The sequence below is a fragment of the Mustela erminea genome, chromosome 3 (genome assembly GCF_009829155.1).
Source record: "Mustela erminea isolate mMusErm1 chromosome 3, mMusErm1.Pri, whole genome shotgun sequence".
Taxonomy (NCBI): domain Eukaryota; kingdom Metazoa; phylum Chordata; class Mammalia; order Carnivora; family Mustelidae; genus Mustela; species Mustela erminea.
The window spans coordinates 12,378,262-12,439,209 of record NC_045616.1 but is presented as its reverse complement, the minus strand read 5'-3'; the positions used below and the strand labels follow the sequence as shown (position 1 = coordinate 12,439,209).

Below are 60,948 nucleotides of genomic sequence, written 5' to 3'. Positions count from 1 at the left end.
TGATTTTGTGGGTGTCCCAAATGGTTTGAGAGATAACCTGCTAAATTCAGGGGACCCGCTGAAACGGGATCCCCTACTCCTCTGTCATCTGGCCTCTCTCTGCCAATGAATTCTTGAACCATTGGAGGTACACTGGGCAATCTGACATGGCGTACTATTCATTTGAAGGTAGGTTATTGGTAGTTTTTGCTGACATGTACTGACTCATGAACATGTACTGACATGTACAACTCACCAGGAAGGTTACATAAGAAAATGATCATTCACATAGAAAAGTTGGGCATCCAGGTGTCCTCCATCTATTGTTATCCAGCAATCAGGTAATTTCAGTTTTCCCTGTGGTTGTCTCCTTCCTACAAATCCCAAAGCTAGGGCTGTCCTGCTTCTACAGCTAACATGACACTAATGGGCATTGGGGAGACGAGTTGAGGACATCCCTTCCCTACAACTACTTATAGTCTCATTTCACACAAGCAAACTCACTCTAAAGTCTCACTTGGGTAAGTGACCATTTCTCAGTTTTAATAACAGAGAATGCTCAAGAGTTAGATGGGAATTTTTGTTGAAGTGTTAGAATTCCTTTCTCATATTTTCAGTCTTCTATCTTACTGAATTATAACTACCATTGGTCCTTTCCATATTAAAGGTAAGTTTATTTAATGTTTTCAGGATACAGATTTGTAGATTTATGGAATATTTGTGATGTTCTATTTGAATTTGAATGCTTTTTACTTTTCCTCACATTCCCTGCCTGTGCTTTCCCCCAGAATTATTGAGAATATAGTGCCTTTAAAGAATGGTATCTTTGTCAATAAGCATTGTGTTTTAAGGCAGTCAGAGAAAGACGAGTTGCTGCTTTTCAGTTCATTCAGTGGTATCTAATAGTTAACATACTTATTCTTTAGGCATCTGTACATTTTACAAAATATTTTTGTGCAACTGATCTATGTAAAAAGTTATTTTTTCCTTCTTGAAATTGCCAGCTCTGTTTCTCATGGCATCCCTATTGCCACTGAGCCAACCAACTTACCTGCACTTTGTCACTTGTAATTCTCATAATGACTTTGTGCTTTCAATGACTAATCATAGGTTTTACAGTGTTTTTATAGAATATGGTAAAATTAATGAAGAATATAATATTACGAGTGACACAATAATAAAACAGAAACGAAGATGTGATTTTGCCATATAGATTATGCTTTTTATTTATTTTAATAATATAAATATAATATATATGTGTGTGGCAGTCTGCAAACAACCGTATATATTATATAACTTACTAAAATACAACTCTAAATGAAAGATTTTTTTCTAAAGACGAGGAAATACATTTTATCAAACTATATTTTCTCCAATAAAATATACAATAAAGTATAGTTTAATGAGAAATATTACTTGAGTTCTTGTGAATGACCTTCCTTTTATTATACCTCATTATTTTGGACATTTCAGGCCAGTCCAAAGAATTTATGATGAGTGTTTCATCCCAGGTTTATTTATTGGTGATATTTATCCACCTTTATCTATGATTGTATATATAATTTGGGTTTAAAATATTGAGAATAACTTCAGGTGAGGCTATAATGAGAAGAAACTTCAACAGCATTATTTGTCTTCTGGGACTGCTCATGGGCTTTACCCTCGACCCCAGGAAAAACTAACTGTCTTGTCTCAGAGCGAGTGCTGAGAATATTTTCCAAATCCTATTATTTCTCCATGGTAAGGTTGCCAGATTTACTGAATAGAAACACATGATCCAGAGCAGTTTGAAATTCAGAAAGACAACAATGACTTTTTTGTACCATTATGCAATATTTGCTTACTTCCATGTAATATGTGTATGCAATATTTAGGACATACATATACTAAAATAATTTGTCATTATTTGCCTGATAATCAAATTTAACCAAGTGTATTACATTTTATTGCTCAGCTTGATTCTATGAGAAACATGGTGCTTTCCTGTACAGGCTCAATACCCTCAAGACTGTCACTGGAAATTTTTTTATATATATCCAGCAGGAATACACTTTTTCAGTAAGTGATGGCGATTTACAGAAAGCAGGCATGAATTTGAGGTGGCCAGCAATATATCTCATGAACTGATAAAATAATAAAATTTTTAAAAATTTTTAACTATTAAATTTTTTTATCTATGTCATTTTATTTAATATATTTTATTATCTCTTTTTGGGATATGGCTTGTGATACATGCTCTATGTCTTTAAAATGATTCACTTGTACAGTTATTAAATAATTATGCTTTTGTTAGTGGTCAACACCCAAATGCTGTTTTTTTTTTTTTTAAAGATTTTATTTATTTATTTGACAGAGAGAGATCACAAGTAGATGGAGAGGCAGGCAGAGAGAGAGAGAGAGAAGCAGACTCCCTGCTGAGCAGAGAGCCCGATGCGGGACTCAGTCCCAAGACCCTGAGATCATGACCTGAGCCAAAGGCAGCGGCTTAACCCACTGAGCCACCCAGGCATCCCCCAAATGCTGTTTTACTGGTACTGGACTGTGATCCCTAAAATTTGAATATCATTTGTGTCTTTAAGCAAATATCATCCTAATCTCTAGGACTCAACTCAGCAGAACCCAGGTGTTCTGTGAGTACAGATATATGCTTGTAGGAACTACTAGTTTTTTGGCTCTGGCATTGAAGGTAAATTTGTCACATCACAGATTAACATTTGGAAAAATGGTTATAGCAATTTAATCAAATATATACTCATTGCTTTGTAAAATATATCAGGTGATAATAGAGTGATGTTTACCTCAGCAATGACGTTCTGAGTTTCAGCCAAGAATATTAACTCTCAAAATTTCTCCCCTGAAAACAAAAATGAATGCTCTTTCCTTTCAATAGAAGGATAAATAAAAAAAAAGTAATATAGCTATTTTTAAAAAAATTCTTATATCACATTAATTAGGTAAAATAATTATGTTTTCCTAGAAGGCAAACAACGTGATAAAATAATTGCAAAATTATTCAGTGACATTTTACAAAGTGTTCTGATATTGGAAGTATTCTGACAAGACATGAGGATTCTTAAAGGCACAGGAGGATATCCTTTTATTAAATTAAGTCACATGAGAAAAATCTTCATATAAACATTTTGATACAACTTTGTGGATGACATAATGTAGAATTGTGTGTTTGTTCTTCTGAAAATTGAGAGTTGGTCTTCAGCAGTTCCCTTCTGATGTAAAAAGAGATTATAGAAGGAAACTCTGTGATTGAAAATAAAGGGGAGTGATCTAGGATCATGTTGAATAAATTCTGTTAATAAGATTTGTAATAAAAATAAATAGTCCACTTCCAAATCTTCATGTCCTTAGTGTTAATGCATTAGGTTATATGACAATGACAACTAAAGCTATAGATACAAGAAAGATTAATAATTATCTGATTTTAAGGTGGGGAGATTATGCTGAAGTATCAGGATAAAACAAATGTAATCATGCGGGTCCCTAAATGCAGAAGGAGGAAGAAGAGAAACTGTCACAGTGTGATGTAACAATGACCTGGATGTTATTTTTTCCTAATTGCTTGGTGATTCTTTTTACATTACTAAAAGTTACAACATTTCAATTATACAAGCATCTATGAGTCCTTATATGGCTTTTTAGTATTCTTGGTATTGAGTATGAGACAGGGTAATGCACAATGGGAAAGCAAAACTTTCCATGAAAGAAATGCATAAGAGTATGGAGAATGGGTACATTATCCTGGCATGATTATGGATATGTTGTTTGAGATCTGTCTCCCTCTCTCTCCCCACCTCTCTATTAACCTCTTTTTCCTTTTCTCTCTCTCTTTGTAGATAGATGAAAGATAGACAAATAGGTAGATAGATGGCATATATATATATACATGTGTGTATATGTGTGTGTGTATATATATATATATATATATATATATATATATATATTCACACACCCAAATTGGTGAACAAATAATGTTGAGACTGCATTTCTCAGACTTCATACAACATAGTTTTACTGATTAATTGGGCAAAATAAAAATTAGGTGAAATAAAAATTGTGATGGTGGTGATTTCGACAACAAAGATAATGACATTGATGATGTGAGGTCTATTTTTTTCAGATATACAAAATATGTTTTTTTGCCACTATGGTGATCACATCTGCCATTTATGTTACTGTTAAAATATGCCAGTTTTTACAAGCTGGTCTTGGAGTCTCAGCCAACATCCTCCTCCTTGTCTTCAACATCTTCGTGTTCCTTCTGGATCACAGGCCTAAGCCCACTGACTTGATCATCTGTCACTTGTCCTTTGTTCACCTAATGAAACTCTTTACTGAGCTGTCTTTATTGTCTGCAGAAGTGTTGGAATCGCTGAGCTCTATGAATGATGTTGAATGTAAGGCTTTATTCTGCCTGAACAGGGTGACGAGGGGTCTCTTCATCTGCACCACCTGCTTCCTGAGTGTGCTCCAGGTCATCACCATCAGCCCCAGCACCTCCTGGTTGGCCAGGTTTAAATCTAAATGCACAAAGTACATCTTTCATTCTTTTGTCATCTTATGGTTTCTCAGTTTGTGTCTCAGCAGTAACTGCGTATTGTTTTCTGTCGCATCTTTTAACGTGACCCAGACCAATCTATTGAATGTCGGTAAACACTGCTCACTTTCCCCCATGGACTCCGTCATCAGTGGGCTGATCTTAGCATTGACGATATCCAGGGAAATAAAAATTGTGATGGTGGTGCTGCTCTCGAGTGCATACATGGTGATTCTCCTGTCCAGGCATCAGAGGCATTGCCAGCACCTTCACATCACCAGCTTCTCCTCAAGAGCCTCTCCAGAGAAAAGGGCCACCCAGCCTGTCCTCTTGTTGGTGAGTTTCTTTGTGGTCGTGTACTGGGTGGACGTCATCATCTCATTCTCCTCAACAATGCTATGGACTTATGACCCAGTCGTCTTGGATTTCCAGAGGTTTCTGTCCAATGTCTATGCCACTGTTAGTGCTTTGGTACTCATTAATTCTGATAAAAGGATGAAAATGTGTTTCAGGAGTGTGGAAAAATTATAAACAATTTCTAACTCCTTATTCATAAGATAGGTACCCCCCAAAATGATTATTTGGCCTTTCTTCAAATGACATGGTATTTACTTAAATAACATTTAAAATTTAATTTAAATGTAATTTAAAATTTAATTTAAATGTAATTTTAAATGATATTTGAATTTATCTAAATATTTCTGAAACCTGTAATATCATCAATTCTCCAGTTTCTTTAGTTTACTATCAAGGAGATTCAATATTCCTATATGATTACAAGTTCCTTTCTAAAACTCTCTTAAGGAGGGGTTAACTGTACTTTAAAGTACTAATCAAAGAACTATAATTAGTAATTAAATTAAAGTGGTTAATAATCGATTAATTGATTTCATAATTATTAATTGCTTTAAATAAATAAAATTATTTTATAATAAAATTATAAATAATAATTATAATGAATAAAAAATAAACTTTAACTAAAAGTAATTAAATAATTTAATAGTGATTAAAGTGATTAATTAAAGTACTAATTGTACTTTCATTCAATATCGGTATTACCTATTGGCAATGTAATATTTTCTTGAAAATTAAACTTATTCTTTTTACTTCAAGAGATTTAACTACATACCCAATTTTAGTTGAACAGTAGTCTCTCTCTGCCCTCTTTATTTCTCTGTGTTCTGGCTTCCGTTAAGGCTGGAGAGATTTTGCTCTCACTTTTGTAGCTTTCTCTCCATTTTATCTTTCATTGCCTTTCAACATTTTCCCCTTTTTTCAGTGCTTTTATTTTTTTCCTTTCATTTTGTGTTACACGGTTTATTAATATTTCTGGCATTTTTATTTATCCATTTTTGTTACAATGCATTTCTCACTTATAATATCCTTTTTAAAAAAAATATCTTTTGAAAGTAGAAAATTTTCATTTCTTTTTTTAAGACTTTAAGTTTTTTTAAAGATTTTTTAAGATTTTATTTATTTATTTGAGAGAAAGAGAGTGCAGGATCATGAGCAACCAGGAGTGGCAGAGGCAGAGATAGAAGAAGACACCCCTCTGAGCACAGAGCCTGACACAAGGCTCAATCCTAGGACCCCAAGATCATTACCTGAGCTGAAGACAGATGCTTAACTGACTGAAACACCCAGGCACCCCTCATCATCATTTCTTTAATTTTGTTTTATTACACTGGTATACTCTAGTGAAACGATTAAATGATTTTTATTTCTTTTCATTCAAATCCTCATTTATGTATAGTGACTACAGAATTTTCCATAAATGTCTTCTCTTTAATGTCCTTGGTTGCAATATTTATGCTCCATATTCAAGTTGATTTTTTCTCTCATCAATTCAGACTAATTTAATATTTCACAAAAAGTTGTGTACAAACTGAGTTATTTTATTTTTCAATGGCTTACCTATATTTGGCTCCTTTCCAAATATTCTTGACAAATGTGTATTTTATTGCTCTTGCCACATTTTTATTTTGTATTTTCTCATTGTCTATTAAAGAAATTAAATTTTAAACAAACATATTGCTGATATCTTTAGCATGTGACATGTAATTTCTTCTGCCCCTTCATTCATTAGCTTACTTATTTGTGTCTTTCACCCGTTCTTTTTTCTTTTAATTTAATTTTATTTTTTTCAGTGTTCCAGAATTCATTGTTTATGCACCACACCCAGAGCTCCATGAAATACATGCCCTCTGTAATACCCACCACCAGACTCACCAAACCCCTCAAAACCCTCAGTTTGTTTCTCAGAGTCCACAGTCTCTCATGGTAAAATTTGGGACACCGCATTTTCGAGTTTTCTAGGCACTTCTTTTCTTCCTTTGTTCCAATCACCCTGGAGGCAAGTTTGGTAATCTACACAGGTTTGAGCTCCTAGTGGTCAGCTAGTGTCTGGATGGAGAAATGGCTTCTTAGTTTGACTACTTCCCTAGATTCTTTATTTACTTCAGGTCCTGGTTCTTTTATTTTCTTGTTAGTTTTGTTGGGCATTTTAAGGATTCTTTTAACTTTTGAATAACTTTAGGTATCTGTAGTAAAGGGAGTTTGGAGTTTATATATTTTATACTAAAACCACATATATCCACGTGCACACCTGAGAAAATACTTTGCATAGATATTTCTGTGGCAGACAAGAGCATTAAAAAATATTTATTTGAGAGAGAGAGAGAATGAGTTGTGGGGAGGGGCAGAGAGAGGAAGAGTGGGAGAGAGAGTCTTAAGCACCCTCCATGCTGAGCATGGAGCCTGACATGGGGCTCGATATCCTGACCCTGAGGTCACTATCTGAGCTTGAAACCAAGAGTCGGACACTTTAACAACTGCACCAATCAGGTACCCCAGCAGACAACAGCATTTTATAAAGATTCCTATTTTATGTATTTGGACAAATTCTTCCATCTTCTAAGTTACCATATCACAATACTATTTGTAGAATGTGATTATTTTGATAGTGTTTGAAAATACTTTGTTTTGCACAAATTTCTAATGGGATAATCTTCCACTATTAATGGAGTATGTCCATACATCACAATTGCTTTATTTATTTATTTTGTGACATTAAGTTACTCTTGGTAGAACTAGTTTTGTAAACTCCAGTCCTTGTGTTCCACTTGCCATGTTTCTTTAGTACATCCAAGTCTTTGAAGAAGTATCTCTGTTTGGATTTTCTATCTAGTAGTTGGTTACGCAAAAGATCTTACTTGAAATACTCATTTAGTGAGACACCATTTAAATGGACAGTTTGCATTATAATTTCACAGAGCCCAGAGAATATGACATGTAGGGTTTCTGCTTTCATGCATTTTATGGTTTTTTTTAGGCCTTGAGTAGTGCCATTTAGAATAATTTTCTCTGGCAAATATAAAATGTTCATCATCTCTTTTCTCAACAACACTCCCAATTTGTCTGTCTCCTGGACTTCTCAAACTACCTAATACAGTTATTTAATAAAGTTACTTAGTACTTATAAAGAGTTTGTTTTTCTATATATACAAACTCTTTATTAGTATGATAGTTTTATTGCCACCTAATACAAATATAAGTGGCTTAGTGTCTGTCTTGCAACGAATACTTGTTTCATACATAAATTCTTCGGTATTATATCTGTATGTGGATATGGTTTGGACATTGCAAGTTGTTAGCCACTCCATTTAATTAAATTCACATATCAATGCCATTCTTTATGTCATTTTATATGTTTTAGCTCAAATTTATTTTTGCTCTGTATTTATTGATGCAGAAGTGAAGGAAGTGTTAGTCTGTGGTCTTGACAAGATCCAAAATCAAAAGGCAGTTTCCTATTTGTTTTGATTTTGTATTTTATTTGTCCCACATAAAATATATGAGTAGTAAGTATAGCAGTGGTAGTAATACTCTCCTTCTTAAAACAGAAGAAACTGTGAGTGTGGTATTTATAGTTGCCTTCAAAATCTCATTCTTCTACATTATTAATCCTTATTTTTCCATTTCAGCTGGTGGAAGTATAAAAACATGAAATGCTACTAATTAGATTAAATTCCAAATAAGTATATATTATCTAAGTAAACTCAAGAAGGAATATATGAATAGACCTATAACAAGTAAAGAGAGTAAAGAATTGTTTTCACAGACATGAAGAGTGTCCAGACTTACGTAGATTTCCTCTTAAATTAATGAAACATTAGTTGTTTCTTCCTTTGCTTACTTATTTATTTATTTGAGAAAGAGAGAGTGTTGGGGGAGAAGCAGAGGGAGACGGACAAGCAGACCCCATGCTGAGCACAGAGCCTGACATGAGGCTGGATCTCAGGACCCTGAGATCATGGCTTAAGGCAAAATCAAGAGTCAGATGCTTAATCGACTCTTTCACAGGTGCCTCTATGAAATATTAAAAAAAAAATTTGAAAATAACAATCCTTTACAAATACTTTCAAAAGAAGAGAAATAGAAAATTGACCAATTCATTTACCAATACATTTTATGAAGCAATTTATTACCCAGAAAACAGAGCCAGACAAAACCATCATGAGTAAACTATAGACTATTATCTCTAATGAATATAGACACATAATTTAAAAATGTGCAAACTGAATCTACCAACATATAAAATAATTATACACTATGAATCAGAAAGGTTATATCTCAAACATAAATTTTGTTTAATTTTTTCTTTATTCCCAAATCAAGCAATGTAATGCAACATACTGACAGATTATAGAATTAAAAATAATTATTACAATAAATATGCAAAACACTTGAAAAAGCAAAGACCCAACTGAATAACTCTCAGCAAACTAAGAGTAGAAGAAAAATTTTTAGACTTACCAAAGAGCATCTATGAAAGATGTACAGCCAGTGTCACAGTTAATGGTGAATAACCAAGTATTTTATAGCCCATTGTTTGGGATTACAAAAAGAAAGTCCTGGCTGAGCCCAGCTGTGCACCGTCAGCCACCAACACATGCCAGGCCCAGCTGCATGCCCCAGCTGTCTTTACTCACCAAATTCAGCTGCATGGACCCCTGGCCGCCTTCTTGCACCACACCTATCCACGAAGTGCACAGCTGCAGCCACCCACCTCATCTAGCCACTTCATCATGCCCAGCCACATGACCCTTGGCCACTTAGTGCCCCACTTCAGCCTCACCACCTTGGTTGTCCAAGTGCACAGCCCCCAGTCACTACAGTATTTCAGGAAACCCAGCACAGGACTAGGGCAAATTTTAATAACACTGCTGCCCCTCTCCCAAGTTACCCAATGGGAATGCCACCATAAAGCTGGCCTGTGTGGGTCCTGGTAATAACACAGAAAGCAAGCACAGTCCTCAACAGGCAGAGTCAGGGCAGATAGCTACACTGAAAAGAAAAGTGAATCAGGCATAATATTAGGGTGTAAGCAACAAACATAATATACTCTCTTGAAATGTCAGATTCTGGTAAACAGGGAACAAAACAGTACAGGACCCCTTCATCATAAAGTCACTACTTTCAAGAGCAGAAGACACAGTTGACTTTTTTTTTTTTAAGCACAGAGAAACCGACACAGAGAGGCAGATGAAATGAGGAGACAGAAATTTACCCCAAATGAAAAAACAAAAAAACAGGACAAGGCCACAGCCAGAGATCTAAATGAAACAGATATAAGTAACATGCCTGATAAAGAATTTAAAGCAAGAATCATAAGGATACTCGCAGGACTTGAGAAAAGAATGGAAAACATGAGTGGGACCCTTAACACAGAGGTAAGGAATAGCATAATAGAGATAAAGGGCACAATATATGAAATGAGAAACATGCTTGATGGAATGAAAGGAAGGATGGAAGAAGCAGAGGAACAAATGAGTGACCTAGAAGACAGGTTAATAGAAAGTAATCAAGCTGAACAACAAGAAAGAAAGAAAAAAAGGAAGGAAGGTAGAAAGGAAGAAAGAAAGGGAGAGAGAGAGAAAGAAAGAAAGAATTATGCAAAGTGACAATAAACTTAGGGAACTCAGTGACTCCAGCAAATATAATAACAAGTGTATTATAGGAATGCCAGAAGGAGGAGAGAAAGATGGGGGGCAGAAAATTTATCTGAAGAAATAATAGTAGAAAATTTCCTTATCTAGGAAAGGAAGTAGATATTCAGATCCAGGACACAAGAGGGCCCCAAACAGAAACAACAAAAGCAAACAAACAACAAGATATGTTGTAATTAAATTTACAAGATATAGTAATAAAAACATCTCAAAAGCAGCAATACAAAAGAAGTAATTGACTTACCAGGAAAGGCCCACAGGCTAGCTGGAGATGTCTCAACAGAAACTTGGCAAGACAGAGGGAGTGTCATAATATATCCGAAGTGCTGAATGGGAGAAATCTGCAGCCAAGAATACTTTATCCAGCAAGGCTATCATTCAGAATAGAAGGAGAGATAAAGAGTTTCCCAGGAAAACAAAAACTAAAGAAGTTCATGACCCCTCAATCAGGCCTGCGAGAAATGTTAAGAGGACACCTTGAGTGATCAAAAGAGACCAAGAGTGACAAACAAGAAATGATCAGAGAAAATCTACAGAAACATTGACAAAATAGGTAATAAATTGGCAATAAATATATATCTATCAAAATTACTTTGAATATAAATGGACTTATATCTCCAATAAAAAATATAGGGTGTCAGAGTGGATAACAAAAAAAGACCCATCTATATGCTGCCTACCACAGACTCATTTTAGACTTGCATATTGAAAGTGAGGAGATGCAAAAATAATTATCAAGCAAAGGAACATCACAAGAAAGTCAGACTAGTGATATTTATATCTGACAAACAACTTCATTATTATTTTTTATTTTTATTTATTTTTTATTTAAATTCAATTAATTAACTTATAGTGTACTATTAGTTTCAGAGATAGTTTAAGGATTCATCAGTTGCGTATAACACCCAGTGCTTATTACATCAAGTGCCCTCCTGTATGCCCATCACCTAGTTACCCCATCCTCCACCATATCTCCCCTTCAGCAACCCTCAGTGAGAAACTGAAACAGTGTTTTAAAACAAACATTGTAACAAGATGAAAAGGGCCAATATAAAACAACAAAAGGGAAAAACCAGGAAGAAGATATAACCATTGTAAATGTGCACACAAAAGAGGAACAACAAAATATATAAAACAATAACAAAAATAAAGGAACTAGCTGATTACAAAATAATAATAGTAGGGGGATTTAACACCCCAATTACATCAATGAACACATCACTAAACAGAAAATATATAAGGAAACGATAGCTTTGAGTGACACACTGGCCCTAATGGATGTAACAAATTCAGAAAATTCATCTGAAAACAGCAGAATACACATCCTTTCAGTACACAAGGGACAATTTCCATAATAGATCACAGATTAAGTCACAAAATAGACTTCAACAAAGAAAAAAAGGTTTAAATTCATACCATGCATATATATTTTTTTAATTAAATGAAATTAAATTTTATGTTGTATTTTATTTAAATTCAGTTAGGCAATATATAGTATAACCTTAGTTTTTGGTATAGTGTTCAATGATTCATTACTTGCCTCCCAGTGCTTATCACATCACATGACCTTCTTAACATCCATCACCCAGTTACCCCATCTCCCCACCGACCTCCCTTTCCACAACCTTGTTTTTCCTGGAGTAAACAGTCTCTCATGGTTTTTCTCTCCCTATGATTTATTCCAGTTCAGCTTTTCCTCTCATCCCCAGTGATCCTCAGTGCTATTCCTTATAATCCAATCCATAGATGAGTGAGACTGTATGACAATTGTCTTTCTCTCCTTGGCTTATTTCACTTAGCATAATCCCCTCCAGTTCCATTCATGTTGATGTAAATGGTAGGTATTCATCCTTTCAGTAGGTTGAGTAATATTCAATTGCATATATGAACCACATCTTCTTTATCATTCATCTGTTGAAGGACATCTCAGCTCCTTCTACAGTTTGGCTATTGTCCACATTGCTGTTATAAACATTAGGGTGTAGGTGCCCCTTTGGATCACTAAATTGTGTATCTTTGGAGGTAAATACCTAGTAGTGCAATTGTTGGGTCATAAGGCAGCTTTATTTTTAATGTCTTGAGGAACCTCTATATTGTTTTCCAGAATGGCTGTACCAGCTTGCATTCCCACCAACAGTGTAAGAGGTTCCACTTCCTCCACATCCTCGCCAACATTTGTTGTTTCCTGTCTTGTTAATTTTAGCCATTCTCACTGGTGTGCAGAGGTATCTCATTGTGTTTTTTATTTGTATTTCCTGGATGCCAAAGTCCTTTGGAGCATTTTCTCATGTGCCTGTGCCATTTGTATGTCTTCTTTGGAGAAGTGTCTGTTCATATATTCTGTCCATTTATTGACTGAATTATTTCTGTTTTGGGTGTTGCGTTTGAGAAGTTCTTTAAAGATCTTGGATACCAGCCCTTTTATGTAATGTCATTTGCAAATATATTCTCCCATTTCAGGGGCTGCCTCTTAGTTTTGTTGACTGTTTGCTTTCCTGTGCAGAAGTTTTTATCTTGATTAAGAAAAATCATAATCTATCACATTGATTGATTTGCAAATTTTGAACCACCCTTGCATCCCAAGAATAAATCCCACCTGGTTGTGGTGAGTAATCATCTAATGTACTGTTGGATTCTATTGACTAGGATCATGTTGAGTATTTTACCATCCATGTTCATCAGGGATATTGGTCTATAATTTTCCTTTTTCTTTGTCTCGTTTTGGGTTCAGGATAATGCTGACCTCATAGAATGAGTTTTGAAGTTTTCCTTCTGCTTCTATTTTCTGGAACAGTGTAAGTAGAATAGGTATGATTTCTTCTTTAAATGTTTGTTAGAATTCCCTCAGGAAGCCATCTGGCTCTGGAGTCTTGTTTTGGGGGAGGTTTTTGACTACCACTTCAATTTCCTTGGTGGTTATTGGTCTGTTCATATTGTCTATTTCTTCCTCTTTCAGTCTTGGTAGTTTATAAATTTCCAGGGATGCACCCATTTCTTCCAGATTGCCTGGTTTCTTGGCATATAGTTACTGGTATTAAGTTCTAATAATCGTTTCTATTTCCTTGGTGTTGGTCATGATTTCTCCCCTTTCATTCATGATTTTATTAATTTAGTTCCTTTCCCTTGTCTTGATAAGTCTGGCCAGAGGTTTATCGATCTTATTTATTCTTTTTTTTTTTTCAGAGAAAAGATTTTGGTTCTGTTGGTCTTGTCTATTGTTCTTCTGGTTTCTATTTCATTGATTTCTGCTCTAAACTTTATTATTTCTCTTCTTCTGCTTGATTTGGGTTTTATTTGCTGTTCTTTCTCCAGCTCCTTTAGGTGTAAGGTTAGCTTGTGTAGTTGGGATTTTTCTAAAATTTTGAGAGAGGTTTGAATGGTTATGTACTTCCCTCTTAGGACCACCTTTGCAGCATCCTGTAGATTTTGAAATAATGTGTTTCATTCTCGTTAGTTTCAGTGAATCATTAAAGTTTTTCTTTAATTTCCTGATTGGCCCATTCACCCTTTAGCAGGATGCCCTTTAACTTCCAAGTGTTTGAGTTCCTTCCAAATTTTTCCTTGTGGTTGAGTTCCAGTTTCAATGCACTGTAGTCTGAAAAGATGTAGGAAAAAATCTCAATCTTCTAGTATCAGTTGAGACCTGATTTGCGACCCAGCATGTGGTCTATTCTGGAGAAAGTTCCATGTCCACTTGAGAAGAGTGAATATTCTGTCATTGTAGGATGAATGTTCTGTATATATCTGCAAAGTCCATCTGGTCCAATGTGTCATTCAAAGCTCTCATGTCTTTTTTTGATACCTGCATATATGATGTATGCATTGTTGTGAGTGGACTGTTGAAGGCTCCTGTAATTAATTTACTATTTTTAATGCTGTTTTACTTTGGTTATTACTTGGTTTACATAATTTACTGCTTCCAAGTTGGAGGCATAGATATTTAGAGTTGTTAGATTTTCTTGTTTGATAGATCCTTTAAGTATGCTATAGTGTTCCTTTACATCTCTTACTATAGTCTTTGGTTTAAAATCCAATTTTTCTGATAAGAATTTCTACCCCCCCCTTTCTTCTGAGGTCCATTATCATAGTAAATGAGTCTCCATTCCCTCACTTTCAGTCTGGAGGTGTCTTTATGTTCAAAATGAGACTCTTGTAGACAGCAATGGATTGGTCCTGCTTTTTTTTTATCCAGTCTAATAGCCTGTGTCTTTTGACTGGAGCATTCAGTCCCTTTATATTCAAGGAACTATTGAAAGATATGAATTTAGTGCCATTGAATTGCCTGCATCGTGGTTTCAATTTGTATTTCCTAAAATGTTTTTAAAGGTTTTTTATTTATATGATGCAGAGATAGAGAGTACAAGTAGGCAGAGCAACAGGCAGAGGGAGAGGGAGAAGCAGACTCCCTGCTAGCAGATAGCCCTCTATGGGGCTCGATCCCAGGACTTTGGGATCATGACCTGAGCTGAAGGTAGACGCTTAACCAACTGAGCCACCCAGAGCCCCTCAATTTGTATTTCCTTGATGCTAAGTGATGTGGAGCATTTTCTCAAGTATCTGTTGGCTATTTGCATATCTTCTTTGGAGAGATGTTTGTTCATGTCTTCTGCCCATTTCTTGACTGGATTATTTGGGTTTTGGGTGTTGAGTTTTATAAGCTCTTTGTAGATCTTGGATACTAGCCCTTTATCTAATATATCATTTGCAAATGTTGTCTCCCATTCCACAGGTTGCCATTTAGCTTTGTTGACTAATTCCTTTGCTTGCATTCATTACTTTCAATGATTTTATAAGTATCATGGCATCTGCAAATAGTGACAGTCTGACCACTTTCTAATATGAGTGTCTTTTATTTCTTTTACTTGTGTTATTGCTGTGGATAGAACTTTCTGTACCATGTTTAAGAAAAATGGTGAGAATGGACCTCATGGTCTTACTGTTGACCTTTGAGAGAAAGGCCTCAGTCTTTCCCCATTGAAGATCATATTTGCTGTGGGTTTTTTTTTTCAATATGTCCTTTATTATTTTGAGGAATGTTCCATCCAAACCTACTTTGTTGAGAGTTTTTTTTTTATATCATAAATATATGTGGACTGTCATCAAATACTTTTCCTGTATTTGTTGAAACGACCATACAACTTTTATGCTTTGTTTTGTTAATATGCTCTATTACACTGACTTGAGAATGTTATGTCATCCTTGGATCTATGGAATAAATCCCACTTGATCATGGTGAGGCATCATTTTTCAAAAGATTTTATTTATTTATTTGACAGACAGAGATCACAAGTAGGCAGAGAAGCAAGTGCGGGGGGAGGCAGAAGCAGAAGTCTCCCTGCAGAGCAGGGAGCCCAATGTGGGGCTCGATCCCAGGACCTTGGGATCATGACCTGAGCCGAAGGCAGAGGCTTTAACCCACTGAGCTACCCAGGCCCCCCAGTGAGGGATCTTTTTAATGGAAACAGCCCAACTATCCATCAATAGAAGAGTGAATAAAGAAGATGTAATATGTGTTTTCATATCACATCAAATACAAATCACTCAATAATAAAAAAAGGATAAAATTTTTCCATTTGTGACAACATGATGGATTAAGATGGTACTATGTTAAGTGTAATAAGTCAGACAAAGACAAATACCATATAATTTCACTTATATGTGGAATCTATAAAGCAACAAACAACCATCAAAAAGTAGAATCACACCTGTAAATACACAGAGAAAATTGATAGTTGCCAGTAAGGACATGGCTGAGGGATGAGCAAAATGGTTGAAGGGGAGTGGGAGAAATAAACTCCTAGTTATAAAATTCATGTCATGAGAATCAAATTTACAACATAAGGAGTATAGTCAATTGTATTTTAATAGTAGTTGTATGGTGACAGATGGTATCTACACTTGTGAGCATAGTGTAAAAACATATAGTTGTAAAATCACTATATTATACACCAGAAACTAAAGTAACATTGTCTATAAACTATATTCAAATAAAAAACTTTTTAAAAAATAATAAAATACTTGTTTATTCATGATTAAATATTACAATAGATGTGTGTTTCTTAGATGTGTTTTGGTAGATCTAAAAAGTTCCCTTTATACATCTAGTTATCTGAGGGGTTTTAAATTATCAGGTCTTTGGGTGTTGTATGTAAATGATGCATCACCAAATTATACATCTGAAACTAAAATTTCACTGTATGTTAACTTACTGGAATTTAAATACAACTTGGGGGAAAACATGAAATAAAATAAAAATAAAATTATTGGGTCTTTGTTTTGCCAAATGTTTTTTATATTTATGGAAATAATTATTTCTAGTCCTATAATTTCCTAATATATTTCATGACATTGATTTTTGGGTTAAGCCAAGTTTGCATTTGAAAGATAATTCTACATATTCAGAATGTGTAATTTTTTTTATACACTGGTGGACTCAGTTTGCAATTTTTTAAAAATATATGCGTCTATATTCATGAGATATGTAGTCTATAAATTGCTTCTGATGGTGTTGTTGGTTCTGTTATCTGGATAATAACTACCCTCATAAAATAAATTGGTAAATGAATTGGTAAATTTCCTAGTTTTTCCCCACTTTTGGAAGTGTTTCTGAAGGACCAGTAATTATTCCTTATTATACGTTTGATGACTTTTTCAGTGAACCTATAGGGGTCTGAGTTTTCCTTTATAGAATAATACATCTTTAAACTCTTTACTTGCTATTCATGTATTCTACCCCTTCTTGAGTTTACTTAGATTATTTATACCTATCTAGGAATTTAATTCTAATTGTTAGTATTCTATGTTTCTCAATTTCCATGCAAGTTGAGATGGAAAAATAAGGAATAATAATGTAGGAAAATGAAAATTTGGGGGCTATTTATGAGTACCCCATCACAGGTTAATCTGTTGAGCCACTGCAGGATAATATATCTATCACTGCTATAATACTACTTATATTTATTGTTTGGAACAAAGAAAGTACAGAATCAAAACAAATAAGGAAATGTATGATTTGATTTTGGATTTTATCAAGACTGGGGAGTAACTTCCCCTTCTCTTTTGCAACAATATTTAGGACACAAAAATGAATTTGAATACAATTATATAAAGTGACATATAAATAAAGAATAGCATTGTGATGCAAGAATTTTAAAAACTAGAATAGTTAATAATTACATATATGAGTTAGGCAATATCTAAATATATAGATATAGATAAAGACATATAGATATAATATCAAAGAGTTTAATGTATAAAACAAAATTTTATGTAAGACATTGAAATAATTACAATTATATTAAGAGATAACAAACTAATGAATTCTTTATAGAGTGATAAATAACTTTATTAGAATTAATTGTATTAGAAAGTTTATTAGAAAGTTTGAATAGTTCAGGAAACAGACAAATTGTCAGCATTTTGACAAGTAAAGAGAAGACACAGATTTTTCAAGTGGCAGAGCAGATCATTTCAATTAGCAGTATTTAGACCTAAAAAAAACCCATTAAATTCATTAAAGCATAAATTCTATATATGATATTTTCTGAGCACTGAAAAAATGACAATAGAAACTATAAATGTAAGTATAATCAACAGACAACATCTAGTTAAATGCATATTTGTAAAAGAAATTTTGCAAAGCTACAGGTACAAAATTCAAACTGAGATTACATCTACAAGGTCCTGGATATACTGCAAAGGGAGCAGGGCAAGTAGAGCAAAAAGGACTAAAATCATTAAAATAATTCTACCAACATTCTAATTCTACCATCAGTAAAGCATTGCTATGCACAAACTAACCATTGATACTGAAGGATTATAGCATCAGAAATTTCTGTAAAACATGTAAATAAATTCAAGTATGAGTAAAATAATCACATCCTAAAAATAATTTTGTTAAATAGTAATATAGTGGGTAAAGGGAATGATCCAAATACATTAAATGGAAACTTCTCATAAGATGCAGTTGTCTGCCTCAAAATATCTATGTGAAATATTCCCCTCATTTGTACAATGTGGGTATCTGTGGTTCTAGTAAAAAGCACATTGAATTCAAAAACTTATTTTATTGTAGACAACTAAAAATACTCAAGAGTTATAAGAATATTTAAGATGTCCAACAGAGCCAGAGAAAAAACATGTAAGAGCATTCCAGGTCCTGAAGTAAGTCAAAAGAAGGATGTAAAGAAGTAATCAAAGTAAAAAGTCTGTCCACATATTGACTCATCAAAGCCTGTGTGGGTACTCCAGGACAATTGGAATAAACAAAGAAAGAAAATGACTAAAGACATCTCAAATTTCACAACAAAACTGTGAAAGGTAGAACACATAAATAAATAAGCTAATGAGTGGAGAGTCGGAAGAATTTATGTGTCACATAATATAGATATCAGCAGTATGTTTACAATGTTTAAGTAAAGCCAATGGAAAACAAAAGAAATCAAAGTACTGTGGAAAGAGTAAGAAACTCGAAACACTTGTCAAGAATATTTGGAAAAGAGGAGGAGTCAAGATGGCGGAGAAGTAGCAGGCTGAGACTACTTCAGCGAGCCGGAGATCAGCTAGATAGCTTATCTAAAGATTGCAAACACCTGAAAATCCATCGGCAGATCGAAGAGAAGAACAGCAATTCTGGAAACAGAAAAACAACCACTTTCTGAAAGGTAGGACCGGTGGAGAAGTGAATCCAAAGCAACGGGAAGATAGACCCTGGGGGGAGGGGCCGACTCCCGGCAAGCGGCGGAGCAACGGAGCACAAAATCGGGACTATCAAAAGTCTGTTCTGCTGAGGGACATCGCTCCAGAGGCTAAACCGGGGCGAAGCCCATGCGGGGTCAGCGTGGCCTCAGGTCCCGCAGGGTCACAGAAGGATCGGGGGTGTCTGAGTGTCGCAGAGCTTGCGGGTATTGGAACGGGAAAGCCAGCTACAGAGACAGAGCCAACAGTAAGCTCACAGCTCGGTGTTACCTTGAACCAGTCGCAGGCTCGGTGAGCTCAGAGCACGGCCGGAGGTCAGGCAGACGGGAGTAACTGGGCGCTGTTCTCTGAGGGCGCACTGAGGAGTGGGGCCCTGGGCTCTCGGCGCCTCCAGGCCGGAGACCAGGAGGCTGCCATTTGTATTTCCGTCCTCGTCCTCCGGAACTCTAAGGAAAGCGCACAGGGAACAAAAGCTCCTGAAAGCAAACCCGAGCGGATTACTCAGCTGGTAAGGGTGGTGCAATTCCGCCTGGGGCAAAGACACTTGAAAATCACTACAAAGGCCCCTCCCCCAGAAGATCAACAAGAAATCCAGCCGAGACCAAGTTCACCTACCAAGGAGTGCGGTTTCAATACCAAGGAGAGCAGCAGAATTCCAGAGGAGAAGAAAGCAAAGCACGGAACTCATGGCTTTTTCCCTGTGATTTTTTTTAGTCTTGCAGTTAATTTAATTTTTTTCGTTTTCATTTTTTGTTTCTTTTCACGCCTTCTGGTAAAAATTTTTTTTTTACATTTACCTTTTTCTTTTTTAACGTTTTTTAACTAGTTTATCTAATATATATATTTTTTCTTTTTTATATTTTTCTTATTTGTTTTCTTTTTTTTAAATTCTTTTATTTTCTTTTTTTTATTTTATTTTCTTTCTTCCTTTTTGAACCTCTTTTTATCCCCTTTCTCCCCCCTCACGATTTGGGATCTCTTTTAATTTGGTTAAAGCATATTTTCCTATGGTTGTTGCCACCCTTTTAGTATTTTACTTGCTCCTTCATATACTCTTATCTGGACAAAATGACAAGACGGAAAAATTCAACACAAAAAAAAGAACAAGAGGCAGTACCGAAGGCTAGGGACCTAATCAATACAGACATTGGTAATATGTCAGATCTAGAGTTCAGAATGACAATTCTCAAGGTTCTAGCCGGGCTCGAAAAAGGCATGGAAGATATTAGAGAAACCCTCTCGAGAGATATAAAAGCCCTTTCTGGAGAAATAAAAGAACTAAAATGTAACCAAGTTGAAATCAAAAAAGCTATTAATGAGGTTCAATCAAAAATGGAGGCTCTCACTGCTAGGATAAATGAGGCGGAAGAAAGAATTAGTGATATAGAAGACCAAATGACAGAGAACAAAGAAGCTGAGCAAAAGAGGGACAAACAGCTACTGGACCACGTGGGGAGAATTCGAGAGATAAGTGACACCACAAGACGAAACAACATTAGAATAATTGGGATTCCAGAAGAAGAAGAAAGAGAGAGGGGAGCAGAAGGTATACTGGAGAGAATTATTGGGGAGAATTTCCCCAATATGGCAAAGGGAACGAGCATCAAAATTCAGGAGGTTCAGAGAACGCCCCTCAAAATCAATAAGAATAGGCCCACACCCCGTCACCTAATAGTAAAATTTACAAGTCTCAGTGACAAAGAGAAAATCCTGAAAGCAGCCCGGGAAAAGAAGTCTGTAACGTACAATGGTAAAAATATTAGATTGGCAGCTGACTTATCCACAGAGACCTGGCAGGCCAGAAAGAGCTGGCATGATATTTTCAGAGCACGAAACGAGAAAAACATGCAGCCAAGAATACTATATCCAGCTAGGCTATCATTGAAAATAGAAGGAGAGATTAAAAGCTTCCAGGACAAACAAAAACTGAAAGAATTTGCAAACACCAAACCAGCTCTACAGGAAATATTGAAAGGGGTCTTCTAAGCAAAGAGAGAGCCTACAAGTGGTAGATCAGAAAGGAAAGGGACCATATACAGTGACAGTCACCTTACAGGCAATACAATGGCACTAAATTCATATCTCTCAATAGTTACCCTGAATGTTAATGGGCTAAATTCCCCTGTCAAAAGGCACAGGGTATCAGAATGGATAAAAAAACAAAACCCATCTATATGTTGCCTCCAAGAAACTCATTTTAAGCCCGAAGACACCTCCAGATTTAAAGTGAGGGGGTAGAAAAGAAATCATAAAAAAAGAGCAGAAATCAATGAAATAGAAACCAAAAAAACAATAGAAAAAATCAACGAAACTAGGAGCTGGTTCTTGAAAGAATTAATAAAATTGATAAACCCCTGGCCCGACTTATCAAAAAGAAAAGAGAAAGGACCCAAATAAATAAAATCATGAACGAAAGAGGAAAGATCACAACTAACACCAAAGAAATACAAACTATTATAAGAACATACTATGAGCAACTCTACACCAATAAATTTGACAATCTGGAAGAAATGGATGCATTCCTAGAAACATATAAACTACCACAACTGAACCAGGAAGAAATAGAAAGCCTGAACAGACCCATAACCAGTAAGGAGATTGAAACAGTCATTAAAAATCTCCAAACAAACAAAAAGCCCAGGGCCAGACGGCTTCCCGGGGGAATTCTACCAAACATTTAAAGAAGAACTAATTCCTATTCTCCTGAAACTGTTCCAAAAAATAGAAATGGAAGGAAAACTTCCAAACTCATTTTATGAGGCTAGCATCACCTTGATCCCAAAACCAGACAAGGATCCCATCAAAAAAGAGAGCTATAGACCAATATCCTTGATGAACACAGATGCGAAAATTCTCACCAAAATACTAGCCAATAGGATTCAACAGTACATTAAAAGGATTATTCACCACGACCAAGTGGGATTTATTCCAGGGCTGCAAGGTTGGTTCAACATCCGCAAATCAGTCAATGTGATACAACACATAAATAAAAGAAAGAACAAGAACCATAGGATACTCTCAATAGATGCTGAAAAAGCATTTGACAAAGTACAGCATCCCTTCCTGATCAAAACTCTTCAAAGTGTAGGGATAGAGGGCACATACCTCAACATCATCAAAGCCATCTATGAAAAACCCACCGCAAATATCATTCTCAATGGAGAAAAACTGAAAGCTTTTCCGCTAAGGTCAGGAACACGGCAGGGATGTCCATTATCACCACTGCTATTCAACATAGTACTAGAGGTCCTAGCCTCAGCAATCAGACAACAAAAGGAAATTAAAGGCATCCAAATCGGCAAAGAAGAAGTCAAATTATCACTCTTCGCAGATGATATGATACTACATGTGGAAAACCCAAAAGACTCCACTCCAAAACTGCTAGAACTTATACAGGAATTCAGTAAAGTGTCAGGATATAAAATCAATGCACAGAAATCAGTTGCATTTCTCTACACCAACAGCAAGACAGAAGAAAGAGAAATTAAGGAGTCAATCCCATTTACAATTGCACCCAAAGCCATAAGATACCTAGGAATAAACCTAACCAAAGAGGCACAGAATCTATACTCAGAAAACTATAAAGTACTCATGAAAGAAATTGAGGAAGACACAAAGAAATGGAAAAATGTTCCATGCTCCTGGATTAGAAGAATAAATATTGTGAAAATGTCTATGCTACCTAAAGCAATCTACACATTTAATGCAATTCCTATCAAAGTACCATCCATCTTTTTCAAAGAAATGGAACAAATAATTCTAAAATTTATATGGATCCAGAAAAGACCTCGAATAGCCAAAGGGATATTGAAAAAGAAAGTCAACGTTGGTGGCATCACAATTCCGGACTTCAAGCTCTATTACAAAGCTGTCATCATCAAGACAGCATGGTACTGGCACAAAAACAGACACATAGATCAATGTAACGGAATAGAGAGCCCAGAAATAGACCCTCAACTCTAAGGTCAACTAATCTTCGACAAAGTAGGAAAGAATGTCCAGTGGAAAAAAGACAGCCTCTTCAATAAATGGTGCTGGGAAAATTGGACAGCCACATGCAGAAAAATGAAATTGGACCATTTCCTTACACCACACACAAAAATAGACTCAAAATGGATGAAGGACCTCAATGTGCGAAAGGAATCCATCAAAATCCTTGAGGAGAACACAGGCAGCAACCTCTTCGACCTCAGCCACAGCAACATCTTCCTAGGAACAACGCCAAAGGCAAGGGAAGCAAGGGCAAAAATGAACTATTGGGATTTCATCAAGATCAAAAGCTTTTGCACAGCAAAGGAAACAGTTAACAAAATCAAAAGACAACTGACAGAATGGGAGAAGATACTTGCAAACGACATATCAGATAAAGGACTAGTGTTCAGAATCTATAAAGAACTTAGCAAACTCAACACCCAAAGAACAAATAATCCAATTAAGAAGTGGGCAGAGGACATGAACAGACATTTCTGCAAAGAAGACATCCAGATGGCCAACAGACACATGAAAAAGTGCTCCATATCACTCAGCATCAGGGAAATACAAATCAAAACCACAATGAGATATCACCTCACACCAGTCAGAATGGCTAAAATAAACAAGTCAGGAAATGACAGATACTGGTGAGGATGCGGAGAAAGGGGAACCCTCCTACACTCTTGGTGGGAATGCAAGCTGGTGCAGCCACTCTGGAAAACAGCATGGAGGTTCCTCAAAATGTTGAAAATAGAACTGCCGTATGACCCAGCAATTGCACTATTGGGTATTTACCCTAAGGATACAAACGTAGTGATCCAAAGGGGCACATGCACCCGAATGTTTATAGCAGCAATGTCCACAATAGCCAAACTATGGAAAGAACCTAGATGTCCATCAACAGATGAATGGATCAAGAAGATGTGGTATATATACACAATGGAATACTATGCAGCCATCAAAAGAAATGAAATCTTGCCATTTGCGACAACATGGATGGAACTAGAGTGTATCATGCTTAGTGAAATAAGTCAAGCAGAGAAAGACAACTATCATATGATCTCCCTGATATGAGGAAGTGGTGATGCAACATGGGGGCTTAAGTGGGTAGGAGAAGAATAAATGAAACAAGATGGGATTGGGAGGGAGACAAACCATAAGTGACTCTTAATCTCACAAAACAAACTGAGGGTTGCTGGGGGAAGGGGTTTGGGAGAAGGGGGTGGGATTATGGACATTGGGGAGGGTATGTGCTTTGGTGAGTGCTGTGAAGTGTGTAAACCTGGTGATTCACAGACCTGTACCCCTGGGGATAAAAATATGTTTATAAAAAATAAAAAATTAAAAAAAAAAGAATATTTGGAACAGAGCCTAATAGAATTAAACTATTGAATTTTTTTAAAAAATAACACTAAATTTAATACACAATATTTTGGTGAAATATAAAATTAGTCTGAATTGATGAGAGGATATATAAACTAGAAGATTGAGCAGAAATATTGCAACTTGAGGACATAAAGAGAGAGGTGGTTATGGAAAAAAGTAGTCACTAAGGATATATGAAATAGAATAAGAAGAAATATAATCATTTAATTGTTTTACTAGTGTATACAAAAAAAGAAATTAAATAGATGATGATAAACAAATTTCTAATTTTATAATTAGAGAAGGAACTTACAAATCAGAAATGCATTGTAACAAAAATGGGCAAAATAAAATACTCACCAGAAACAAAAATTGCATAAAACAAAAGAAAAAGAAAAATTTAAAGCACTGAGAAAAAGAGAAAAAAAAGTTAAAAGTAGTGAAAGATAAACTAGAGAAAAGTGAAAGCAAAATCTCTACAGCCTTTCTAGAAGACAGAGCAGAGAGAAATAAACACACATCTTGAGAGAAATTGTTGCTCAGGCTTAAGTTGGATACTTAGCTTAATATCTTGAAATAAAAAGAGTAAATTTAATTAAAAAGAATTGATTGGGTTACAAAGGGAAGCTACTTTATAATTTTTTGGAATAGAAATAAAATTTTCCTTCACAAAGTTTGAGAAAGAGAATGAGACGAAAGAACTTGTAAGCACACGGAAGGTCCTTGGCAACATAGGTTTCAAAAATATTTAGGTAAAGTATAATGTTATACATTTTAAACATTATATAAATAAATTAAGTGTCATTTGAATAAAAGGAAAAAGAGTTTTTGGATAATTATTTCATGATTAACTTGTTTAAAATTGATTGTGAGTTTGCTACATTTTTGCAACATATTTTTATCCTTCTATCAGAACAAATTAATACCAAAGAACTGACAGTGGCATAAACATTGCTCAAAAGCTTCTGGAAGTCTAGTATAAGAGGGCCATATGCCCATAATAGGATTATAGGTGATGAGATGATGAAGTCCACCCAGTAGACAACCACAAAGAAACTCACCAACAGGACAGTGCGGGTGGCCCTTTTCTCTGGAGATGCTCTTGAAGAGAAACTGGTGCTGTGAAGGTGCTGGCAACGCCTCTGATGTATGGTCAAATGAGTCACCGTGTATGCACTTGAGACCAGAGAACAGCATGACTCCAACGAAGTAGACATCCCTGGATAATGTCAAAGTGAAAAGCAGTGCCCTGATGGTGGGGGCTATGGAGGAAAGTGAGCAGTATTTACTGACATTCAGTAGGTTGTCGTTGGTTGTATTAGAAGATGCAACAGTATAAAAGATGGAGTTCACACTGAGAGACAAACTGAGAAACCATAAGATGACAAAGGAATGGAAGATGTAATGTGTGCATTTATGTTTAAATCTGCCCAACCAGGAAGTGCTGGGGCTGATGATGATGGCCTGGATTATGCTCAGGAGGCAGGTGGTACAGATGGAGAGACCCCTCATCACTCTGCTCATGTAGAATAAAACCTTACATTTGAAATCATTCAGAAAGTTTGGTGATTCAAACAGCTCTGTAGGCAACAAAAATAGTATAATGAAGAGTTTCATTATGTGGACAAGGGCCAAGTGACAGATGATTAGGTCAGTGGGTTTAGGCCTCTGATCCAGAAGGAACATGAAGATTTGGAAGAGAAGGAGGAAGGTGTTGGCTAAGATTCCAGTGTCAAGTTGTAAAAATTGACATATTTTAATAGTAAAGTGCATAGAAAATGCAATTACCATAGTGGAAAAGAAGTGTATTTTGTACATCTGAAAAAATATAGACCCCATATTATCCATGATATTTATTTTGTAGTCAAAATCATCGTCATCATCACAATTTTTATATCTCCTAAATAATCCGTAAACCTACATTGTATAAAGTCTTAGAAATAAAGTCCATCTATCTATTAAGAGATCTCACACAATGTATCCACAATCATGCCAGAATAATGTACCCATTTCCCATACTTCTGCGGTACATGCATTTCTCCTCCTTTATCTCTTTCTCCCTTTTTTTTTATTAAAAGATTTTATTTATTTATTTGACACACAGAGAGTGATCACAAGTAGGCAGAGAGGCAGTCAGAGAGAGGGGGAAGCAGGCTCCCTGCCGAGCAGAGAGCCCGATGTGGGGCTCGATCCCAGGACCCTAGGACCATGACCTGAGCTGAAGACAGAGGCTAGAGCCCACTGAGCCACCCAGGCGCCCCACTTTCTCCTTTTTCTTCTTCTCCCCCAATCCTTCTTCTTTCTCCTTCTCCCTTTCTCTTCTTCTCCTTCATCTTCTACTTCTCCTCCTCCTCTTCCTCCTCCTCCTTCTCCTTCTTCTCCTTCTCCTCCTCCTCCTTCTTCTCCTCCTTCTTCTTTTTCCGTTACTGTTCTGTGTTACCCTGTCTCAGCACCAATGATAGTAATGGCCATACAAAAACTTAAATGTGTTTGTACAGTTGAACTGAAGTAAATTTTATGCTACGGGGGAATGAATCACCAAAATAGACAATTAAGCAAAAATAATGTCCAGGTGAGTCTTCCAAAACATATTGTTGACACTTGTTCTTCTTCCTCCTTTTTCCGCATTTAGGGATTACATTGGGTTTATCCTGATAACTCAACATAATCTTGTACTTTAAAATGAAATCATTACTAATCTTCATTCTATCTACAGCCTTCATTTCCATTGCTGTATAGCCTACTACATTATATTGAGGGTCTGAAGATTTGGATCTCAACATCCTGGGTATAGGGATAATTATTTTTTGCCATAAATTCTATAGTAAAAATTTATTCAACATGAACTTGGCTCACTCCCCGTTATTTTCAATCACAGATATCCCTTCCATAATCTCTATATCAGGAGGGAATTGCTAAATAGCAACTCTCAATTTTAAAGAGAACAAATGCACAATTCATTTCATGATATACACAAAGTTGTATCAAAATATTCATATGGTGATCTTTCTTATGTGGCTTTAATACAAGGATACCTTCCAATGTCATTAAAAATGCTTATTACTGTATGGTAACTAACATAACATAATAAAAATTCTTTTTTTAAAAAAGATTTTTATTTATTTATTTGACACAGAGAGAGATCACTAGTAAGCAGAGAGGCAGGCAGAGAGAGAGGGGGAAGAAGGTTCTCCACCAAGCAAAGAGCCCGATGTGGGGCTCAATCCCAGGACCCTGGGATCATGACCTGAGCCAAAGGCAGAGGCTTTAACCCACTGAGCCACCCAGGTTCCCCCATAATAAAAAAAAATACTTACATCTCCAATAGAAAATATATTTCTCTTCAGGTCTGATCAGAATATTTCCAGGATCAGAACACTTTGTAAAATGTCATTGAATAGTTTTACAATTATTTTACCATGTTATTTGTTCTGGATGCAGGCATAGTCCTTTTATCCAGTTAATTTGATACAGGGCTTAGAAAATTTTTCTTTCTTATTTATTTTTCTTATTTATCCTCCTGAGCAGAAAGAGTGTTCACTTTTTTTATGTGAAGAAATTTTGACAGGTTATGTTGTTGGCTCAAACTCAGAATATTATTGCTGAGTTTACTCTATAATTACCTGATATATGTGATTTTATAGAGGAGACATGGTATATTTGATCAAATGAACTGTAACTATTTTTTCATGTGTTTAATCTTTTATATGTCAAATTTCTCTCCAATGCCAGAACCAAAAAATTAATAGTGGCCACCAACATATATCTGTAACAAAAGCACATTTGGGTCCTGCTATCATGCTGGACCCTAGAGAAATACTAAAATAATATTGACTTAAAGGCACAATGCTATTCAAAATTTAAGAATCACCAGTAAAACAACATTTGGGCGTTGGCCAGTAGTATATGTGTAATATTTAAAGATTTTATATGTAAATCATTAAAAAAATAAAACGTATCATAGGCAGTCTCCCAAAGAAAGATAATAAGATATATTCAGTACAACAACAGAGATAACAACTTTAATATTTTCATTTACTTTCCTATGGGATAGATGGTTGACCACCTCTAATTCATGCCCACTCTCTCTAAATGACAGTTACATACTGAAGAAGCATTTCTGCTGGATTGACAAATAATGCTTTTTTCCAATGATACTCTTAAGGACATTGTACTGAGCCTGAACAAGAAAGCACCATATTTCCCATAGATTCAAGTTGACAAATAAAGTGAAAGAATTAAACTCAATTAAATTTGAATTTCAGGAAAATCATGAATATTTTAGCATATGTATGTCCCAACTATCACATACACATATTACATGCAAGTATGCAAATATTGAATAAGTTACTTTAAAAAGTTAGGTTGTTTTCTAAATTTTAAACTTCTCTCCATCCTGTATTCACATTTTTGTGAATCTGGTGACCCTCCCATGGACAAATCATAGGATTTTTTAAAACATGGTGCATACCTGAAAAATGGAATATAAAAAAAAAAAACACAGAAGTCATTATAGGCTAATAAGAATGGGAAGGAGAATTTGATCTTAGGTGAAATCCTAAAAACATAAATCAGAATGCCCATCTCAGCCCTTACTCTGAGAAGAGACAATCAGGTTGTCTTGGGGCTGAGGTTGAAGCCCTTGAGCAGTCTCAGAAGGCATATAATGCAGATAAAGTTTCTTCTCATTATTATGCCTTACTTGAGGTCATTTGGAGCATGTAAGCCCAATTTAGAGAGAGAGAGAGAGAGAAAGAGATGGGAGAGAGAGAGCATGAGATGGGGGGGGTCAGGGGGAGATGCAAATTCCCTGCTGATAGGGGAGCTCGACATGGGACTCAGTCCTGGGACTCCAAGAACATAACCTGAGCCAAAGGCAGTCACTTAACCAATTGAGCCACCTAGCTGTCCCTAGAGTATTATTTAATAAATTATGTAATTTTCATCAGTTTTTTGCACACTGCCTGATGTATATATTTAATGGTATAATCTATATGGCAAAATCCCATCCTGCCTCCTGTATTATTAGTGTACTACTCAATAACATTATATTCCTCATTAACCTTACTATATTCTATAGAAAGTTTTGTAATACATGACTAGTTAATAGCATAAAGTCATTGTACTAATTCCAAGTGACAAGGTGCAGGTAAGTTGGTTGGTTCAGTGGCAATAGTGTCATCATGAGAAACACAGCTGGCAGTTTCAAAAAGGAAAAAGTCTTTATAACTAAATCAATTCCATGAAAATTCCTTTGAAAAAGGGACAAACACCAAAAGAACAAGTGTGTTAAGCATCAGATACCACTGGCAATTCTACAGTACAGATGAGATCACAAGTCGTGCTGCAAAAGATAGCATGCTTCTAAGGCATTTAATTCTCAGCAATCCAAGGCAAAGACATATGTGGGGAAAGTTATCCCTGCAAAAGTAGGAAATGGAAAAACACTGGAAGGGCTTGATCACAAATTGTGGCTTAGGAATTTTGAGTAGCCCTTGAAAATCTGTCCTGTATTTTCTTCAATGAACACAACCACAAAGGTATCTGCAAAGTATAACATTCTTTTTTCAGGGAGTTTATGACATGTCTTGTCACATATTTATGCATCACGGTAGTAAGAACATGAGAATAATGCCAAATGTGTCACTTATGAATTGAGAAGAAGATAGCATACCCTCTATATTACTATATAGTTATATATAGTAATATACTATAAAGAATTCTGTTTAGGGTCAGTCAACCCCATATCACAAAACTTCTCATTCCTAAATGCAGGAAAGTCAGGGACTTTCAACATGAATTATTTTAAGACATGCTTAAAATACTCTAATGTTCAGACACATAATGATTATTTACTGACAAACGTGACTAAGATCTTAATGTCTTCATGGGACAAAAATAGAAAATTAATTACTATCATTTTGTTACTTTCTGTTTTCTACCTATACTGAGTCCATGCTCTATGTCTTTCATTTAAGGAATTAGACATTCTTACTGAATGCAGAAAACATTGATTTCTTAATTTCAACACCTAAATTGAAATATACTTGTCACTTGTTGTGAATATATGTTTCATGGAACAGATTTCAACAGCAACTTTCAAAAAAGCAAGGATACTAAATTTAGAAGATTCGTATTACAGTAAGAGATTATAGTGCCTTCAAATTTTGCAAATTATTACTCTATTATCACAAAATAACTTCATCTAAACAAAAATGAACAGCAATTTAAAGTTTCCATTTATGTAGAAAATATAAAATGTGAGAAGTGAATGTAATGTTTCAAGCATGTTGAATATTTCCAACCCCATTCATGTAAACTAGCCATTAACTATACAAAGACTTAATAAACAGCAAAAGGTTTTATTTTAGCTAGGTTGTTTTGTGGTAGCTTGAAAATAACTCTACTATAAAGAATAAAATATGTCTTTTCATCTACTAAAATTTAATTATTATAAAATATTTCACAGATGTAATGCTTTCTGACATCTAATTTTAAGCAGCAAAAACTAGAAATATGCCAAAATATGTCAAAATTAAAAGAATAAAGAAGTATGACTAAATCATTCTAAATTAGTTCATATTCAGAGAAATGCATAAAGTAAGTTCTAGTTCAGCTAATTTGTTAATAAAAACATTCATAAAAAGTGAAGAAATTCGAGGGAGGAGTCAAGATGGCAGAGAAGTAGCAGGCTGAGACTACTTCAGCGAGCCGGAGATCAGCTAGATAGCTTATCTAAAGATTGCAAACACCTGAAAATCCATGGGCAGATCAAAGAGAAGAAGAACAGCAATTCTGGAAACAGAAAAACAACCACTTTCTGAAAGGAAGGACCAGCAGAGAAGTGAATCCAAAGCGACAGGAAGATAGACCCCGGGGGGAGGGGCCGGCTCCCGGCAAGCGGCGGAGCAATGGAGCACAAAATCAGGACTTTTAAAAGTCTGTTCCGCTGAGGGACTTCGCTCCAGAGGCTAAACCGGGCGAAGCCCACGCGGGGTCAGCGTGGCCTCAGGTCCCGCAGGGTCACAGAAGGATCGGGGGTATCTGAGTGTCGCAGAGCTTGCGCGTATTGGAACGGGAAAGCTGGCTGCAGAGACAGAGCCGACAGTAAGCTCGCAGCTCCGTGTTACCTTGAACCGGTCGCAGGCTCGGTGAGCTCGGAGCGCGGCCGGAGGTCGGGCAGACGGGAGTAACTGGGCGCTGTTCTCTGAGGGCGCACTGAGGAATGGGGCCCTGATCTCTCGGCTCCTCCGGGCCGGAGACCAGGAGGCCGCCATTTGTATTCCCATCCTCCAGAACTCTACGGAAAGCGCTCAGGGAACAAAAGCTCCTGAAAGCAAACCCGAGCGGATTACTCACCCCGGCCCCTGATAAGGGTGGTGCAATTCCGCCTGGGGCAAAGACACTTGAAAATCACTACAAAGGCCCCTCCCCCAGAAGATCAACAAGAAATCCAGCCGAGACCAAGTTCACCTACCAAGGAGTGCGGTTTCAATACCAAGGAGAGCAGCAGAATTCCAGAGGAGGAGAAAGCAAAGCACAGAACTCATGGCTTTTTCCCTGTGATTTTTTTTAGTCTTGCAGTTAATTTAATTTTTTTCTTTTTCATTTTTTGTTTTTTTTCTCGCCTTCTGGTTAAATTTTTTTTTAACTTTTATCTTTTTCTTTTTTAACGTTTTTTAACTAGTTTATCTAATATATATATTTTTTCTTTTTTATATTTTTTTATTTGTTTTTTTAAATTATTTTCTTTTCTTTTTTTTTCTTTTTCTTTCTTCCTTTCTGAACCTCTTTTTATCTCGTTTCTCCCCCCTCACGATTGGGGATCTCTTTTAATTTGGTTAAAGCATATTTTCCTGGGGTTGTTGCCACCCTTTTAGTATTTTACTTGCTCCTTCATATACTCTTATCTGGACAAAATGACAAGACGGAAAAATTCAACACAAAAAAAAGAACAAGAGGCAGTACCGAAGGCTAGGGACCTAATCAATACAGACATTGGTAATATGTCAGATCTAGAGTTCAGAATGACAATTCTCAAGGTTCTAGCCGGGCTCGAAAAAGGCATGGAAGATATTAGAGAAACCCTCTCGAGAGATATAAAAGCCCTTTCTGGAGAAATAAAAGAACTAAAATGTAACCAAGTTTAAATCAAAAAAGCTATTAATGAGGTTCAATCAAAAATGGAGGCTCTCATGGCTAGGATAAGTGAGGCAGAAGAAAGAATTAGTGATATAGAAGACCAAATGACAGAGAACAAAGAAGCTGAGCAAAAGAGGGACAAACAGCTACTGGACCACGAGGGGAGAATTCGAGAGATAAGTGACACCATAAGACGAAACAACATTAGAATAATTGGGATTCCAGAAGAAGAAGAAAGAGAGAGGGGAGCAGAAGGTATACTGGAGAGAATTATTGGGGAGAATTTCCCCAATATGGCAAAGGGAACGAGCATCAAAATTCAGGAGGTTCAGAGAACGCCCCTCAAAATCAATAAGAATAGGCCCACACCCCGTCACCTAATAGTAAAATTTACAAGTCTCAGTGACAAAGAGAAAATCCTGAAAGCAGCCCGGGAAAAGAAGTCTGTAACGTACAATGGTAAAAATATTAGATTGGCAGCTGACTTATCCACAGAGACCTGGCAGGCCAGAAAGAGCTGGCATGATATTTTCAGAGCACGAAACGAGAAAAACATGCAGCCAAGAATACTATATCCAGCTAGGCTATCATTGAAAATAGAAGGAGAGATTAAAAGCTTCCAGGACAAACAAAAACTGAAAGAATTTGCAAACACCAAACCAGCTCTACAGGAAATATTGAAAGGGGTCTTCTAAGCAAAGAGAGAGCCTACAAGTGGTAGATCAGAAAGGAACAGAGACCATATACAGTGACAGTCACCTTACAGGCAATACAATGGCACTAAATTCATATCTCTCAATAGTTACCCTGAATGTTAATGGGCTAAATGCCCCTGTCAAAAGACACAGGGTATCAGAATGGATAAAAAAACAAAACCCATCTATATGTTGCCTCCAAGAAACTCATTTTAAGCCCGAAGACACCTCCAGATTTAAAGTGAGGGGGTGGAAAAGAATTTACCATGCTAATGGACATCAGAAGAAAGCAGGAGTGGCAATCCTTATATCAGATCAATTAAATTTTAAGCCAAAGACTATAATAAGAGATGAGGAAGGACACTATATCATACTCAAGGGTCTGTCCAACAAGAAGATTTAAGAATTTTAAATATCTATGCCCCCAACATGGGAGCAGCCAACTATATAAACCAATTAATAATAAAATCAAAGAAACACATCAACAATAATACAATAAGAGTAGGGGACTTTAACACTCCCCTCACTGAAATGGACAGATCATCCAAGCAAAAGATCAGCAAGGAAATAAAGGCCTTAAACGACACACTGGACCAGATGGACATCACAGATATATTCAGAACATTTCATCCCAAAGCAACAGAATACACATTCTTCTCTAGTGCACATGGAACATTCTCCAGAATAGATCACATTCTCGGTCCTAAATCAGGACTCAACCAGTATCAAAAGATTGGGATCATTCCCTGCATATTTTCAGACCACAATGCTCTGAACCACAAGAGGAAGTTTGGAAAGAACCCAAATACATGGAGACTAAACAGCATCCTTCTAAAGAATGAATGGGTCAACCGGGAAATTAAAGAAGAATTGAAAAAAATCATGGAAACAAATGACAATGAAAATACAACGGTTCAAAATCTGTGGGACACAACAAAGGCAGTCCTGAGAGGAAAATATATAGCAGTTCAAGCCTTTCTCAAGAAACAAGAAAGGTCTCAGGTACACAACCTAACCCTACACCTAAAGGAGCTGGAGAAAGAACAAGAAAGAAACGCTAAGCCCAGCAGGAGAAGAGAAATCATAAAGATCAGAGCAAAAATCAATGAAATAGAAACCAAAAAGACAATAGAACAAATCAACGAAACTAGGAGCTGGTTCTTTGAAAGAATTAATAAAATTGATAAACCCCTGGCCTGACTTATCAAAAAGAAAAGAGAAAGGACCCAAATAAATAAAATCATGAACGAAAGAGGAGAGATCACAACTAACACCAAAGAAATACAAACTATTATAAGAACATACTATGAGCAACTCTACGCCAATAAATTTGACAATCTGGAAGAAATGGATGCATTCCTGGAAACATATAAACTACCACAACTGAACCAGGAAGAAATAGAAAGCCTGAACAGACCCATAACCAGTAAGGAGATTGAAACAGTCATTAAAAATCTCCAAACAAACAAAAGCCCAGGGCCAGACGGCTACCCGGGGGAATTCTACCAAACATTTAAAGAAGAACTAATTCCTATTCTCCTGAAACTGTTCCAAAAAATAGAAATGGAAGGAAAACTTCCAAACTCATTTTATGAGGCCAGCATCACCTTGATCCCAAAACCAGACAAGGATCCCATCAAAAAAGAGAGCTATAGACCAATATCCTTGATGAACACAGATGCGAAAATACTCAACAAAATACTAGCCAATAGGATTCAACAGTACATTAAAAAGATTATTCACCAGGACCAAGTGGGATTTATTCCAGGGCTGCAAGGTTGGTTCAACATCCGTAAATCAGTCAATGTGATACAACACATCAATAAAAGAAAGAACAAGAACCATAGGATACTCTCAATAGATGCTGAAAAAGCATTTGACAAAGTACAGCATCCCTTCCTGATCAAAACTCTTCAAAGTGTAGGGATAGAGGGCACATACCTCAGTATCATCAAAGCCATCTATGAAAAATCCACCGCAAATATCATTCTCAATGGAGAAAAACTGAAAGCTTTTCCGCTAAGGTCAGGAACACGGCAGGGATGTCCATTATCACCACTGCTATTCAACATAGTACTAGAGGTCCTAGCCTCAGCAATCAGACAGCAAAAGGAAATTAAAGGCATCCAAATCGGCAAAGAAGAAGTCAAATTATCACTCTTCAGAGATGATATGATACTACATGTGGAAAACCCAAAATACCCCACTCCAAAACTGCTAGAACTTATACAGGAATTCAGTAAAGTGTCAGGATATAAAATCAATGCACAGAAATCAGTTGCATTTCTCTACACCAACAGCAAGACAGAAGAAAGAGAAATTAAGGAGTCAATCCCATTTACAATTGCACCCAAAGCCATAAGATACCTAGGAATAAACCTAACCAAAGAGGCACAGAATCTATACTCAGAAAACTATAAAGTACTCATGAAAGAAATTGAGGAAGACACAAAGAAATGGAAAAATGTTCCATGCTCCTGGATTGGAAGAATAAATATTGTGAAAATGTCTATGCTACCTAAAGCAATCTAAACATTTAATGCAATTCCTATCAAAGTACCATCCATCTTTTTCAAAGAAATGGAACAAATAATTCTAAAATTTATATGGAACCAGAAAAGACCTCGAATAGCCAAAGGGATATTGAAAAAGAAAGTCAACGTTGGTGGCATCACAATTCCGGACTTCAAAGCTGTCATCATCAAGACAGCATGGTACTGGCACAAAAACAGACACATAGATCAATGGAACAGAATAGAGAGCCCAGAAATAGACCCTCAACTCTAAGGTCAACTAATCTTCGACAAAGTAGGAAAGAATGTCCAGTGGAAAAAAGACAGCCTCTTCAATAAATGGTGCTGGGAAAATTGGACAGCCACATGCAGAAAAATGAAATCGGACCATTTCCTTACACCACACACAAAAATAGACTCAAAATGGATGAAGGACCTCAATGTGCGAAAGGAATCCATCAAAATCCTTGAGGAGAACACAGGCAGCAACCTCTTCGACCTCAGCCGCAGCAACATCTTCCTAGGAACAACGCCAAAGGCAAGGGAAGCAAGGGCAAAAATGAACTATTGGGATTTCATCAAGATCAAAAGCTTTTGCACAGCAAAGGAAACAGTTAACAAAATCAAAAGGCAACTGACAGAATGGGAGAAGATATTTGCAAACGACATATCAGATAAAGGACTAGTGTTCAGAATCTATAAAGAACTTAGCAAACTCAACACCCAAAGAACAAATAATCCAATCAAGAAATGGGCAGAGCACATGAACAGACATTTCTGCAAAGAAGACATCCAGATGGCCAACAGACACATGAAAAAGTGCTCCATATCACTCGGCATCAGGGAAATACAAATCAAAACCACAATGAGATATCACCTCACACCAGTCAGAATGGCTAAAATCAAGTCAGGAAATGACAGATGCTGGCGAGGATGCGGAGAAAGGGGAACCCTCCTACACTGTTGGTGGGAACGCAAGCTGGTGCAGCCACTCTGGAAAACAGCATGGAGGTTCCTCAAAATGTTGAAAATAGAACTGCCCTATGACCCAGCAATTGCACTATTGGGTATTTACCCTAAAGATACAAACGTAGTAATCCAAAGGGGCATGTGCACCTGAATGTTTATAGCAGCAATGTCCACAATAGCCAAACTATGGAAAGAACCTAGATGTCCATCAACAGATGAATGGATCAAGAAGATGTGGTATATATACACAATGGAATACTATGCAGCCATGAAAACAAATGAAATCTTGCCATTTGCGACAGCATGGATGGAACTAGAGCGTATCATGCTTAGCGAAATAAGTCAAGCAGAGAAAGACAACTATCATATGATCTCCCTGATATGAGGAAGTGGTGATGCAACATGGGGGCTTAAGTGGGTAGGAGAAGAATAAATGAAACAAGATGGGATTGGGAGGGAGACAAACCATAAGTGACTCTTAATCTCACAAAACAAACTGAGGGTTGCTAGGGGGAGGGGGTTTGGGAGAAGGGGGTGGGATTATGGACATTGGGGAGGGTATGTGCTTTGGTGTGCTGTGAAGTGTGTAAACCTGGTGATTCACAGACCTGTACCCCTGGCGATAAAAATATATGTTTATGAAAAATTAAAAATTATTTAAAAAAATAAAAAAAAGAAAGGAAGAGAGATAAAAGGAAAGGAGGAAAGGAGGGGAAAAAAATAAAGAAGGAAGAAGAGCCCCTTGGTTTAAAAAGAGAGGAAAATAAAGAAATACTGGAATAATAAAAAAAAGTGAAAAAATTCAAATTGAAATAGAGTATCACAAAAACACAAATATCATTCCATGAATTTATGAATGTATATCCTTATAACATTAATTAAATCTATATTTGATCTGGAAACATCAACTGAATGCAGTTATAATTCAATATGACATGACTGAAACTATGAAAAAATAATTCTAATACTTCAACAAAAACATCTTGCCTCATCCCAACTCCCATCTGACTGTTGAGACCTCTTTGTCAGTGAATTTGAGAAACAGTCACTTACCCAACTGTGGCTTTAGAGTGACTCTGTTTATGGGAGATGGGACTACAAGAGGTGATTATTGGGAAGGGATGTCCTCAGCTTATCCCCCTGCTAAGCCCATAAGTGTCATTTCACCTGTAGAAGCAGGACAGCTTTAGCTCTGTGATATGTTACAAAGGAGAGACACCACAGGGAAAACTGAAATTACCTGATTCCCGGATAACAATAGATGAGGAACACCTGAGTCCCAATTTTTCTATATGTAAGATCATTAACACCTCTGGTGAGTTGTATGGTCTTAATAACTGTCAAAACTCCCAAAGTCTCCCAGTAACCCTAACTTTGAATGCATGGAACACCATGTCAGATTTCACAATGTATGTGCTGGGTCAAGAGCTTATTGACAACCTTCACACATGTTCTAAATTAGTCTCAGGGTCTAATTAGATGTTACAGCACATTTATGGGACTGAAAAAAATGTCTCTTCCACTTCAATTCTGTGAAGTAGTCTTTCTTATAGGGAACTCAACACTGGGCCAGGGCCCCTCCATGGTGATAAAAATTCAGGCTGCATTTCAACACCTAATCCTCCACCTGTGTGGCCAGGTGAATTTAGGAAAGGAAAAACAATAGCAGCAATAATAAAAACAAACGTCCACCAGCACTTGAGGATGAGACATACGTTCTTCTCCCTAAGGTATCTTATCTGACATGGACTTATAGGATCTTGTGGTGGGGTGTTCTAACCCCCCAAACCCTCAGTCTCCTCCTTTTTTTCTTCTCACAGTGCAGTTGTACTCCACACACTCAGCAACAGGGAAACAGCCCTTTATAATCTTACATATTATTTGCTTTTGTGACTCGCATCAAGAACAACTTTTTATGACCAACTAACTTTAACCCTCGTCACTGCATGTATGTTTCTTTATCAAATATCATCTATTATTTGACTAGTGACTTCTTTTCCCTGTGAACCAATGAAAATGCTACATTTGTATGACTTCAACTATAATACCTTTGGAAAAATAAAAGTTACAGAGAAAATAAAAAGATTGTTGATGGGAGGAGACAAGATGTCAGGGAAGTAGGAGGAGGCGCCCGTTCAACCTGTACACTAAAGTGAGCTGATTACCTTCCAAAGATCTCCAATCACCCACAAAATCAGCCTGAGATCAGAATTATACACATCTGGATCTCTACTGGAGCAGAAGATGCCAGTGGGCAGAGTAACTGAGACAGAAGATAGAATTAGTGATCTGGAGGACAAACAGATAGAGAAAAAGGATCAGGAGGAAGCCTTGAACAAAGAGCTTAGAAGCCACGAAAACAGAATCAGGGAAATAAATGATGCCATGAAACATTCCAACGTCAGAATTATTGGAATCCCTGAAGGGGAGGAGAAAGAAAGAAGTCTAGAAGATATAGTGGAACAAGTTCTTTATGAAAATTTTCCAAATCTCATGAATGGAACCAGCGTTTATGTACTAGAGGCCAAAAGGTTTCCCCCCAAGATTACAAATTCTCGAAAGTCCTCAAGACACCTAATAGTAAGAATGAAGAATTATAATTGTAGGCAGAAACTTTTGAAAGCAGCTAGGACAAAGAAGATCCTTACGTACAGAGGAAAGCCCATCAGAATAACGTCAGACCTGTCCACAGAGACCTGGCAAGCCAGAAAGGGCTGGCAAGATATATTCAGGGCACTGAATGAGAAGAACATGCAGCCAAGAATACTTTATCCAGCAAGACTGACATTCAAAATGGATGGAGAGATAAAGAGTTTCCAAGACTGGCAAGGATTAAAAGACCATGCGATCACAAAGCCAATACTGAAGGAAATATTAAGGGGGCTTCTTTAAAGGAAGAAAAAGCCCAAGAATAGCATTGAACAGAAATAGAGAGACAATCTACAGAAAGAAAGACTTCAAAGGTAACACGATGTCAATAAAAACGTATCTATCCATAATCACCCTCAATGTGAATGGCCTAAATGCACCCATAAAACGGCAGAGGGTTGCAGACTGGATAAAACAACAGGACCCATCCATACGTTGTCTACAAAGGACCCATTTTCAACCTAAAGATACACCCAGACTGAAAGTGAAGGGATGGAGAAGTATCTTTCACGCCAATGGGCCTCAAAGAAGGCTGGGGCAGTGATTCTCATTTCAGACAAATTAGATTTTAAACTAAAGACTATAGTCAGAGATCCAGAAGGACACTACATCATTCCTAAAGGAACTACCCACCAAGATGATCTAACAATTGTAAATATCTATGCCCGCAATATGGGAGCAGCTGTCTCTACAGCTTAAAGAACTGGGGAATCAACAACAAATCAAACCAACTCCACACATAAGAAGGGAAATAAGATTAGAGCTGAGATCGATGAGGTAGAAATCAGAGATACAGTAGAACATATCAATGAAACTAGAAGCTGGTTTTTTGAAAGAATCAATAAGATCAATAAACCATTGGCGACACTAATCCAAAAGAAAAGAGAGAAAGCTCAAATACATAAAATTATGAGTGAAAAGGGAGAGATCACAACGAACACCAAGGAAGTAGAAACAATCATCAGAAGTTATTATCAACAGTTATATGCCAATACGCTAAGTAACCTAGATGAAATGGATGCATTCCTGGAAAACTATAAACTCCCAAAATTGAATCAGGAAGAAATTGACAACCTGAATAGACCAATATCTAGTAACGAGATTGAAGCAGTGATCAAAAACCTCCCAAAAAACAAGAGCCCAGGACCTGAGGGATTCCCTGGGGAATTCTACCAAACTTTCAAAGAAGAAATAACACCTATTCTCCTGAAGCAGCTTCAAAAAATTGAAGCAGAAGGAAAACTTCCTGACTCTTTCTATGAAGCCAGCATTACCCTGATCCCCAAACCAGGCAAAGACCCTACCAAAAAGGAGAATTTCAGACCAATATCACTGATGAATATGGATGCTAAGATTCTCAACAAGATCCTAGCCGACAGGATGCAACAGCACATTAAAAAGATTATCCACCATGACCAGGTGGGATTCATCCCTGGGCTACAAGGATGGTTCAACATTCGCAAATCAATCAATGTGATAGAAAAAATTAATAAGAGAAGAGAGAAGAACCACATGGTCCTCTCAATTGATGCAGAAAAAGCATTTGACAAAATACAGCATCCGTTCCTGATTAAAATGCTTCAGAGTATAGGGATAGAGGGAACATTCCTGAACTTCATCAAATCTCTCTATGAAAGACCCACAGCAAATATCATCCTCAATGGGAAAACGTTTGCGTCCTTCCCATTGAGATCAGGAACACGACAAGGATGCCCACTCTCACCACTCTTGTTCAACAGAATATTAGAAGTCCTAGAAACAACAACCAGACAACAAAGGGAAATAAAAGGTATCCAAATTGGTAATGAAGAAGTCAAACTCTCTCTATTCGCAGATGATATGATTCTTTATATGGAAAACCCAAAAGACTCCACCCCTAAACTACTAGATCTCATACAGCAATTCAGCAACGTGGCAGGATACAAAGTCAATGTACAGAAATCAGTGGCTTTCTTATACACTAACTATGAAAATTCAGAAAGGGAAATTAGAGAATTGATTCCATTTACTATAGCATCAAGAACCATAAGATACCTGGGAATAAACCTAACCAAAAAGGTAAAGGATCTGTTCTTGAGGAACTACAGAACACTCATGAAAGAAATTGAAGAAGACACAAAAAGATGGAAGACCATTCCATGCTCTTGGATAGGAAGAATAATCATTGTTAAAATGTCTATACTGCCTAGAGCAATATATACTTTTAATACAATTCTGATCAAAATTCCACCGGTATTCTTCAAAGAGCTGGACCAAATAATCCAAAAATTTGTATGGAATCAGAAGAGACCCCAAATCGCTAAGGAAATGTTGAAAAACAAAAATAAAACAGAGGGCATCACGGTACCTGATTTCAAGGTTTGCTACAAAGCTGTGATCACCAAGACAAAATGGTACTGGCATAAAAACAGACACATAGACCAGTGGAACAGAGTAGAGAGCCCAGATATGGACCCTCAACTCTATGGTCAAATAATCTTCGACAAAACAGGAAAAAATATACAGTGGAAATAAAGACAGTCTCTTCAATAAATGGTGCTGGGAAAACTGGACAGCTATATGTAAAAGAATGAAACTCGACCATCCTCTTACACCATACACAAAGATAAACTCAAAATGGATAAAAGACCTCAAGGTGAGCCACGAATCCATCAGAATCCTAGAGGAGAACATAGGCAGTAATCTCTTCGATATCAGCCACAGCAACTTCTTTCAAGATATGTCTCCAAAGGGAAAGGAAACAAAAGCGAAGATGAACTTTTGGAACTTCATCAAAATCAGAAGCTTCTGCACAGCAAAGGAAACAGTCAAGAAAACAAAGAGGCAACCCACGGAATGGGAGAAGATATTTGCAAATGACAGTACAGACAAAAGGTTGATATCCAGGATCTATAATGAACTCCTCTAATTCATCACACACAAAACAGGCGATCATATCAAAAAAATGGGCAGAAGATATGAACAGACACTTCTCCAATCAAGACATACAAATGGCTATCAGACACATGAAAAAATGTTCATCATCACTAGCCATCAGGGAGATTCAAATTAAAACTACTTGAGATATCAACTTACACCAGTTAGAATGGCCAAAATTAGCAAGACAGGAAACAACATGTGTTGGAGGGGATGTGGAGAAAGGGGAACCCTCTTCCACTGTTGGTAAGAATGCAAGTTGGTGCAGCCTCTTTGGAGAACAGTGTGGAGATTCCTCAAGAAATTAAAAATAGAACTTCCCTATGACCCTGCCATTGCACTCCTGGGTATTTACCCCGAAGATACAGATGTCGTGAAAAGAAGGGCCATCTGTACCCCCAATGTTTATAGCAGCAATGGCCACGGTCACCAAACTGTGGAAAGAACCAAGATGCCCTTCAACGGACAAATGGATAAGGAAGATGTGGTCCATATACACTATGGAGTATTATGCCTCCATCAGAAAGGATGAATACCCAACTTTTGTAGCAACATGGATAGGACTGGAAGAGATTATGCTGAGTGAAGTAAGTCAAGCAGAGAGAGTCAATTATCATATGGTTTCACTTAATTGTAGAGCATAACAAAAAGCATGGAGGACATGGGGAGTTAGAGAGAAGGGGTTGGGGTGAATTGGAAGGAGGAGTGAATCATCAATCAATCTGAGGGGTTTGAAGTGGCAGGGGGGTGGGAGGTCAGGGTACCAGGTGGTGGGTATTATAGAGGGCATGGATTGCATGGAGCACTGGGTGTGGTGAAAAAATAATGATACTGTCATGCTGAAAATAAATAAATAAATAAATAAATAAATAAATAAATAAATAAATATTTTAGAATGTATAAAAAAGGAAAAAAAATTTATATAAAAAAATAAAATAAAAAATAAAAATGCAAAAAAAAATATTGTTGATGGCCACAGCTTACAAGAAGAGAAAGGAATGAATATTTGGAATACAGAGGAATTTTAGTACAATGGGGTTACTCTGTGTGATTCTATAATAGTGAATACAAGCAAGTATACATTTCTCCAAGCCCACAAAATGTGTAACACGATGAGGGAACAAAAAGTTAACTCTGAGCTTTGGGTGATTATGATGTGTCAATGTCTGTTAATCAATTGTAACAGGTGTGTTACTCCAGTAGAGGATACTGGTGCTGGAAGAGGCTATGCATGTGTGGAAGAAAAACTATATCTGTAGTTTTATCTCAATTTTTCTGTCAGTAAATGTTTTCAAATTTTAAGATGTTTACAAAACATAAGATTTATTATATAAACATACTGAAGAGGGATCGTTCTATCTGTAACACCTGAGACCTGATCATGCACCAGGCCATCAAAAACAGTCTCAGCACCTTCTGATTATAGAGTTTAAACAAAAACCCACTATGTAGAGGAGAGAGGCAAGATGGTAGAGGAATGGGGGCCTCTTTTCAACTGGTCCCCTGAATTTAGCTGGGTATCTACCAAACCATTCTGAACACCCAAAATATCAGCCTAGGCTGTAAGATGTATATTTGGATCTCTACATGCAGAAAAGTGACTGCTTTTTGCAAATCAAGATGTGCAGAGTCGTGAATCTGTGAGGAGATATCAGAAGATAAACAGAGGGGGGGAGGGAACATCCATAAGCTGGCTTCTAGAAAGTGATAGAACACCAGAGTGCAGACGTGTCCTGTGCTGGGGACCAGGCAAAAGCTCACAAAGCAGTAGCAGCTGGGAAAGGCCTTTAGAGAAGTGCTCAGACAGGATCCAGGAGCTGTGGGGTGTGTGTGTGTGTGCAAGCCCATGGCCGCTTGTGGGTTTAGAAGCACAAAAGGCAGTCATACACCTAGGTTCAAGGGATGACCTCTGAGAGAGTCACCATGAGCATGCACTGCGGGAGATGCGGTTTTCAGCGATGCACACAGAAACGGAGACTGTGTGTCCTGGACAGTTTAGTGAAGACAACAGGCTGAGATTTCTCTGCTCTGGGACTGAGGTTTGGGTGCATCCATTTTTGCTCTAACCCTCAGAAGAGGCGAGGAAAACCACCAGAGAACAAAAGTTCAAAGTCAGTTTCCATAGAACCCAGACCCCCAATAGGACAGGCCAACTCTGCCCAAGCAGGGTTGCCTGAGAATCAGTAAGTTAAAGATATAATAAAGTTAAAGATATGACCCGTCTCCCAGGAAACAGGCTGAAGAACAAGAGAAGGACAATTCTAGGGTCCCTATAAAACTCTAAAACCCCCACACCAGGGGAAAATAGTGTATTGAGCTCCAGACGTTGCCTCATGGCTTGTGTATTTTTCAGATACGACTCTCTTTTTCCTTTTATTCTTTCTCTTATGCTTCTTTGTTTTTTCTTTTTACCTTTTTCTCATTTCAACCAGATGTTTAATATATCAACTTACATTTCATAGTAGCTTTTTAACTTGTACTTTCACACACCTATATATATTTTAAAGATATGTGCTTCAATGTAGTCCTTTTTTCCCTATCCAATATTACCTTTATATAAAAGTTTTACTTTCCCTGTAATTTTGGGAGGTAGTTTCCTCTAACAAACACAACAAAATACACCTGGAAACAACTGAAATACCCTACTTTGTCCACACTGAGAGATTATACCCCCCCTTCCTCTCATCCCCTCCTTTTGGGGGTAATTTTTAATTTTTTTAAAATCTTTTAAAAATTTTATAAACTAACTTTTTGTGCTTCATTTTGACTTGGTCTTCTTAGCAATATCTTCTGATCACTCCAGATTTTCCTAGGATGTATTGTGCTTTGGTTGTAGTTGATATATTGGACTCTGTACATTACCACAACCATCCTTCAACAGAATGACTAGAAGGAGGAAGACCCAACAAAGAAAAGAACCAGAGACAGTGGCCTCTGCCACAGACTTAATGGATTGATATAAGCAAGATGTCAGAGATAGACTTCAGGATAGCAATCATGAAGTCAATAGCTATGCTCAAAAAAAAAGCAATAGTAACAATGTAGAATCTAAGGACAGAAATGAGATCTAATCAGCCTGAACTTAAAAATGCTGTGAACGAGATACAGTTTTAACTGAATACTCTTAACAGCCAGGGTAAATGAGGCAGAAGAATGAATTAGGGATCTAGAAGAAAAGCTGCTAGAAAGGAAGGAAGCCTAGGAAGATAGGGATAAACAGTTAGAAGCCCATGAGACCAGACTTAGAGAAATCAAAGATGCCATGAAACATTCCAATGTTAGAATTATTGGGATCCCTGAGCGGGTGGAGAGAGAGAGAGAGGACAAGAAGGTATAACTGAGAAAATCATAGCTGGGCACTTCCCTAATCTGGGGTAGGAAATAAGCATTCATGTCCAAGAGGTAGAGAGGACCCCTCCCGAGATCAATAATGGCAGACCAACACCCCAGCATATTAAAGAAAACTTGGAAATCTTAGAACCAAGGAAGTTATCCTGAGGGAGACTAGAGGAAAGAAATTTCTTACATAAGGAAGGAGGAACATCAGAATAACATCAGACCTGTCCACTGAGACCTGGAAAGCCAGAAAGGTCTGGCAAGCCATATTCAGGGTATTAAATGAGAATAACATGCAGCCAAAGGGACTCTATCCAGCAAGGCTGTCATTCAGAACAGAAGGAGAGACAAAGATCTTCCAGTACTGGCAGAAACTGAAAGAATATGTGACCACCAAGAATTGCAAGAAATTTTAAGGGGAATTCTATAAAAGAATAAAGACCCCAAGAGTAATATAGACCAGAAAGTAATGAAGACAATCTACAGAAACAGGGACTTTACAGGCAGTATGATGGCACTAAATTAATATCTTTCAATAGTTACTCTCAATGTGAATAGCCTAAATGCTCCCATGAAATGGCACCAGGTTTCAGATTGGATAAAAAAGATAGGACTCATTCATATGCTGCCAAGAAAAGACTCATTTTGAACCTAAAGACACCTCCAGATTGAAAGTGAAGGGATGGAGAAATCTATCATGCAAACAGGCCTCAAAATAAAGCTGGGGTAGCAATTCTTATATCAGACAAATTGGATTTTTAAACCAAAAACTGTAGTAAGAAATGTAAAGGAACATGTATCAAACTTAAAGGGTCTATCCCACAAGAAAATCTAACAATTTTAAGTATCTATGCCCCCAACATGAGAGCAGCCATCTACATAAGCCAACTGTTAACCAAAATAATCATATTGATAAGAATACATTAATTGTAAGAGACCCTCACATGCCACTCTCAGCAATAAACAGATCATCTAAGCAGAAAATCAACAAAGAAACAAGAGCTTTGAATGGCACATTGGACCAGATGGACTTCATAGATATATACAGAACATTCCACCCTAAAACAACAGAATACTCATTCTCCTCAAATGTACATGGAACTTTCTCCAGAATAGATCACATACTTGGTCACAAACCAGGTCTCAACACATACCAAAAGACTGAGATTATTCCCTGCATACACATTCATACCACAATGCTTTGAAACTGAAACTCAATCACAAGAAGAAATTTGGAAGGAATTCAAACACTTGGAAGTTAGAAGGCAACCTGCTAAAGAATGAATGGTCAACCAGGAAATTAAAGAAAAACATAAACAATTCATTGAAACTAATGAGAATGAAAACACATTGGTTCAAAATATATGAGATACTTCATAAGCAGTCCTAAGAGGGAAGTACATAGGAATCAAAGCCTCTCTCAAAAAATTAGAAAAATCCCAAATGCACAAGCTAACCTTACACCTAAAGGAGCTGGAGAGAGAATAAATAAAGCCTAAACCAAGCAGGAGAAGAGAAATAATAAAGTTTAGAGCAGAAATCAATGAAATAGAAACCAGAAGAACAGTAAAAGAGACCAAAAAAAAAAAAACCCACAGAATCTGGTTCTTTGAAAGAATTAATGAGACTAATAAACCTCTGGTCAGACTTATCCAAAAGAAAAGAGAAAGGACCCAAATTAATAAAATCATGAATGTAAAGGGGAGAGATGAAAACTAGAACCAAGAAAACAGGCACAATTGTTAGAACATATAATGAACAGCTATATGCCCACAAATTAAGAAACCTGGAAGAAATGGATTCCTTCCTAGAAACTTATAAGCTAAGACTGAAACAGGAAGAAATAGGCAATCTGAACAGACCAATAGCCAGCAAGGAAATTGAAGCAGCAATCAAAAACCTCCCCAAAAAACAAGAGTCTGGGGCCAGAGGGCTTTCTGGAGGAATTCTGACAAATATTTAAAGAAGAAATCATACTTATTCTACTGAATCTGTTCCAAAAAAAAAATAGAAATAGAAGGAAAATTTCCAAACTCCTTCTAAGCGGCCACATTACCTTAATCCCCAAACCAGACAAAGACCCCATTCAAAAGAAGAATACTGTCCAATATCCTTGATGAACATGGATGCAAAAATTCTCACCAAGATACTAGCCAATAAAATCAGACAGTATATTAAGAGGATTATTCACCATGACCAGGTGTGATTTATTCCTGGTATGCAACAGTGGTTCAACATTCACAAGTCAATCAATGTGATAGAATACATTAATAAAATAAAAGACCATATAGCCCTCTCAATTGATGCAAAAATCATTTGACAAAATACAGCATCCTTTTCTGATTAAAACTCTTCAAAGTATAGGAATAGAGGGAACATACCTCAATATAATAAAAGCCATCTATGAAAAACCCACAGCAAATATCATTCTCAATGGGGAAAAACTGAAAGTTTTCCCTTAAGGTCAGGAACATGACAGGATGCACACTCTCACCACTTTTATTAAACTTGGTACTAGAAGTCCTAGCTTCAGCAATCAGACAACAAAAAGAAATAAAAGGGGTTCAAACTGGAAAAGAAGAAGTCAAACCCTCTCTCTCTTCACTGATAAAATGATTCTTCATATGGAAAACCCAAAAGACTTCATCCGTAAAATTGTTACCACTCATATAGCAATTCAGCTCATGGCAGGATACAGATCAATGTATATAAACCACTTGCATTTCTTACACTAACAATAAGACTGAAGAAAGAGAAATTAAGGAATTGATCCCATTTACAATCGCACCCAAAACCATAAGATAGCCAGGAATAAACCCAACCAAAGATGTAAAGGATCTATACTCTGGAAACTATAGAACACTTATGAAAGAAATTGAGGAAGACAGAAAGATATGGAAAAATATTCCATGTTCATGTATTGGAAGAATAAACATTGTTAAAACATCTTTGCCACCCAGAGCAATCTACACATTCAGTGCAATCCCTATGAAAATGCCATCAACATTTTTCACAGAGCTAGAACAAAAAATCCTAAAATTTGTATGGAACTGGAAAGCACCATGAACTGCATGTGAAAAAGAAAACCAAATCTGGGGGTATCAAAATGCCTGACTTCAATCTATATTACAAAGTTGTGAGCTTCAAAACAGCATGGTGCTGGCTAGAAAACAGACAGGTCAATAGATCAGAATAAAGAGCCCAGAAGTGGACCCTCAACTCTATGGCCAGCTAATCTTTGACAATCAGGAAAGACTATCCAATGAAAAAGACAGCCTTTTCAATAAATGGTGCTGGAAAATTGGACAGCCACATTCAGAAGAATGAAACTGAACCATTCCCTTACACCACACACAAAGATGAACTCAAAATGGGTGAAAGACCTAAATGTGAGAGAGGAATCCATCAAAATCCTGGAGCAGAATGTGGTCAGTAACTTTTTGACCTTGGACACATAAACTTCTTGCAAGACCGGTCTCCAAAGGCAAGGGAAACAAAAGCAAAAATGAGCTATTGGAGGGGCGCCTGGGTGGCTCAGTGGGTTAAGCCTCTGCCTTCAGCTCAGGTCATGGTCTCAGGGTCCTGGGATCGGGCCCCGCATCGGGCTCTCTGCTCAGGAGGGAGCCTGCTTCCCTTTCTCTCTCTCTCTGCTGCTTCTCTGCCTACCAGTGATCTCTGTCTGTCAAATAAATAAATAAAATCTTTAAAAAAAAATGAACTACTGGGATTTCATCAAGATAGAAACTTCTGTACAACAAAAGAACCAGTGAACAAAACTAAAAGGCAAGGGGCACCTGGGTGGCTCAGTGGGTTAAGCCACTGCCTTCAGCTCAGGTCATGATCTCAGGGTCCTGGGATCGAGTCCCGCATCGGGCTCTCTGCTCAGTGGGGAGCCTGCTTCCCTCTCTCTCTCTCTGCCTGCCTCTCCATCTACTTGTGATTTCTCTCTGTCAAATAAATACATTAAAAAAAAACTAAAAGGCAAGGTATAGAATTGGAAAAGATATTTGCAAATGATGTATCAGATAAAGGGATAGCATCCAAGATCTATAAAGAACTTCTCAAACTTAACACCCAAAAAACAAACAGTCCAGTTAAGAATTGGGCAGAAGACATGAACAGACACTTCTCCAGGGAAGATATACAAATGGCTAACAGACACATGAGGAAATGCTCCACATCACTTGTCATCAGGGAAATACAAGTCAAAACCATAATGAGATACAACCTCATCCCAGTGAGAATAGCTAAAGTTAACAAGACAAGGAACAACAAATTTTGGCAAGGATGTGGAGAAATGGGAAACTTCTTACACTGTTGGTGGGAATGCAAGCTGGTACAGCTACTCTGGAAAACAGTATGGAGGTTCCTAAAGAAATAAAATATAGAGCTACCCTACGACCTAACTATTGCACTACGGGGTATTTACCCCAAAGATACAAATGTAGTGAAAAGAAGGACACATGCCCTCCAATGTTCATAGTAGCAATATCCACAATAACAAAACTGTGGAAGGAGCTGAGATATCCTTCAACAGATGAATGGATAAAGAAGATGTGATTCATAGTTAACATGGAATATTACTCAGCCATCAAGGATGACCACTTATCATTTACATTGACATGGCTGGAATGGAGGGGATTATGCTAAGTGAAGTAATCAATTGTGAAATAATTAATTAATAATTATTAACAATTAATAATTGTGAAAGACAATTATCACATGGTTTCACTCATATGTGGAATATAAGGAATAGTGCAGAGGATCATAGGCGGAAGAGAGGGAAAATTGAAAGGGAAAAAAATCAGAGATGGAGATAAATCATGAGAAACTCTTTTGACTCTGGGAAACAACTGAGGGTTACAGAAGGGGAGGGGTTTAGGGGAAGGGGATAAATGGGCAATGGGCATTAAGGAGGGCATGTGATGTAATGAGAATGGTGTAATAAACAACTGATGAATCATTGACCATTACATCTAAAACCAATGTATCATATATTGGCTAATTGAATTTAAATAGAAAATAAAAATTTATAAAGCATTAAATGATTTATAAGGCATTTTAGAGGAATAAGGAGAATCTTAAACAACTTTGTGTCCTGGAACTGGTACAAACATGAAGAATTAGACCCACGTGGATTCAAAGTGATTTCCAGCAGCTGATGACAGTTTGTGATAGAGTGGAAAAAAGGAAGGGATTTCCACTAAAGTTACTGAATATTGGTGCGTCCTGTCCATCACCTATCAGTCAGGCTCTCTCCCCCCAAATACAGGTTCCTTCCCTAGGTTATCCATGTCATAAGACCCTTAGTCTGATCTGATTATGTCTTAGTATATGAAATGGTAACATTTTTTGTTTACTTTCATGAACCAAAATCATCTGTTACTTGTGAAATCTCAGTTAATTCAGGTTAGATTAATATTAGCTATTTTGTGATACACTAGACTTTCAAAAATTCATCATAACCCAATTGTGGACAGGTGAGGTATATTGTTCACACCTTCACATGAATTGTTTCTTTTAACTGACAATAACCCTATGTTATTGTTATGTCCAAGTTGTAAATGAGGAAACAGAAAGTTCCTGGAAACTGCCCAGATCATGCAGGTAGTAAAAGGTAAGTCTGTGTTTAAATTTTGCTTTTCTCCTTAACCACCATGATGCAGAAGAGAGGATTGGGTGATTTTTCTTCCCAATGAATTCAGTCATACCCCCTAAAACCTGAGCTAATTATCTACTGAAGCAGGACAGAAACAAAACACTCCCCAGAGATCTCATGGCACAGCGCTGTATTTAATCTCTGCTTCATGCACCAGCAGAGATACCCTGGGTTGGCTGTGAGTGTGCAGCACCAACTTCACCAAAATCATCAACCAAAAGGCTTTATTGTAAACAGCTTAATGTCTGACTTAATGATCCACAGAATACAAAGGAAAATGTTGAAGAATTGAGACTCCTCAGAAGGTGACAAAAATGGACACATGTAATGACCAGGTAGAACACAAATGAAAGAAGTCATTGTCCTAGGCTCCAGTGGGGAGACATAAGGGTTAGAAATAATTTGTGATACTCTATATGTGGTAATATCTTCAAGGCACTTTAGAAAGAAACTCCTAGATGTATGTTTAAACCCTCATAGCTATGGGTGCCTGAGTGGTTCAGTCTGTTAAGCATCTGCCTTCAGCTCAGGTCATGATCCCAGGGTCCTGGGCTTTAGCCTCTGGAAGGGCTACTCAGTGGGGAGAATAGGGAATTCTCTCTCTGCCTCTCCCCCTGCTGGCACTGTCACTCTCTTAAATGAATAAAGTCTTTAAAAATACAATAAAACCCTCACTGATAATTTAGTAGTTGCATGAGAACTCGGTGAATGATGAGAACCCAGGACAGATTATATTGTTGATTGTTACATAGATCAATTGTGTTTGTTACACAGATTATAATGGTACAAAACCTATCAGCTACCAGTCAGTAATTTGTCTCAGCAAGATAGTTACACTCTTTGTGTATAAACATAAATGAAATCCTTGTTTCCCTGAGACGTATTTGAAGGCATCTTTGTGTTTTTAAAGGAAGACGTTCTAACAGGACAAGTTTTGTTTTTTTTTTTCCAAAACATGTCACATTATTCAATACATATCACGAATATTTAAAACATTGGCTGCAGATTGATAGATTAAATGTATTGCTTTTTTTTTTTTTTTTTTTTTTTTTTGGTCAGAGAGAGTGAGCACAGGCAGACAGAGTGGCAGGCAGAGGCAGAGGGAGAAGCAGGCTTCCCGCTGAGCAAGGAGCCCGATGCGGGACTCAATCCTAGGATGCCGGGATTATGACCTGAGCCGAAGGCAGCCGCTCAACCAACTGAGCCAAAAAAAAAAAAAAAGTTAAATATATTGCAACATATTTGGATTTGCTCAGTAATTATGCAGGTTTCCAGAATAGATTCAAATCAGTAGTGCATTTATACTAGAAGAGCAGTGACACTGTATGTTTTTCTTCCATGATCCTCCAGATCAAACCAGTAGACTAAGGCATGGAGCAAGGAAATGAATCTGTCACCACAGATTTCATTCTCCTTGGCTTTTTCTCTGACTCCCAGCATCCTAAACTCCTCATCTCCATTGTACTTCTGAGTCTTGGGGTGGCCATCACAGGAAATTCCATCCTGGCCCTGCTGATCTGGGGTCATGCTTGCCTCCACACTCCCATGTACTTCCTGCTCAGTCAGCTTTCCCTCATGGACCTAATGTTAATCTCCACCACTGTCCCCAAGATGGCTGCCAACTTCTTTTCTGGACATAGATTTATCTCTCAAATTGGCTGTGGAGCCCAAATCTTTCTATATTTAATGCTAGGAGTGGCTGAATGTGTTCTTCTGACTCTCATGGCCTTTGACCGCTATTTGGCCATCTGTAGCCCCCTCAGATATCCGGTCATCATGACACCCCGAGTCTGTATGCAAATGGCCACTGGCTCATGGGCTGGGGGTGTGCTCATCTCCTTAATGCACACTATTTATGCAATGCACTTCTCTACTTGTGGCTCCAGAAAAATTCACCATTTCTTCTGTGAGGTAATGGCCTTTCTGAAGCTCTCCTGTGAGGACACTTCAACCTATGAGAAAGTGGTGTTAGTGTCCAGCATTACTTTCCTTCTTATCCCTTTTGGACTCATCGTGACTTCCTACATCCTCATCTATTTCGCTGTTCTCCACATGAACTCCCCTGAGGGCAAAAATAAAGCTCTAGCTACCTGCTCCTCCCACCTTGGTGTGGTAAGTCTCTACTTTGGTCCAGCCATGATTATCTACACAACTCCACGTTCCTCTCTCCCCTCAGAAGTGGACCAGCATCTCTTTGTGTTTGATGTAATCATTACCCCCATGCTTAACCCCCTCATCTACAGCCTGAGGAACAAGGAGGTGTTGGGGGCTCTGAGGAAGGTTCTGTGGAGAAAGCTGATGTTTAAACAGAAAAGATGATGTCACTTGTTTCTTTAAACACCCAGATTCTTTATTGTTCTTCTAGTTAATGCTAATGCTATTATGAAAAAATAAACTCTAGATTTCAATTTTCAACCAATATTACAAAAGTTATACTTGTTCCTTTCAAATTTTAAGTAATGTGTACTATACTACAATGGGGTAGGGAGCTCCTATTTAACAGTATTACTTAAACTAACTGTTAGTTCCCCTATAAATCAAATTCTGAAAAGTGACCGAGGCATATATATATATATAAACAAACTTCACATGATTTAAGATATCCTCCTAGATAACATGGTCCTAATGTTCCTTTTTAACCTCATGGTCTACACTCATCATCAGTACACTCAGACATGCATCATTTTGGTTTATTCAGCCTTGGACTTTTCGTATGATTTCATGAGTCATCATTTTTTAGACACAGCTTGGTATTACCTCTGTCACTTGTGTCCATCTATTGAAATGCCACTCTTCCATGAACCGTCTCAAAACTCTCTCTTTGATTTCCTGGCTTCATTGCAGATTCTGCTAGTTTCCCATTACTTACAACTTAGCAAATTTGTGTCAGGTCTGAAAAAAATATTTATTAATAATATGATTACTTACTCTAGAAATTTTCAAAAAATACAATGAAAGAGGGGGGAAAAGCCCATATTCTGACCAATCAGAGGAAAATACTATCAAGTTTGTATATAAAATCTATTAATTACTTTCTATGTGACATATTTTCTTTTTAAATTATTTTTCTTTTAATCTGAAATATAGTTGACATAAAATTATACTAGTTTCAGGTGTACAACACAGTGATTAGACAATTGTATACATTACAAAATGCCCACCACAGTGAGTAGGGTTATTGTCTGTCCCCATAGAAAGTTATTGCAATATTATTGACTATATTTCCTATGCTGTGCTTTTCATCTTAGTGAGTTATTAGTGTTACAACTAGAAGTTTGTATCTCCTAATCCACCTTCACCTATGTTGCCTATTCCTCTCCCATCCCCTCTGGCAATCACCATTTTGTTCTCTGTATTTATGAGTTGTACGTTTTTGGTTCACTTTGTTCATTTGTTCTGCTTTCTGAATTCCAAATATCAGCAAAATTACATGGTATTTGTCTTCTCTGTCTGACTTATTTCACTTAGCAAAATACTCTAGGTCCATCTAGGTGATCAGGAATGGCAAAATTTCATTCTTTTTTATGGCTAATATTGCATTGTGCATATATATACACCACTCTTCTTTGTCCATTCATTTATCAATGAACATTAAAGTTGCTTTTGTATTTTGGATATTGTAAATAATGCTGAAATAAACATAAAAGTGCATATATCTCCTTGAATTGGTGTTTTCATTTTGGGGGAGAAATACCCAGAGCAATGGAATTTACTGGATCATATATGGTAATTCTATCTTTAATTTTTTGAAGAGCCTCTATACTGTTTTCCATAGTAGCTACACCAATTTGCATTCCTACCAATAGTGTACAAGTTCTTCTTTCTCATCCTCACCAACACTTGTTATTTTTCTTTTTTTATTACCAGCCATTTTGGATGAGGTAAGGTGATATCTCATAGCAGTGGTTTTTATTTGCATTTCCCTCATGATTAGTGATGTTGAGCATCCTCTTATATGTCTGCTGGTCACCTGAATGTCTTCTTCAGAAAAATGTCTTTTCAGGTCTTCAGCTTATTTTTTTAACTGGAATTTTCTGGCATTGGTTGTATGAGTTCTTTACATATCTTTGATATCAACTTCCTATTGAACATATCATTTACAAATATCTTCTCCCATTCAGTGAGTTGGCTTCACTGTGCAAAAGCTTTTTAGTTTGATATAGTCTTAATAGTTTAATTTTGTTTTTGTTTCCCTTGCCCGAGAAGACATATCCAGAAAAATATTGCTAAAGTCAATGTCAAAGAAATTACTGTCTAGGGATCTTTTAAAGGAGTTTTATGGCTCCAGGTCTTAAATTTAGGTCACTAATCCATTTCATTTTGTAGATGATGTAAGAAAATGGGCCAGCTTCAATTAGAGCTTGGAACAATGGTGGTGTGGAAGGATGCTGAGCTCACCTGGTCCCATGTGCACAAGATATCATCCATGTACAAGGCAATAAAAGGGAAAGTGATTAAAGACTGACGGAACAAAGTAAACAACTAAATATAAAGAAGAAGCTGCATCTGAAAGATTTAGGAAGGTCAGAAATGGAAGCAGGGTGCCCCTAGGAAGGAGGAGCCTGCACTTGTGGAAAAGGCAGGAAAAGAAATGTGCCCTTGCACCAGGAAGCTCACACAGAGAAGACTAATCCCCATAACATTTGGCTTTAAAAACCGGAGGGACAGAATTCCATGGGTTTGTAAAACCAGTGGGACATGGAACCTGGAGCTTGAAAAGTCACCCAGCACTGGGTGAGCGGAGAGGGCCAATGAGAGCTGGGTTGCTGCCTTCAAAGACACACCCAACTGCAGACACACAATGCTGGAGGCAAATAGGAGACAGATTGTTCATATTGATTTTGGAGCATATTGAGGGAATTCTTTGAAAATGAGGGAAGTTGCAGGTGCCATTTTCCTGCCCTGCCACTCAGCTTAAATACAGAGCAACTTGCAGGAGGCAGGGCTACACAAACACCTGTAGCCTCAAACCAGGGCTCAGGGCAAATTTTGTTAAAGGTGCTATACATGCCATCCAGCCATGCACTACCATCCACCATCATGCCTCCTGCCCAGCTGCTAGGTGCACAACTGTTACCATGTGCAGCACCCAGGGGCAGGATTGAGCCTAGCCACATGCCCTCAACCACTCATGCATGGACCAGATTTCACCCAGGCATCACTGAGCCTCATGCTCCCAGCCACACCACACTTCAGGGCAATTTGCATAAGACTAGTGACACGACAAATTTTGCCAACGCACTACTGTCCTACTCCCAAGTTATTCATTGGGCATGCCCCCTGAGAGCTGGTCTGCCTGTGTCCCACTAACACCACAGAAGCAAACACAGCCCGTAACAGGCAGAGAATCAGTACAGGCCACTGCATGGGTGGGTTTTTCCTTTCAGGTGACTGAAAGGAAAAACAACTCAGACACAAGGGCAGGGCATGAGCAACACACTTCAGGAGCTCTTCTTCATACGATCGCCACATTCAAGAACAGGAGACATAGCTAACTTCTTAAACATAGACACAGATGCAGAGAGACAAACAAAATGAGACAAGAGAAAATTATTCCAAATGAAAGAACAAGACAAGGCCACAGCCAGCAAGCTAAGCAAAACAGATATAAATACCATGCCTAATAGGGAATTTAAAGCAATGATCATAAGGATAGTCACTGGTTATGAGAAAATGGAAGAAGATGTGAGTGAGGCTCTTTAAACAGATACGGAATAACACAGCAGAGAAAAGGTGCACCAAAAAGAGAGAGAGAGAGAGAGAGAGAGAATGTTTGAGGAAATGAAGAACGGGATAGTAGAAGCAAAGGAATGAGTTAGTGACCTAGAAGACAGACTAATGGAACATAATCAGGCTGAACAAAAGAGAAAAAAGAATCATGAAAATGAGAATAGACTTAGGGAATTCAGTTATTCCATCAAATGCGATAACATTCATATTAGAGGAGTCCAGGAAGAAGAAGAAGGAGGAAGTGAAAGAGAAGGAGGGGGGAGGGGGAGGAGGAGGGAGAGAAGAGAGAAAAGGGGACAGAAATTTTATCCGGAAAAATAGTAGCTGAAACTTCCCTAATCTAGGGGAGGAATGGATATCCAGATCTAGAAGGCATAGAGAACTCCCCACAAAATCAATAAAAGAGACCCACACCTAGACATATTGTAATTAAAGTGGCAAAATAGAGTGACTAAAAAAATGTTAAAGTAGAAAGACAAAAGAAGTCGGCAATGCACAAGATAAAATAAGGCTAGCAGAAGATTTTTCAAAAGAAACTTTTAAAAAGCCATTAGGGAGAGGCACGATATGTTCACTGTGCTGAATGGGAAACTACTACAAAGGTACCCTAATCAAAGCTGTCATTCAGAATAGGAGACATGAAGAGATACCCCAGAAAAACAAAAACTAAAGGAGTTCATGACCACTAAACCAGATCTGCAAGAAATATTAAAAGGGACTCTTTGGATTACAGAGGAAAGGAGGAGTTAAGATGGTAAAAGAGCAGGGGGACCATGAACTTGTTTTGTCCATTGAACACGGCTAGATAGTTACCAAATCATTCTGAAAACCCAAGAAATCAATCAGAGGTCTGAGAGAACAAAATCTACAAATCTCTAAGTAGAGAAGTGACCACCTTCTGGAAGGTAGGAGGTGTGTAAGTTCACTTGGGGGAGATACAGCTGTGGATTTGGTGGGAGGGAGGAAGCCTGGTCACAGAGGCTGTGGCAAGGTATTAGAAGCAGCAGAGCATAAAATCTGAACTTTTGGAAGTCCACTACTGTCTGATATGTTAAAGGTGCTCAGGTGACAAAGAGAGGGGGAGGCAGAATCCCAGGAGTGACAGGGTGGTCTGAGGATCCCCTGGGTTGCAGGAGAAATTGGTGATGCCAACATGGTCTAGGCTCCTGGGCAGAGGAAACAGGAAGCCAGAGGAGAACGGTGGGTCTTGGTGCCAGCCTTCTGCTATAAACCGCAAACAGTCGCAGGGTCGTGTGCCTGTTTTCCTGGCCGGCAATCTTGGCAAGACCCTTTTCGGGAAGAACAGTGTGGGTCCCCCACCTTAGAAGTCCCTGGAATATGGAGTTTTGCAACTTGGTCGGACGCATGAGATTACAAGGCTCAGACACAGGCAGGGTGAATATAGGAATAAGACGGAAACAAGGGACACAAATAGGGTGATGGGTTGCTCTTCTCTGAGGGCTCCCTGAAGAGTAGGGGGCTCAAACTTCCAGCTCTGAGGCTAGAGCAGACAGCAATTTTCATCCCACGCCTCAGTGCTAAGAGCATTCAGGGAGCAAACAGTGCCATCTAGTGGAGGCTAGAGCTCCATACTGGGGGCCCTGCCCCCGCTGCACCCTGGAGCTCTATTTCCAAAGAACAAGAAGTCAGCCTGAGAATCAGTACATCAGGGCCCCCCTACAGAAACTGGCTCAAACAACTAATTTCCACCAAATTTTTTTTATCATAAAGTGCTGCACAGCTTCATCTCGAAGGAAAATAGAATCTGCTTCCTTTCTATTTTTATTCTTATTTTTACTTATTTTTTTATTTATTTTCATATATTTTCCAATATATCTTCTACTGTTAATTTTTTAAATTTTATTTTTACATATTACCTTTAACATGTATGTTTTTTCGTTTTCATTTTTAGTTAATTAATTAACTTTTTAAAAGATTTTATTTATTTATTTGAGAGAGAGAGCACAAGCATCACTGAGCAGAGAGCCTGATACAGGGCACGATCCCAGGACCCAAGCTGAAGGCAGATGCCCAATCAACTGAGCCACCCAGGTGACCCTTTACTTTTTAATATAAATTCTATTAGTCAACATATAATACATAGTTTCAGATGTATATTTGAATAATTTGTCAGTGACTTGTAACACCCAGTACTCATCACATCATGTGCCCTCATTAATGCTGATCACCAAATTACCCAATTCCTTATCCACCTCCCCTGCAGCAAACCTGTTTGTTTCTTATACTTAAAGGAGTCTAGTTTTTCTCCCTCTCTGACTTCCCATTTAGTTTTCCCTCCCCTACCATATGCATATCCATACCAATACACAGAGCCTTATGTTCCACATATAAGTGAAACCATATGATAATGTCTTTCTCTGACTGATTTATTTCACCCAGCATAATACCCTCTGGGTCCATCCATGTCGACGTAAATGGTAGGTATTCATTTTTGATGGCTGAGTAATATTCCATTCTATATATACATATACCATATCTTCTTTTTCCATTCATCTGTTAAAGGACATCTAGGTTCTTTCCGCAGCTTGGCTATTGTGGACATTGCTGCTATAAACATTGGGGGGCAGGTGCCCCTCTGAATCACTAAATCTGTATCACTGGGGTAAATACCCAGAAGTGTAATTGCTGGGTCACAGGGTAGCTTTACTTTTAACTTTTTAAGGAACCACGATACCACTTTCCAGAGTGGCTGTACCAGCTTACATTCCCACCAACAGTGTAAGAGGGTCCCCCTTTCTCTGCATCCTCACAGCATTTGTTGTTTCCTGTCTTGTTAATTTTAGCCATTCTAGCTGCTGTAAGGTGGTATCTCATTGTGGTTGTAATTTGTGTTACCCTGATGACGAGTGATGTGGAGCATTTTTTCATGGGTCTGTTGGCCATTTGGATGTTTTCTTTGGAGAGGTGTCTGTTCATGTCTTCTGCCCATTTCTTGGCTGGATTGTTTTTTGGTGTTGAGTTTGAGAAGTTCTTTATTTATCTTACATACTAGCCCTTTATCTGTTATGTGATTATCGAATAGTTTTGTTGACTGTTTCCTTTGCTGTGCAGAAGCTTTTATCTTAATGAAATCCCAAGAGTTATTTTTGCTTTTGTTTTCCTTGCCATTGGAGACATGTCTAGCAAAGAAGTTACTGTGACTGATGTCAGAGAGGTTACTGACTGTGTTCTCCTCTAGGATTTTGATGGATTCCTGTCTCACATTTAGGTTTTTCACCCATTTTGATTTTATCTTTGTGTATGGTGTAAGAGACTAATCAAGTTTCATTCTTCCGTACATAGCTAGCTGTCCAATTTTCCCAACACCATTTATTGAAGAGACTGTCTTTTTTCCATTGGGTATTCTTTCCTGATTGTCAAAGATTAGTTGACTATAGTGTTGATGGTCCATTTATAGGTTCTCTATTCTCTTCCATTGATCTATGTGTCTGTTTTTGTTTTAGTACCGTACTATCCAGATGATTAGAGCTTTGTAAGCTATCATGAAGTCAGGCATGGTGATGTCCCCAGTTTTGGTTTTCGTTCTCAAAATTCCTCTGGCTATTTGGGGTCTTTTCTGTTTCCATCCAAATTTTATGATTATTTAGTTCTATCTCTGTGAAAAATGTTGATGGAATTTTCATAAGGATTGCATTGAATGTGTAGATTGTGCTGGGCAGCATAGATATTTAAACAATGTTTTTTCTTTCGATCTATGAGCACGAAATGTTTTTCCATCTCTTTGTGACTTCCTCAATTTCTTTCATAA

The 60,948-nt window shown here is 37.4% G+C and overlaps 3 protein-coding genes across 3 annotated transcripts; 2 read left to right on the top strand and 1 right to left on the bottom strand.

Moving 5' to 3' along the window:
• Positions 1–3,979: 3,979 nt before the first annotated feature.
• LOC116585869 (putative vomeronasal receptor-like protein 4) lies at positions 3,980–5,093 on the top strand. The gene has a single exon (XM_032335201.1). The coding sequence runs from the start codon at positions 4,139–4,141 to the stop codon at positions 5,057–5,059; it is 921 nt and encodes a 306-aa protein (XP_032191092.1). The 5' UTR covers positions 3,980–4,138; the 3' UTR covers positions 5,060–5,093.
• A 20,278-nt stretch (positions 5,094–25,371) lies between these two features.
• On the bottom strand, positions 25,372–26,361 carry LOC116587159 (putative vomeronasal receptor-like protein 4). The gene is given in 3 exon segments (XM_032337897.1): positions 25,372–25,472; positions 25,475–25,769; positions 25,771–26,361. Coding segments are annotated over 3 exon segments (987 nt in total).
• A 26,353-nt stretch (positions 26,362–52,714) lies between these two features.
• Positions 52,715–53,802, top strand: LOC116585548 (olfactory receptor 56-like). Its single transcript, XM_032334926.1, has one exon. It carries the CDS (start codon positions 52,821–52,823, stop codon positions 53,766–53,768), a length of 948 nt encoding a protein of 315 aa, XP_032190817.1. The 5' UTR covers positions 52,715–52,820; the 3' UTR covers positions 53,769–53,802.
• Positions 53,803–60,948: the final 7,146 nt, after the last annotated feature.

Coding starts and splice junctions, on each gene's coding strand:
- LOC116585869 (XM_032335201.1), top strand. CDS start 4,139: ATGGTGATCACATCTGCCATTTATGTTACTGTTAAAATATGCCAGTTT.
- LOC116585548 (XM_032334926.1), top strand. CDS start 52,821: ATGGAGCAAGGAAATGAATCTGTCACCACAGATTTCATTCTCCTTGGC.